General features: G+C 35.5%; 3 protein-coding genes, 1 long non-coding RNA gene and 3 pseudogenes across 5 annotated transcripts; 2 read left to right on the forward strand and 5 right to left on the reverse strand.

The window, feature by feature from the left end:
• Window positions 1–814: 814 nt before the first annotated feature.
• LOC110750453 (BTB/POZ and MATH domain-containing protein 1) lies at window positions 815–4,155 on the forward strand. The gene is made up of 4 exons (XM_021950792.2): window positions 815–1,628; window positions 2,298–2,646; window positions 2,928–3,207; window positions 3,694–4,155. The coding sequence occupies exons 1-4, from the start codon at window positions 1,210–1,212 to the stop codon at window positions 3,873–3,875; spliced, it is 1,230 nt and encodes a 409-aa protein (XP_021806484.1). The 5' UTR covers window positions 815–1,209; the 3' UTR covers window positions 3,876–4,155.
• Window positions 4,156–5,679: 1,524 nt separating this feature from the next.
• MPK16 (mitogen-activated protein kinase 16) lies at window positions 5,680–11,240 on the reverse strand. The gene is made up of 10 exons (XM_021950774.2): window positions 10,460–11,240; window positions 9,138–9,546; window positions 8,865–8,992; window positions 8,681–8,740; window positions 7,814–7,963; window positions 7,542–7,697; window positions 7,250–7,461; window positions 6,697–6,798; window positions 6,426–6,580; window positions 5,680–6,326 (listed from the first exon to the last, which is right to left on the reverse strand). The coding sequence occupies exons 1-10, from the start codon at window positions 10,481–10,483 to the stop codon at window positions 6,040–6,042; spliced, it is 1,683 nt and encodes a 560-aa protein (XP_021806466.1). The 5' UTR covers window positions 10,484–11,240; the 3' UTR covers window positions 5,680–6,039.
• Window positions 11,241–23,947: 12,707 nt separating this feature from the next.
• Window positions 23,948–27,772, reverse strand: LOC110750428 (endo-1,3;1,4-beta-D-glucanase-like). The gene is made up of 7 exons (XM_021950763.2): window positions 27,486–27,772; window positions 27,338–27,359; window positions 27,071–27,203; window positions 26,849–26,939; window positions 24,752–24,847; window positions 24,540–24,640; window positions 23,948–24,342 (listed from the first exon to the last, which is right to left on the reverse strand). Exons 1-7 carry the CDS (start codon window positions 27,631–27,633, stop codon window positions 24,202–24,204), a joined length of 732 nt encoding a protein of 243 aa, XP_021806455.1. The 5' UTR covers window positions 27,634–27,772; the 3' UTR covers window positions 23,948–24,201.
• A 1,443-nt stretch (window positions 27,773–29,215) lies between these two features.
• LOC110750483 (uncharacterized) lies at window positions 29,216–31,737 on the reverse strand. 2 transcript variants are annotated; one of them, XR_015833071.1, is made up of 4 exons: window positions 31,501–31,737; window positions 30,538–30,601; window positions 29,560–29,624; window positions 29,216–29,414 (listed from the first exon to the last, which is right to left on the reverse strand). It is a non-coding gene; the product is annotated as an uncharacterized LOC110750483 (long non-coding RNA). The 2 variants fall into 2 exon arrangements; XR_015833070.1 differs by lacking the exon at window positions 29,216–29,414 and having other exon boundaries at window positions 29,448–29,624.
• Window positions 31,738–45,984: 14,247 nt separating this feature from the next.
• LOC148297349 (uncharacterized) lies at window positions 45,985–46,944 on the forward strand (annotated as a pseudogene).
• A 2,008-nt stretch (window positions 46,945–48,952) lies between these two features.
• On the reverse strand, window positions 48,953–50,766 carry LOC148297350 (uncharacterized; annotated as a pseudogene).
• Window positions 50,767–50,881: 115 nt separating this feature from the next.
• On the reverse strand, window positions 50,882–51,494 carry LOC148297351 (uncharacterized; annotated as a pseudogene).
• Window positions 51,495–54,419: the final 2,925 nt, after the last annotated feature.

Raw genomic sequence — 54,419 nt, forward strand, 5'->3', positions numbered from 1 at the left:
TGACTTACTTTGGATTGGCGTACTCAATAAGGAAAAGAAAAACGTAAGATTCTTATAAATGCATACACACTTTGATGAAATTGGGTGATGTTAAATTGGTCCTTTGCAAATAGAATTCTCAATCCCACTTAAATAAGGAATTCTCAAAACCCAATTAAATAAAGAAAACTTAATTGGGTTTTAATTGGAATACAAAAACCCAATTAAGTGAGGAATTACAAAAATCCAATCAAAACCCAATTCAACAAGGAATTGTAAATACCCAACTAAAACTCTATAGAAGCCTGCGAAATGGCCCAGCTGTTTCAGTTTTTATTTTTTATTTTTTTTTAAAACCCTGGTCCAAAACGACGTTGTTTTGGCCAGGCTTCATTAAAAAAAAAAAAAGAAACACGCGCGCAGCGTGCAACAGACAGCAACGCAGCACCCAGCTCTCTTGCGCATTTCATCGAACAAGTTCCGTGCATCTCTGATCTGAGCAGAGGTGCAACTCCAGCAGCTGTTATGGACTTTTCCGGCGACCGGAGGTGCATGTGCACTTCCTTGCGCCTGCACAGGTCCGCCACTGTTGACACACACAATACTCTTTATTTAAGAAGTAGTTAAGAGAACATTTTTACTCACCACCCTCAATTTATGGTGAGCATTATACATTAATCTATTTGTTTAGAAGAAAATTAAACTCATCTAACAGTAATTAATTAAGGGTAGTGAGAAAAAAAATATTTCTAGCAACAAAACCATCCTAATCTTTATTTTCACATCATTCATCTTCACTATTGGGTAAGTTGTGGTCTTTGTTATAATATTCCTAAGCCGTACCTCACTTGAACCTATAAGTTATGAATACCAGTACACCACGCAATATCCAGAATAACATTAAAATCACCGCCGTCCTACACATACCACCCACCGTCAATCGACCACGAACCCAAATCACCACCACCACCACCATCACCCAAAAACCAATTCAATTCTCTCCCTCCAAACCTTCAAATTCTCAAACTCTTCCCCCAAAGCGCAAATATTGCCCCGCCAAATTCATCGGAAAACCCCCAATTCCCAATTCACCCCCCTTCAATTAAAACCCTAATTCTGAATCCAACCCAAAACCCAACCTAACCCACCAATTCAATCAAACCCACTTCACAATTCCCCATCCAGAACATCAAAATCGATCCTTTTCGCGCCGCCGGCCATTAATTGTTGATGGGCACAATCAAGGTCTTCAATGGAGCATTGAAACCCAGCTCGTCACCGCCGCTGCCTCCACCGATCACGTGCTCTACCTCGTGCACAGAGACCGTTGATGGCTGCCACGAGTTTAAAATCAATGGGTACTCTCTCGCCAAGGGCATGGGAATCGGCAAGTTCGTCGCGTCCGATTCCTTTGTTGTCGGTGGCTATACATGGGCAATATATTTCTACCCAGATGGCAAGAGCGTTGAGGATAACGCTGCGTTCGTGTCTCTTTTCATAGCTCTGGCGAGCGAGGGCACGGACGTCAGGGCTTTGTTCGAATTGACGCTTTTGGATCAGAGCGAGAAACAACGGCACAAAGTGCATAGCCATTTTTTGAGGAGGCTCGATAGTGGTCCCTATACACTTAAGTACCGCGGAAGCATGTGGTATGCACTGAAATTTTTTATTTGAATGCATACTTTTGTATCGTATATATGTATATATATATATGTGTGTATGTATTGGATTCTGATTGCAAATTTTGTGTTTGAAATTGAGGAAATTAGTGTTGGATTGGTTAGTGAATGATGATATGGTCTGTCTTTGATATGCAATGTTGTAGGTTTGTTGAGTTAATTAAGCATGCTTACAGGATTAAAGGCTTTTTATCCGTTTAACCATTCTAAGTTTTGCGTGCCACAATCTTAAAGCACCATAAAATTTGTTTAAATGTAAAGCTAGTAATAAGATCATAAATCTTCTTTGTATAGTGTGGTCTGTAACATTCTTGACTTCCAAATTGGATATCTTCTCTCAAATTATGCCTGGCAAATTGATAACTGCTTCATGGCCAGGACACTGTTTACACAGTTTAAAATCTACTCTCACGTGAAGTAGATGCTAGCACAATATTCTTGTGTCTTGGCAAAGCCTTCAGTAGCATTTCTAAGTGAGATCAATGCAAAAAATTCTTGTTGGGACTTGCGGGCCTGGCTTTCTTGGAGCAAATATATCGTATTTACCTTGTCATTATGGTCTGTACAAGACTCACTTATTGCCTATCATTTTGTGGATTGAAAACCTAACTGAATAGGTTCAACTTTTGGATGTTGCAGGGGTTATAAACGTTTTTTCAAGAGAACTCAATTAGAGACATCAGACTTTCTTAAAGATGATTGCCTTATAATTAAATGTCGTGTTGGTGTTGTTAAGACAAATACTGAGGGACCTAAAATCTACTCTATAGCAGTGCCACCTTCCAATATCAGTCAACATTTCGGTAAGCTTTTAGAAAGTGGAAAGTTGACTGATGTAAGTTTTGAAGTTGATCGGGAAGTATTTTCTGCCCACAAGGTGGTGCTTGCAGCACGATCGCCTGTGTTCAGGGCACAACTCTTTGGTCCGCTGAAAGATAAAAGCACTCATTGCATAAAAGTTGAAGACATTGAGGTTCCTGTTTTCAAGGTTCTCTCTCTCTCTCTCTCTCCCTCTTTGTATATGTCCCTCTCCATCCCTCTGCCCCAACATACACACACACACACACACACACACACGCACACAAAACAAAAGCATTAGAAGATGTAAACATCAATGAGATGCCTAATATCTGCTGATTTGCATTTTTACACATATGGCTGAAGAAATGGGAATAGTGTAAACAGGTCGGTTGATTTCTGTTATTGAAGTAAATGGGAATAAATGAGCTTACATGATAATAATTCCCCTCCTTGCTTTGATGTTTGCAGGCGTTGCTTCACTTCATCTACTGGGATGCTCTACCAGACATGCAAGAGCTTGTTGGGGGTCTAAATTCAAATTGGGCTTCTACAATGATGGCACAACATCTGTTGGCAGCAGCAGATCGTTATGGCCTCGAGAGGCTCAGATTGCTTTGTGAGGCTAAACTTTGCGAGAATGTTGCCATAAACAATGTTGCAACAACATTAGCCTTGGCAGAGCAGCACCACTGTTTCCAGCTTAAAGCTGTATGCCTCAAATTTATTGCAGTGCCTGAAAATTTAAGAGGTAGAGATCAATTTTTGTAGAGAGCTATTTTTGAAAGTTGAGAAAAATACATGTCGCTTGGTCCTCACTGTTCCTTTGGTTAGATCTGCAATATACGTGTTTCCTTTCCTTTTTTTTTCCTTCTTTTTTCTTTAATAAAGTATGTTTACTTAATTAAAAATATATGCGTTTTTTCTTTGTCAGTTGGGAATATCTTGTGCTTTAAAAAAAAAAATTATAATCTGGGTTCATTACTTTTTAATTCATAATCAGTTATTGGAGAGATTTGAAGGAAACTTCTATGGTGTTTAAGGATTTGTTTTGAATTAAGGAAAATTCCTTTGTTGATGGGAACCTGTCGTGCATATATTTTCTCTACTCATTTATTCAATATATTCAAATAAGTCATGGTAGTAATTTTCTCAGAGGTTCAAAGCAGATTGAATGTCTCTGTTGCTGCCTTTTTATTAACAGTATATTGACAAAAAGCTGGTAAATTCTTTTCAGCTGTGATTGAAACTGATGGATACAAGTACTTGAGGGAAAGCTGCCCTTCTGTCATCACTGAGCTACTGCGTTGTGTTGCAAGTATTGGTGAGCATTCTTTTGTTGCTTGTGGATATGGAAAAGGGACATTATTTGATGGCAGCGATACGAATGGAAGGCGGGTTAAGCCAAGGTTGTATTGATTTGGAAAATAAGCTGCAAGAATAAACAAACATGGAGAGCTTGCTAGGATACGTTCTTGAATTGTGCTAACACATGACTAATCCATATGAAGAAAAAGAAAAAAAGAATTGTAGTGGTTCATTTGGTTTTTCTTTTTAATATCTTTGTGTTATAAAGGATTTGTTATACATTTTGTAAACCCCTGGTCTCTGCCGGCTATATTATTTTGTGTGCAGTTTTGCTTGGTCTAGACTGGTAATCATTTTATGGTGTTAATAAGAGCAGCACGTTTTTTTTTTATCTGTACCTTATTTTGGGTCATAGCTGCTCAATATATTATCACCTAATCTTGAATATCTTGTCTTATGGTTTTATGGGATGCAATCGGGTCAAATATACTAGTCCCTCATCAATTCACCAGAGTTTGTTTTTTCTTTTTGTTGGTCATCACACCTACTGAGATGATTGGAGTGGCGAAGTATGCTGCTGAAGTTCTGAATAAGATGACCATGAGGACTTGGAAAAGGAAATTTTATCGTTTCAAAAGGGTTTAAGAAAACACTGTCAAGTTGAGGTTATCCAGGATTGCGTTTTTCTTTTTCCTAATCAAAGGGGTTTAGATAGTTATTAGAGTTAATTGTAAGAGTTTATCTATATATGTTGATAGAAGATGAATCCATTTGCCAATAAAGTTGGAGTTTGGAGGTCTTCGTCTTTCCTTTCTGTAACCCTGTTTAATGAATGTTCTTATTATTCGTCAACTAAGAACTCTGATGGAAATGTGGGTTAGGCAAAAGGAATGTGTCTGCCCTTTGCACCCGAGCTCAATCCCTCTCTCAGTAGATTAGAGTAGTTTAGAATATCACCCTTGTCCACAAAAATAAATAAACAAATAAACTAAGAACTCTGATCTTTTTTGTCTGAAAATTGTGTCTCAGGCATGCCAAGTTTTTTATTCAACAAGAGTTGCAACAAGCGAAACTCTTTCTCCATAAAAAGCATATCATTAAAGCAAGACCAAATTGAAACTAAACATCCCAACGGATTTAAGGATCGACGGCTGGGATATTCAACAAAGAAATAGGGCATATGAATTTCTGCGTTGGGCCATTTGCTTAGTCTAAACTGAGTAATCATTGTGTGTTTATTCCAAGAATTCTATAGTGAGTGCGGTACCCTTAGGTGAGGTTTTATCTCTTAACCGTTGGATCAAATTGGTTAGTATGATCCAACGATTAAGAGATAGAACCTCACCTAAAGATCATATATAAAGTCCTCACTATAGAATGACTCGTGCTTTTTCATGTATAATAATATTTTATTTTTGCATACCACATTCCTATAACGCGTTATGTGACAGATGAGATGAGGTTGACAACCATATCAATTAAAATGATTTAATATTTTCTTTTCTTTTATTATTTATTAACACTTAAAAAACTGTTAATTAAACTTTCTTTATTAAAATACACTTCATTGATTTAATTGATGTGGCATATGATATGGACATGCCACATCATATGAGATAAAAATGTGGTAAGTGTAGCATTACAAAAATAAAAATAAAAATTACATGATCAATGATAGGTAAGATAGCTAATTTAATATGATTACAAAGGAATGCTAGACGGGTAGAGAATTATGCAATATAATTGCCGCATATTTCCGAACATGTTCGTAAGAAAGTTGCAATCAGAGATCATTATTTCAAGAAGAAAACAATTCAAGGTGATATACAAACCCTAATGTTATCCCCGAAAGGGTGAAATGAGAAATAACTCAAAAGTTACTCCTGGAAAAAATGCCACATAGAAAGAACTTGGGTAAAGTCAATGCATAGCTTAGTATTCCTTCATTCAAGTTGTCACATGCCCTTTATGTCTTTGTTCTTATATGAATCAGAGAGTAACGGAACCATGGAGACAGATCATACAAACCCTTCACTTCCAATTAGTGATATAAAGTACAACTATTCGCTAAACTTCCTCCGACGGAAATCGACAGGGCTCAATATTTTTCACGCAGATGTGGCAATAACCAATACATAGAACTGATAGTTGTATCACTTAAATTGATGAAGTTTCAATTAGTGATGGATCAATCCTGGTTAGTATGTGGTGGATGACTGTCCCATCTAACATTGGTTATGGTTAGTGGATTCCACCATATAAACCCACCATGGAGTCAGTACCATTGACCAGATCCACCTTGAGCAGCAGCTACTTTCCTTGGCATGTACTGGGGCTTTGGCTGCAGACCATTGGAACCTTCAACGCCTTCACAATCTCCCCTCTCATTTTTACAGGGTGGATTTCTTCGAGGATATGAACCTGTACTTGTTGCAGTATACTGGGGTTGAGCAGTTGGATTCCTAACCATCCTTCGCTGCTCAAGAGCCTCTGCTGCAGCGGCTGCCCCACAATTATTAAAACGTAATACTGAACCCACAACTTTCCCAGGCCTTGCAGCTCCTGCATCAAGAACTGGTTACAACCACTCAAACTGGAGCATCATAATTAAAGGACAACCTAACAATGACAATTTGTAATAATTATTGAAAACATCTGCACCTTGGATGGTTTGAGGAACTGGAAGCCTTGTTGTAGGGATCCCAGAGCTCCTGTCGACCTGTGGCTTCTCAATTTCTTTGATGCGGCATTTCGAGAGGTCATCTGCGACTTCTGTTGAATGCTGTACCGTATTATCGGAATATAAAACACATGCCCTGCATGCACAAATTTTAGTCAATACAACAATTTCAAAATTAGATAGTGAGCAGCTTGACAAAAACACAATAAAATTTACAGGCAATGCTCAGAAAACAGCAACTACAAGGGATACCTGGGTAGTGATGCATGTGTTCTTTCAGGCGGAACAACAGTTGCGCCATTTCCATAGTGCTCCTCAAGATAAGCAAATTGCTTCTTGAAATGGTCAACAGCACTGTATTGAAAAAGTAAGTAAATTAACAATTATGAAAAATATTTCTCCAGGGTTAAAGCTTAATTCGATCCTCATGATGTAAACAAAAGAGAAATCATATATTCCACCAGGAAGAGCAGTCGGAATTTTATTTGGAATTTCCCGCAGTCATATATGAGTACAATTAGTAAGCATACCTAATCTGAACAGAATTGATGTAACAATAGAACAATCGAGCCTCTTACATTTTCACAACTCAGAGTATTAGTGGCACATAAAAATTTTTCCATAAACATTAACAGTTTTATTAAAATATCAGACAATGTTGACCAGCCACTTTATTTTTTTTATGAGAAACACAGAGGAAAATACCCTGGATACATGACTACAAATGCAAAAGGTTTTGTAAGAGCATGTATGAGTAGGATGTTTTCTACTAGATTAATAAATATAAGATTTCAAAAGAAAATACCTTGGATACATGAAGCCCGTTGGTTCTGATCCTTCTAAGTACTCCTTCAACATCTTTGGATGGTACTCAAGAGTCTCACGGTAAATGAGCTCTCTTACATCTTCTTTGGTTATCCTTCGCCTCTCAAATTCAAATTCCATCTTGGTAACTGGTTGAGCAGAAGGCTCTCTCTCCACCTTTGCCAAACCCTTAAAATAGGGATCAGCAAGGGCCTAAAAGAAGCAGAAAATATCTCTATTAGAAAAATAATATGCATAGGGGAAAGTACTGATGAATTTCAATGAACATTTACCTCTTCAGCAGTAGGTCTATCCTTTGGTTCAAATGCCAACATTTTTTCTAATAAACGAAGAGCAAGTGGGTCTGCATTTGGGAATTTATGGGAGAAAGGAATTTGCTTCTTCTTCCGCATACTGCTTAAGTATCTGCGAGCTTTCTCATTGCGTACCTGTTTGATAAAATTAAAAATTAGACTCGGACAATGAACACACTAGAAAATGGGAAATACAAGCGCAAATACACATCCTAACTATGTTAAGGCTAAGTTTATTACAGGAAACTGACCCTAGCAATTGCTTCAGCAGATGGTGTCCCCAATAAATCAGTCATCAGATCCAATTGATGGACAACATTTTTGCCAGGAAAAAGAGGCTTTCCAGTTAAAAGCTCTGCAAAAATGCACCCTATGCTCCATACATCTATTGCGGGTGTATACTGAAAACAGAAAACAGGGGATCAATAGACTGATAGTCCCACCTGGAAAAGGAGAAAAAAAAGTAAAGCAAACAAATTTCTTACAGCAGATGAAGATGGCTATTATTGGATGACTGAGTGACATAACTTGCAATGGTTACTGTTCAATGCCATTACAGGATGTAGAGGTAATCCCATTAGGAAATAGTTGGTTACGTCAACCCCACAGATAATGCAAGGCAAACGAGTATAGGCTTGTCATAGAAGATAGATAAGGTATGGCTCATTCGACTATTCTATTGTATAAATGAACAGTCTTTCAAATAGAAACCAATTATTTGAAGGGTTATAGATACTGTCTCATGTCCCAGGCAATGCCAAAATTTTAGAAGAAATAAAATTTTCCAACAAAAGAAAAATAAGCTAAGATAGGCTTGCTAAGATAGATCTAATAATCAGTCAAAAGAAAAAATATGATAACAGTCTTCTAAATCTACTCATAATAAGTTAAGGAGAAAGGACAGGTGCTTAGATCTTCACATCACTAAAGTTCACCACAACATTTCATTTTTAAGAAAATTGGAAAACAGAAGAGATGAGGAAACATTACAATTTACATGTAATGATGCAATATTACAAAAAAAAATGAAGTTGGAAAACAATTCAAAGGATCATTGCACACCAGATGAAAAGATCAAATTGCATCCAAGAAAGTGTAAGGGATAATGATTCTTGCACCTTTGAGAAAAATGAACCACACAATTCAGGAGCCCTATACCATCTTGTGGCAACATAGTCCTGAATGTAGAAGACATGGAGTTATAAATGACGAATCTGAACAAAAACTTGCATTTTTAGAAACCATGCATATCGGATACCATGGGGAAAATGAAACTCATTAGTTGTTCATGTAGAAACTTACCGTCCAAAATATAGCAGTAGGGGTATCATTGAAAGCTACTCTTGCAAGACCAAAGTCGCATATCTTGAGTTTGCAGTCAGCATTTGCTAAGATATTTTTGGGTTTTAGATCTCGGTGAAAGACATTTGCTACAAAGACCAATATATGAATAAAATCAGAATCGGCATTATCTTGATATACTTGGAATTTGAGGTTAAAAACAACTGCACTAATGCTAAATCTAATAAAGTAGTGCAAACAGGGTCAGAAATGTCAAAAGTATAAGACTATGACCTGTGTGTATGTACTTCATGCCTCGAAGAAGCTGATAAAGAAAGAACTGATAATGTTCTGGTGTCAAATCGTCATTTGCTTTGATAACCTGGTGTAAATCAGATTCCATGAGTTCAAAGACAACATATATGTCTTTGAATTCCCTTCTGGATGGAGGTAACAAGATGTGCTTGATCTCCACAATGTCTGGATGACGCAGGAGCCTAAGAAGTTTAATCTCACGAAGAATGCGGGTGGCATCCGAGACATGTTCAAAGATATCATTTATTTTCTTTATCGCAACCTTTTCTCCAGTATGTGTATCGAATGCAGAGCAAACAACACCATAGCTTCCTTTACCAATTACTTCCTCTATTTTATACCTACTACCCTCACCATATTCTGTGAAGAAGTCCACATCCGCAGATGACTGCATGACCGAAAACATACCATTTCATCATCATGACATCTTAAGTGAAGTTATTATGCAATTGAAATGATTCACAACATTGAGTGGAAACAGTTGGTCTGAGGACCTTCCAGAATACTACAATGACTAAAAGAGACCAATAAAACTAAATAATTCAAATGTTGCAAATTATGTACAAAAAGATGAAAGAATGTCTGGAATTATTTGCCCATCAACAATAATTGAAATGCAAAACAAATCCTCAGTCATAATGAAAGGCAATGCCAATCTAACCTTGTCAATCACAATAAGAACATCACTAAACCAGGGTGAACATCCACTAACTATTTTCTTGAAATATATCTCTCCACATTTTGACTGAAGACTACAAGTACTTATTATGATCAAGGAGGTAAACGGCAAGAAAAAGTAAAGAATCATAACAGAAAGTTTGTAAATGATACTGAATGTTTATTAGTTATAAATAAGAGAGATTCCCAGCTAAGCCTAAACTAGCGGCTTTGGTCCATGAACTAACCATAAAATGTTTACGACACAAGACAAAAACTAAACAATAACAGCTTTACTTGACAAAACTATTAAAGTGGGCCCTTCCCTGACAACAAAATGCACGGCATAGAACTGAGACATGAACATGGCACACTGTTCAATCCCACATCCACATATAGGAATAATACCTTAATACAACAGAAGAATCCACTAAATATGGACCACATACTAATATTAGAGAACCACAATGAGTTTGTGAACATAAAAATTTGCACCAGAAAGAGATTATCATGAAATAATTAACAAATGCAAAACCATTTCTTCTAATAACATGAACAATAAGGTACCAATATCAGTATAAACATCAGAAGACATCAGACATGTTTTGCATTTCTGCAAGAGTATTAAAAGTGACTGAATTTACCTTTTTTCTTTGATCAGGCTGCATCTTAGCAACAAAGCATCAAAAAACTTTCTAAGCAACAATCCAACGGGTGCATCTAACACTTAAGTTGAAACTCAAACCCAGATCACAAAAGCAGCAAAAGATAAGCCAAATCTCACTCAAATGCAAATACCCAGATGATCAAATCTCCTCAATATCACCAACATCCAAAATCAAAAACTGAAAAGCTTCTACCTGAAGAGCGTTTGGTCTTAAAATATGACAGCTAATAAGGTTGGGGTTGCTTTGGGGCTGAAATAGCAACCCCTTGTATTCAAATGAAATACTTAACCGAGCAAAGTGATTGGTCAAAAAGGTAAAGGCGGAAGTATCTAATTTAGTTGGAAACGAAGAGTTTACAGATCACAGAGTGAAAGTGTGAGTTCTGCAAAGTATCTAGCGGAAATAACTAACTTTGGAGGATCTAACAAGGCGGTAATCTCTAATGTTTTCCAAGGAAAACAGGAAAATATATATATAAATATATATATATAACCTTATAGTGAGAGAAAAGACGGAATCTTTTGGAGAAGAGCAGAGTAGAAGTGCTTTTGTTTTGTATCCGAAATTGGGACTTGAAGTGGCAGATAGTTGCAGATTGAATTAGAAATTTCTGAGTGCAAGTGCTTTTGGATCTCACAGAGAAAACGAAGAGGGAGAGAATCTCAGAACGGCGAACTCCAAGTCGGAGCCTTTGGAGCGAAGAGAGAGACAGAGAAAAACAGAGAGAACAGCAAAGTGTTTAAAGATGGGCATTATTTTGCATTATTCTTTTATCTCATAAAATAATATACAGGGTGGGGACTGAAAAATAATTATTATCATCGTTTTTTTTGGTGCTGAAATAATTATATTCTTTGTGAAAATACCTCTTTGCCATTCACTTTAGGCTTTTATTCTAGTTTTTATTTTTATTTTAGACTTTTGCTTTACTAGAGTAATAAATAGCACATTTGCATCTATGATTTGGAGCTACTTGAGATGTCATTGAAGAAATATGAATACCTAGGAACCAATCTAATTGTCTTTTTGGTTTCCTTTTTTTTTTTGGGGTACTTAGGTTTCCTTTCTTTATAACTATGACACATGCGATTTGTATGCAATGTAACAAGATTTTAGATTATGAAGTGAGGATGCGAGGATGTGACAGATGACATGAGAATAGATTGGTCGAAAGCAAAAGAAATTAAAATAAATGAAAGAAAATGTTATGTAATTATCGTATTATTCTTAATTTTTAGCTTTTTCTGAAAAAACAAAAAATAAAAGTAAAATTACACAAAGGCTCTTCGAAGAAGCCGAACATCTTTCAAAATTGGCTAGACCATCAACTACTATGTTAGCTTCCCTGTAAATATGTCGCACCACATGAAGACGAACATCTTTCCTGCAATCTTAACGTTGTCATTCTAGTATCGGATTAGTTTTTAGCTTTATTATTAATGCAATTTAAAATTATATAGAATATTAATAAAATTTATATATATTTGATTTTTTGGGCTAATGATATATAAATTTGATTGTTTAAGAAAATAAGAAATTTGAAATAATACTTTCAGTATTTGGAATCCTTTATTTTCACATGACCAAATTAGCAATTTGTAATGATGTCACGTTTACTTACTTACCTATAATGGGAATTCATAATATCATTGTGTTTCCTTACACGCATATATATGAGTATCACATTACAATTAGTAATATGACTTCTTTAATTCAAAGTAATTCTTTAACTTGAGAATGCTTTTGCATGAAGCACGTATATTCATATGCAATCATATTTAAAAAAAGTCAAAATTTTTATTGAAAATTCAAGTGCTTCGAAGTAATTCCTGAAAAAGTACATGCGAGGTGTTTCTCCAAAAAAAACATTTTTATAACCTATAAGCATTGTTGGAAATTTTAATATTTAATATTAAGATATTTCTTATGGTTGGATGTATAAAATTAGAAAAATTGCCACCGAACGGTTGCGTCACTTGCAATTTCAAAAGTGTTGTTTTTATTTTTATTTTTTTATTTGTAGCTTTTCAGATAGGCACCGAACGGTTTTTTTTTTATTTTTAAAGTTTTATATATATTTTTTTATTGTTTTGAGTTTGCAATCTTAGTTGGGATGCATATGTCAGAATTTCTGCGATCATGTGTAATTGTTAATGGAGGCCCACCAAATTGTCTTAATTTTGATGTTAGGTCGCTTTGTTATTATAATGTCCCTTTATGGCTAGTTTGTATGGCCCTTTGTAGTGCTAGTGACCCAAAATTTCTCAAAAAAAAGAAAAGATAAGATAAGTCACCTTTGTCATTATATATACATCAAACCATTTAGTAGATTTTTTAATAATATTTTTCTTCATATTATACGTAAATTTGAGAGTTATATTTATGTTTTCATTTTTTTGTTGTGAAAGTTCTAACATAATTTGCGTTCGTTATTCTTGTAAAATATAGCAATTAAAACAATATTTTTTTCAACAATAATTGATAAAGACCAAAATAGATATATCTCTACACTCGTTAGAGGAGGTAACTTTTGATAACCATTAAAGAAATAAATAAACTTTAGAGAGCTAGGATGTCGAAATTAGGAAGCGTTTTCTAAAAGTCGGTTTGATAACCATTTCATTTTTAATTTTTAGTTTTTTTAAAAACAAGAGAGATAGGAAAGAAGGAATGAGGACAATATATGTGAACAAAAACTAGAAACCACCTTTAAATTGTTTTAGTTTATAGTTTTCATTTTCCGTACCATTCCATGTGCATTTCTTCTACATCCTTTCCACCACCCTTTCTCAATTGTTCTTCATCCCTCATTTCTCCTATATATTTCCTTAATATCGCCAATAAAAGACAAAATTGAACACTAAAAAGAAAATGTTTATTAGACGAGTCATAAGAATGATTGTGGTATAAGATAACAAACTATACTATTCACTTCTTGTTGATGCCTAAAAATGGATAAGCACTTTTGGGCTCAACTTAGTGATGTTGCGTCATCTTCAAACTCCTAAGCTCTTCGGTAGATGAGGGAGATATGCAAGACGAAGAGCAACGGTAAGACCTTGGGCACCGGTGTGGTAGCGGCCGAAGACTTTCTAATGCTCAAGTTAGCTTAAGGACAGAGTGAATAGTAAGTTGGACAGAGTAAGGGCTAAGTATCCGAATGTAACAGTTACCTCATTTTGGGAACTTGTGCCCTTATTTCTAGATATTGAGAGGTGTGCACCTTGAGTGGGATTTCGATGTGGGATGTGGGCATTGCTTGAGAGGCTGCCACTTGTCATTTGTCTAGCTTGGTAAAACATGCGACTTCTTTGGCCGGATCGGCAGGATGGGTTGTCGAAGGCTCAACATGACGATGATTTGTACGAGGGTAAGGTTGCCGAAGGCTCTCCCTATCAATGCTCATTTTTATGAGCCTCAATGCTTTAATTGAGCTTTGTGGGCCCTTTTGTGGGTTCCATGTTCCACGTGTCGCGGAATGATTAACTAGTCAGATATGGTATAAATGTTTGTGCAAATTTCTCACAGGAGAATATTAACAAGAGATTCTTCACCCTTCTAGCTTCATTCTCTATCTTCCTCCTCGATCCCTGTAAAATAGACTGGAGTAAATAGATCACACCCAAGGGGTGTTGGCCAAAGGCCCTCCGATGCCTAAGTCAGTTAGATGATCTTTAGAAAGATACAAAAATAATAAAGAAGGTCGGAGTTTTCTCTACAGTTCGAGATAACCGGGTGGCTAGAGCCGTGTAAGAGAGAGTGAGGGAGGCGGTGAGAAAGAGAGAGTTTGTAGGGTTTTTTTAGAATTACCTTATGTGTTTTGTGTAGCCATGTATTTATAGTGCTCTTGCCTTCTAGGATTTTTCAGAGAATAATTCTCATATGGAAGGGATTATTCTCTCCCTTAAATAGAGAGATTGAATCAATTAAAGATTTAATGAAGATCAAATCCCTAATTTATGGTATTATCCCTATTTTAAGTCTAAACAATTGACCAATTAAATAAAACATTGTCAAGTGACCAAAGAAATATTCCCATTGTTCAAGTAGCGCCCCATAATTGATTGCCAAAATATTTACTCTCACAATAAACACTTCTTATTTGTAGTTTATCATGTAGCGGTGGATGGATGCCAACAAGATCATGGCACTCTACTCACATGAGCTTATCATCCTAGGTCATCTGGACAAGTTTATAGGAAAATATCCATGTAAAAAACAATTTTAAAAAAAACTGGTGAACAGCTTATCATCCAAGAGATTCATCGACGAATAGGTACGAACTGCATTTAACAATTACTTGGTTAGTAAATTGAGATTTATTAGAGGCAATCTAATAGTATTAATTTGTTCCAACATAACTGGTGAACAGTGGACTATTAAAAAAAACAGTAAATAAAGAAATAAATCTGTCAGAATTTCGATGCAAGAATGAGTTGGTATTTATCCATTGGTAACCGGAAATGGAGTATTAAATTATAAAAACTCATAATTCACTGTATAAACATTCACTATGATGCATTGCAATTTGCATGCCCAGGTGCATGTGCATCACATGGGATCTCCAAAGGAGAATCTTTTATACTCATGAATTGGAGTGTTGAAAAATCTCATGCACAACTTTGTCTCCATAGTGTCTCAAATTTAATCACATAGGTTCATACGAATACGATCACGTCTATAAATCCATTAAAGAGTGATCATTTTATCTCAAAATGTCTCGATGTAATTAAGAAAGAGCTACAATTATATTGACCTATAATTCCTTAATATATCATATCCGAACTCATATTTATCTCATCCATATGAGTGTGCTACGAAAGAACTCCTCCTGAAAATAAGCCACAATAATATCCAACTCTTTCTCGCTTTCTTCCTTTTCACTTTTGTTAATATATCTTTAGTGCATTTTTGTAGTTGCATGTTGTGATGTGATGTGGTACACACCACTTGTTATGCTTTAATCATAAAAGGCTTTGAACAAGATGAAAATAATGAGTGCAACACTAATATAATAGGGAATGAAAATGGAGCAAGCAAGATACGATGTAGAAAATCAGAACTTGCATGTAAATGTGGAAGGCCAAAATTAGAAACTGATCAAATTCAGCATCGTCGGAGTTCAAACGAATCAAACATTATGATTTGATTTATCGAATGAAAAGAAATACAAGAATTGAGATGGAAGTTCGTGTTTTAAACGGTTAAGAACTTTACATTTCTGTTCTTTACCCAAACAAAAATTTATAAGTTAAAATTCTTAGTTGAAATCCTAAATCCTAAATCCTAAAAATAATGCCGATTTCTAGTTTTATTTCCAAAATATAGAAAAACAATAGTGATGTAACAAAAGATACTACTTGCCTCCTTACCAGCAGCGGCGGACCCAGGAATTTTTCAGCGGATGTGCAATTTTTAAAAACTAAGAGCTCAAAAAAAAAAAAAAAAAAAAAAAACGAAACATCCTTATCATTTAAACAATACTAATGTTATTCATAATTAATTAAAAAAATAACATTACAATTAACCTACAATTGTTGCTGACGAGGTTTCATATCATGAAAACGTCGCATTATATTTTCATTACTAATACAAGAAAAAACATCTTTCTCAATGTAAACAACCAAGCTATCACTCAACCATTGATTCCCCATTTTGTTACGCAATGGTGTTTTCACAATATTCATAGCTGAAAAAGCTCTCTCAACCGAAGCAGTTGCAACAGGTAAAACTAAAGCCAATGTAACAAGTAAATACACATAGTTGTATATTCTACTCCTTCCTGTATTCACCAATTTTTCGGCCAGATCAGTAATTCCGTTCAATGATGAAAACTCTGTGCTACTCTGCATATCAACAATATAAAGCCCAAGTTGATCTTCAAGCTTCATGAGGTCTCGGTCATTAAATTCTTGTGGGTAAAATTTAGCAAAACGAAGTATTTTTTGTTTGTCAAAAGCTGCAAAATTATAAGCCGGACTCAAACATGCCATACAAATGAGCAATTCAGTATTTACCTCTGTAAAGCGATTATTCAATTCCACTAGTTGCTTATCAATGATTTGAACTAGCAGGATTATTTGAAGGAGGGTTGGAACTAGCTGGATTATTTGAAGGAGGATTTGAACTCTTTCTCTGAAAGTATCGTTCCATAACTGTATAGAGAGAGCTAAATAAGAAAAAAAATTTATTGTGATGCACACACACTTTGATGAAATTGGGTTATGTTAAATTGGTCTTTTATAAAGAGAATTCCTAATTCTACTTAATTAAGGAATTCCCAAAACCCAATTGAATAAAGAGAACTCCCAATTAAATCCCATTTAACTAAGGAAATAGAAGCCCATTTGAAAAAACCCACAAAAAGCCCACGCACAGCTTAGTTTCCGGTTTTTTTATTAAATTAAAAAACCCTGGTCCAAAACGACGTCGTTTTGGCCAGGTTTTTTTTAAAAAAAAACAAGCAGCATGTTTTAAAACAGCCTGATCCAAAACGACGTCGTTTTGGCCAGGCTTCGTTAAAAAAAAAGGAGTGCGCGCGCGCGCTGCGCGCAGCGCGCACAAATAGCTGCGCAGCGCCCAAGTCTTTTGCGCATTTCGTCAAACACCTGCTGTGCGTCGCTGGTCTGCAGCAGAGGTGCAACTCCAGCACCTGTAATGGCGATTTCCAGCGACCGGAGGTGCGGGCGCGCCTTCTTGCGCCTGCACAGGTCCGCCACTGCTTACCAGTATGGAGATACTCCTCTTTCATGGGAATCACAGTTTGATATACATGCAAAAATAATTCATCCAAAAAAAAAAAAAAACCATTATGCACACATATTACACTGCTATTGTTATGAATGTAAGGTTAAAAAAGAAAAAAGAAAAACACAAATGGCAGAATTGTAGTAATTGAAAAAGTAGAGGTGCATTATAGAGAGAGTACGTAGGAAGCCGGATATGATTAGAAAGTGGAGAATAAATAGTAATTAAAATTGAAGACGTGATGGTTCCACGCGCTTTTTCCATGATGTAACACTGTTACAGTGTCAAAGGGGACCCACATCCGAGAGGCCGCGTTGCGTCGTCTGCTGGCCAAGCGTGTCCTCCACGCGGTTCCTAAGAGCGTCCGCTTTCCTTCTCATCAGGACCACGATAAGCGCAGAACAGAAACTTTTGAACCAACTGTTCCCTTGAGTGGCTCCACTTCCAGGACAGATCCTGACCGTCCGATTTGGGGACCACCACCACTTATGCTCCATGGAGAATTTTATTTCTTGTTACTAGCCTTTCCGCACATATTTCCGTATTTTTTTTTTTAAATTTAAATTTATTTTAAAATTAAAAAAGATAATGGGCAGTTGTGTTCCATAAAAATATGATCAATTATCATTTACTAGCCTCTTCGCATACGCTTCCGCGACTGCGAGAGGCTAAGCGCGTGCAAGAGGCTTTTTAAAAAAAATTAAAATTTATTTTAAAATTAAAAAAGATAATGGGTAGTTGTGTTTCATAAAAAGGAGAATTCATTATCTGATTTTTCTTTTAATTTTAAATTTTTTTAATATGAAAAAGTGTGAGTTTATAATATTATCCTCATTTAATTAATAATTTCAATTCTTAATATTTGCATTAACCAATGACATTTTCTAATATTTTGAATATTTCACCGTTCTCTGTATTTTATTTTATATATATATGAACATGTAAATGTCCTTAAAAAAAAAACATGTAAATAATAATATTACAAAATTATAATTCCTCGTCAAATCCATATTTTCAAGCATTACACCATGCCATGATATACTTGTGTGGAGAAATGTTTTTGTAATCGTAAATCGCGACGTAATTAACGAATGTTTGTCTGTAAATGGAAAATATTTGCCTTTTTTGTTTCTTTCCTGAAGGCATACTTTCGTGCTCATTCCAATTTTTGATAAATTATTTTTGCGTACTCTTTAGAGAAAAGGAATTTTCATAACTGTTTTCGGCTGTAGTGATCAAATTTTGGGCGGATTTGGCAATCCTGACAAGCCCAAACCTCAACCTTGACACAGAACTCATTCAAACAAATTTCAAATGTTTTATAAAAGCCCAAACCTCAAACAAATAACACCCCCCGGCCCCCAAAACACGCACATACATATTTGGGATGACCATAAACGACTAATGCTAGCATTTCATTTATGATATCATTCACATAATATAAATAAATTCAAGACCCACTCTAAGTCTTTGATGATCCTCGTCAGAAGTCTAATTAGTGTGGATGCTTTGTCTTCAACATTTTTATACATAGTGGTCCAACCATGTTCAACTTTTGGAAATATTTTCACATGGCTTTAATTTAATCTGTGATTCCATAAGATCAATTCTCGCACGCAAATAAATTTTAATTGGCATTCACGTTGGTAATAAATTGCTTAAGGGAATACACGAGTCTCTCATAAGAAATACATGGCTTCTTTTCTCATTCTCATTTTAGTGATTGGCTTCTTACAATTTACATGCAAGACGTGTCTTAGTCTCTCATAAGAAATTCGTGAAGTTTTTTTTCTTAAATATGTGATTTGATGAACAAACATAAAAATGAATGAGGTGTGGCAGAAAACTAATCCATTTCCATTTAAACACAATACCAAGAGCTTTTAGTCAGAAATAAGACATCTTGGTATACACTGAGCCCGTTTGTCCAATAAAAATAGAATTAGTCAAAAATAAGACATCTTGGTATACACCGAGCCCTTCTATCCAATAAAAATAGAATACGTGGATCTCGGTGGCCACTTGGCAAAAATGACCATCTATATCCTTCATCACCTCAGCCTCAGTACCATCTTGGGGAACACGAAAGGCTACGGACCAGCCATGTCGATGACAAGACCTCCCCTGACAACGAAGGATTCACCACTTCTCGAGATAGCGCCCCTATTCTCTCCGTCTCCGAGGCCATGTGTAAACCACCTAACCCGCCGCCTGTCCAGATGGGACTCCGGCCACTTGTGAATAGGCTACTCTGCTCAAGCCCAACCTCTAGCAAAACGCGTGAAGCCATCATGAGAGGAGGACGTGGACGAACCCCAACCATCCAACACTTGATATGATGGCTTGGTGTGACTTAAATGGCTCGGCTCTAAGTCAAGGTGACTGGCTTGAAATTATCTTGTAAAAACTCCCTATAAATAGAGCTTACCATTCATGTAAAAAGAAGGATCTTGAGCCCAAAAGCGAGATAAAGAAGACTTGCAAAAATACATAAGAGTTTACTCCTGTTCTTGTCATTATCTCAATAAAAGCCTCACACAGTTAAGGAACCAAATCCCCTCTTCATTTCCAAGTAATATAAAACACTTGTATTTCATACGTTGACCACAGAAAGTCTGAGATTTAAACAACATTAAAACCCTAAAACTATTTTGTTGAACAATGGTTGTCTACATTTTGACTAAAAATGATTAAGGAGGTAAACGGAAAGAAAAAGTAAAGAAGCATATTCGAAAGTATGTAAAATAATACTGATTTATGTAATGTTCGTATTTCAATTGAACTAGACGCTTTGGTCATGAACCGACAGTAGTGTTACCTCTCTTTCTTATCAAAGATAATAGATAAAAAAAAGGATTATTCGCAGCAATGGTCCCACAACTATACCCCAAGTTACACTTTGGTCACTCAACTCAAATATTAGTTGCAGAGGTCACTCAATTAGGTGTTTTGTTGTACCGTTAGTCCTACCGTCAAGTCTGTTACTTTTTCTGTTTAAAATGATGACGTGGCAAGCATCTCTTTGATTATTGATGGGCAAATGTGAATTTTCAGTTAAGATTATTTGTCGCAATGATCCCTCAACTATATTCGGAGTTACATTTTGGTCACTCAATTAGGTGTTGTGTTGCACCATTAGTCCCTACCGTTAGAGAGACTTGACGGTAGGACTAACGGTGCAACAAAACACCTAATTGAGTGACCTTTACAACTAATATTTGAGTTGAGGGACCAAAGTGTAACTTGGGGTATAGTTGAGGGACCATTGCTGCGAATAATCCTAAAAAAAAATTCTTTTCTTTTTCTCTTGGTAATAGGATTGATGTGGATTATTTTTGAATTATTAAGAAAATAGATATGACATAAAAGTGCAGATTGCCGATACAAATGTACCCGGTGCAGGATACCAAATCATTCACAAAGAGACTGCAGATATCAGAAAAACAATGAAGCAAATTTTATGTAGAACAATGACTCTCAATAGCAATTATTTTAAACATGTTTCAGTTTTCATCAAGGTTCACAAGATGTTTGGTATGTGGATAGCGAATGTAATAATCATATGACAGGAAATAAGCAATGCTTTGTCAAATAAGAAGAAAAAGTGAACTTGCAAGTCAAGCTTGGTGATGAAAAACTACACAACGTGGAAGGCAAGGGTATCATTTCTGTGCAAACAAAAGAAGGTACTCCAAAACTTATCTATGATGCGTTGTATGTTCCTAATTTGGCTCAAAATTTACTGAGTGTGGGACAACTTTTGCAAAGAGGATTCTTGGTGAAATTTGAAGATGATTGTTGTGTTATTTCCAATAAAAAGAATAACAAAGAAAGTTTTTCCGCTGTTCATGACATAAAAAGAAAACTATGCTTTGAAAGCAGAGAAAGTTGATGGTTCGTTGTTATGGCATCTAAGATATGGGCATTTGAATCGAAGAAGCCTGCAGCTGTTACACCAGAAAAAATATGGTGGTTGGACTTCCGTCTATTCACTCTGAAAAGGAAATATGTGAGGGCTGTATTTTTGGAAAATTCCACTGGTTACCATTCTCACAATCATCTTGGAGAGCAAAAGCCCCTCTTGAATTCTTACATGCATATATTTGTGGACTAACTTGTACACCATCCTTCAATAACAAAAGGTACTTCATTATGTTCGTAGATGATTTCTCTAGGATGATGTGGGTATATTTCTTAGAACAAAAGTTAGAAGCATTTTCTATTTTCAAGCAATTCAAAGATTTTGGAGAAAATCAGAGTGGTCACAAAGAACAGATCGTGGTGGAAAGTTTACGTCAAATGAATTTTCTGAATATTGCAAAAGCAATGGTATTAAAAGAGAGTTGATAGCAAGGTACACCCCACAGCAAACGGAGTTGCCGAACGAAGAAATCGAACCATTATCGAGATGGCAAGAAGCATGTTGAAGGCAAAGGGTCTGCCGAATGCATTTTGGGTTGAAGCAATTCATACATCAGTGTTTATTCTTAATTGGTCTCCAACCAAGGCAGTCAAAGATAAGATTCATTTTGAAGCATGGCATCGTTTTAAACCAAATGTGGATTTCTTCAAGATTTTTGGTTGCATTGCATATGCACATATTCCTTCTTAAAGGAGAAAAGTTTGACGAGAAAGGTGAGAAATACATTTTTGTGGGATAAAGTGATCAGTCCAAAGCATACATATTAATTGATCCAACTGGTAATTTCTAGAGATGTTATTTTTTATGAACTCAAGGCTTGGAAATGGGAGAATGATGATATTGAAGTGCCAAGATTTTTTGAGGAACCAGATTCATCAAATTCAGACGAAACTCAAATGCTTCAAAGTCCAATATCAAGTACAAGAACACGTTCATCCAGTTCTAGTTCCTTTAAAAAAACACCACTTTCAAGCGCAAGGCCAATCGAGAAAATACGTTTAATGGAGGATCTATATGAGTCCACTAATGAAGTTGTTTTGAGTGCTATTGAACCTCAAAAATTCGAAGATGCTGTAAAAGAAAATATTTGGCAAGTTGCAATGGATGAGGAAATAAGAGTTATCAAGAAAAATAGAACATGGGAACTTGTTGATCGACCCAAATCAAAAGATATCACTGGACTTAAATGGGTCTACAAGACAAAGTTTAATGAAGATGGTTCAATCCAAAAGCATAAGGCTCACTTGGTTGCAAAAGGATACTCTCAACAACCAAGAATTGATTTTAATGAGATGTTTGCTCCGATAGTTCGAATGGAGACTATAAGGACTATTTTGGCTTTGGCTGCACAATTGAAGACAAAGGTTAATCAATTGGATGTCAAATCTGCATTTTTAAATGGAGAACTATAAGAAGAGGTTTATGTGGAGCAACCTCAAGGTTATGTTGAAAAAGGGAGGGAAGATAAAGTTTATCGCTTCCGTAAAGCCTTTTATGGCTTAAAGCAAGCACCAAGAGCCTGGAACAATAAAATTGATCACTATTTTCAACAAACTGGATTTACCAGAAGCATAAGTGAGCCTTCACTTTATCTCAAAAAAGAAGGTACACATGATTTTATGATTTTGTGCCTTTATGTTGATGATTTGATCTATACAAGCACAAATCCAAGGTTGGCAAAAGTTTTCAAGAACATGATGACGGAATATGAAATGACAGATCTGGGCACTATGAGATATTTTCTTGGTATACAGGTTCAACAATTAGATGAGGGGATATTTATTTCTCAAGAGAAGTATGCTGAAAATCTGTTGAAAAAATTCAATACGTTGAAGAGCAAACCAATGGATACTCCAATGGCAATTAATCTGAAGCTTACAAGTAATGATGGAGCACCTAAGTTTGATGCATCCATATATAGAAGTGTGGTTGGTTCATTAATTTATCTTACAAATACAAGGCTAGATATTGTTCATGTCGTAAGTGTGGTAGCTAGATTCATGAGTGATCCAAGTAATCACCATTTTGTTGCAGTAAAAAGAATACTCAGGTATATATATACAAGGAACCAAGGGAGATGGTATTAGATATACACAAGTGAAGGAAGCACAGTTGGTTGGCTACACAGACAGTGACTGGGCATGTGCAATTGATGATAGAAAGAGCACCTTTGGACATGTGTTTTTCTTAGGAAACAAGGCTTTATCATGGTCATCAAAGAAGCAAAGTACTGTGGCACTATCATCAGCAGAAGCCAAATAAATTTTAGCCACAAGTACAGCGTGTGAAGTAGTTTGCTTAAGAAGAATTTTGGCAGATCTTCATCAAGTTCAAAAATCACCAACTGATATTCATTGTGATAATATGTCCACAATTGCAATGACAAAGAATCCTGTTTTTCATAGCAGGTCAAAACACATTGAGCTTCGTCATCATTTTATCAGAAAATTGGTTGAAGACAAAGATTGAATTAAAGTTTTGTGGCACTGATGAACAGATTGCAGATGTTTTCACCAAAGCACTTCCTAGAGAGAAGTTTTATTTCTTCCGAGATAAATTAAATGTGCAGGAAAAATGCATTAAGGGGAGTGTTAAAAGTAATGCATCGTCTACAGTTAAATTTAGTTTATATTTTTATCCTATTCTTTAGTTTTGTGATCATTCCCCCAACATGGTGAACATTCGTTTCAAGCTTAGATAAATTCTTTTGTTTACTTTATATTTACCAAATTTCTTTTGTTTCTGTTTTGTTTTGCTTACTGCATTCTCAACAGTGGTATATTGGTGCCACAAAATCTCCAAGATCAACCTTATTCCAAAATAATATCATTCAGTACTATGATCCAAAAGCTGGCTATAGAACCCTGACTTTATACAATGCAATGACGCATTTCAACCTTAAATATTCCAAGCAGCTGATATTTACACACACATATTGGTTTACATAAAAATGCAGGCATTATTTAATCATTATTGATCCAAATTAGCAGTTGATGATAACAAAGCTCCAAACGGTTCTCATCTTGAGAGACAAATACACTTGAGTGATTCACTTGACATGGTTTGAGAACCACTCCAACAAGTCTTGATGAGCCTCCTCAGCAGACTTAACAGTTTTTCTGTCTTCCACATCGTACCTCGTCGTCCATCCATGTTCCACTTCTGGAAATATTTTCACGTAGCTTTTTATCTGTGAATTCCACAAGACCAACACTCATTCAAATCAATTTCAAATGTTAGTCTCTGCCGGCTAATTTTAACATCATAGGACTATTTTGATTGTGTTTCTTCTGTTCCCATCATTTCTTAAAAAAAAAATAAAAACAAAAACTCAAAACGTAAACTTTAACATCATAGGACTAATGTGATGAAGGATGTAATTCCTACCTCAGTTTTTGCAATTAAAACCTCTTCCCACTGCTTCAAGACTTCAGCTGGAGTAATGTGGTCAAACTCAGCTCCAAGTATGGCAATGGGAACCTTGACCTCTGAAAGTTGTTCCAGCATTGATAATTAAACTAAGACCGACACTTTTTCTGTGAATTCGATCCTCTAATATATGTATATCCATACGTGAATATTACATACAGAATTCTTACCTTTGATATCATCCACAGTGGTAAATGCAGGATGTAACAGAACACCAGCATGGATGAAGTCGTGGTCATGCTTTCCAAGTTCAACCGCAACCTTGGCTGAGATCAAAACAGTGCAGATGTGAGAATCTTTTGTGCCGCAAGTATAACTTGTTATTAAAAAGTTCTCATAAAATAAATGAATACATAAATTTAAGGCTTATTTGTTGAAATGCCCCTTGTAATTTCCAAATAGTCTCATTTTGCCCTCTAACGTTTCAAACGACTCAATTTCCCCCCTGAACTTCTATTCTGTGACCAAGGTTGCCCCATTCCGTTAGTTTTCAGATAAAAACCGTTAAATCAGTTGACGTGGCATGAGTATTTTGATAAATTTAACTATTCAAAATTCAAAATAAATATAAAAAATGCTTGAAATTATTTAAAATAGAATTAAGATAAAAAGAACTATTTTTTTTTTCTCCCTCAATCGTCAGCCCCTACACCTTCTCCCTAATCTCAACCAGCCCCACTGCCCAACCAACCCAAGCAACCACCTTCCCCCTCCCCATTCTTCTGTGATTTGGTTTGTGGGTTTTGAGCCTTTTGACAATTGGGGGGAGGGGGTTGATGGGGGAGAGAGAGAGAGAGAGAGAGAAGGGAGAAGGTGGGGTGGGTTTTTTTTTATAATTTTTTTTTGGGTGTGGGTTGGTTGGGCGATGGGGCTGGTTGAGATAAGGGAGCAGGTGGTGAGAGATGACGATTAGGGATTAAAAAAAAGGACATTTTTATCTTTATTTTTTACCTATTTTAAATAACTTCAAGCATTTTTTTTTATTCAATTTGAATCTTTTAATTTTTAATAGTTAAATTTGCCAAAATACTCATGCCACGTCAGCTGATTTAACGGTGTTTATTTGAAAATTAACGGAATAGGGCAACTTTGGTCACATAATGGAAGTTGAGGGGTGGGCGATTAAGTCATTTGAAATGTGAGGAGGTGTTTGAGTGTGTTTAAAAATCCATCATCCAAGTAGTCAGTATGAAGGAACGCATGCACAAGTTGGCTATGGGAAGTTGGAGTTGAGCAGATGCAATTGATGAAAGAGGCGTGGGATTTCTCTACAAAAAGATGAGGAAAGATGCTCAACAAGGTGGAGGATTGCAACTTTTGTAATATAAAACTATGTGATGATGGGAGAAAATGACGGCAAAAGCTTTATATATAAAAAGTGACCATAATCATGCAAACACTAAAGCTTTGGGAGCAGGTGGTGAGAGATGACGATTAGGGATTAAAAAAAAGGACATTTTTATCTTTATTTTTTACCTATTTTAAATAACTTCAAGCATTTTTTTTTATTCAATTTGAATCTTTTAATTTTTAATAGTTAAATTTGCCAAAATACTCATGCCACGTCAGCTGATTTAACGGTGTTTATTTGAAAATTAACGGAATAGGGCAACTTTGGTCACATAATGGAAGTTGAGGGGTGGGCGATTAAGTCATTTGAAATGTGAGGAGGTGTTTGAGTGTGTTTAAAAATCCATCATCCAAGTAGTCAGTATGAAGGAACGCATGCACAAGTTGGCTATGGGAAGTTGGAGTTGAGCAGATGCAATTGATGAAAGAGGCGTGGGATTTCTCTACAAAAAGATGAGGAAAGATGCTCAACAAGGTGGAGGATTGCAACTTTTGTAATATAAAACTATGTGATGATGGGAGAAAATGACGGCAAAAGCTTTATATATAAAAAGTGACCATAATCATGCAAACACTAAAGCTTTGCCGTCACTTTCTCCCGTCATCACATAGTTTTATATTACAAAAGTTGCAATCCTCCACCTTGTTGAGCATCTTTCCTCATCTTTTTGTAGAGAAATCCCACGCCTCTTTCATCAATTGCATCTGCTCAACTCCAACTTCTCATAGCCAACTTGTGCATGCGTTCCTTCATACTGACTACTTGGATGGTGGATTTTTAAACACACTCAAACAGGAGGCAAACTAAGACTATTTGGAAACCACATGCGGCATTTCAACAAATAAACTTAAATTTAATACAAGGAAAAATGAAACAAAGGAAGAAAGAACTTTGCAGAAAAAGAGAACAAGCTCACCTCCCCAGCAGAAGCCTGCAGCACCAATTGCAGAGACGCCCTTACTTTTTAAAGCTTCAATTACTAGCTTTGCATCTTCAAATCCCTTCTCCTATCCATGCGAAAAACAAGACTTTGATCTTTTAACCAAACAGGTAATTTTTTTTAACAATTTTTGTACCCCGGCGCAGTTGAAAACCATAAATAAAATTCAAAACAACAACAGTAATATTAATAACCAACCGGACTATGATCTTTTAACCAAACAGGTAGAAGGTCAAAGGAGCCATCATCTGCGACTACAAAAGGATCTCCATAGAAGAAGTCAGGGACCACAACAAAGTACCCAGCAGCTGCAACTTTGTCTGCAAACTTCCTTCACAACAGAAAGCATGTGATATTAGCTACAGAGTACATATAAGATGCAAAAAGTAGTGATTCTTCTGCTCTTCCAGTATGCTCCTTTGACACGTAAATTAGCTGTAGAAAAACTGGGAGTATAAGTCATACCTTAAGTTTGGAGCTTGAAATCCTGCATGATCTCAAAGCAACACACAATGAGGCAAATAACCCATATCTCATAGAATGAAGAAAAATAACACATAATTACTAAACTGAAAGGAAAAAGAAAAATAATTTTGAAGTGGTGGGAAAGTACCAAAAATGTCAGAGAGGAAAAGAATGGCAAGCTTGGAGTGAGGGGAGCCTGTGACATATGAGTTGAGACCACCAAACTTCTCAACATTGCCGGAGCCACTGGACGGGTTGAGGACTGGTGGGTGTGAGCAGCACTGAGGTCCTGACATTATTTTCTTTTCTCTGAATCAAAAGGTGCACAACAAACACACGCTCTTCCCCACTACTTAAAACGAGCTAGACTAGAAAGATATAAATACAGAAAGGCATGTAAGACAGATTTTTCAAAATATATTTATTGAAAAAGATGTTGAATTTGGTTTTGGAGACTAGTGGAGTAGTACTTTACTGGCGGCCAGATTCCCGGGTCGTTGCCTCCACCGGCTGCAAAATTTAATATTATCAATACCTTTTTTTAATCCCTTTTCTTTTTTCCTGTGTGATAAGGACCACGGAGATAATCAACGATATGCATTTAATGCTCCTGACTTGACAATTTCATGAACTAATATGAACCAAGGGAATTATTGGTTGCTTCATTTGCTTTTGTCCATCAGCATCAGCTGGATAATAAAATCCATATAACCATAAACAATGCAATGATAAATTTCAAACTTTTGACCACTATATAAACAAATGAGTTGATTAGATAGGCACTATATTGTTCTCGAGTGACAATGTATAAAATATTCTGTAATGAGCAGTGGGTTCAGATTCGGCGTTGTGATAGTGTTGTTGAAAAATATAAGTCTCACATCAAAAATTTGACTAAATAAAATTTAAGATATAATGAATGGTTTAACTACTAATATCATCAAAGCCTTTTGCATAAGGTGGTTAAGTTAGGGACAATATTGATGTTACTAATGGTGGGTCACAGGTCCTTCTCTCTGATATTTAACATGGTATCAAAGCGGGTTGATTGAATTGGGCCTGTACTCTTACCTAATATTGTAATGTTCACATGTTGGGCTTGAATGTTTACCTTTACCCCTTACCCAATGTTCACATGTGAACTTAACTCCACGTATAACCCACTATGTGGTGATCCTATGTCAAATTTAATTTTGGAGACTAGTGGAGTAGTACTTTGCTGGCGGCCATACTCCTGGGCAGGTGCAATTGTCTCCACGGCCTACAAAATTTAATATGATATCAATCAATTTCTCTTCTCTCTTTTTTGTCCAAATATATCGATTTCTTTCTTATATATGGTGCATATCATGCCCACTCCACTCCTTTAATATATTGGTTAAACTTTTGTTCTATATAATCACATGTTACTGGTGCTGATGCATTATGGTTAATCATATGTGGTGTGCAACCCTTTTTTTAAGGGAGGTGCTTGTCCCACTCTCTTTCTTCCATTTACACTTCTTTTTTTTAAATTTTTTTTTAATACTTTTTAATTAATTTTGTTCTTTTTTATTTTTTTCTCTTTCCTATTCTACTCTTACCCTACATTAATTTATTTTTACTTTACTTTTATATCATTTCTTTTTCTTTATACTTAATTTTCCAACTTGCACTCCAGTTATAGTTTTTTATTCCTTTAATTGAGTAAGAAATAATTAACAACATATATTTTTCTAAGCAAAATTACATGGTCCACCTGCAAAACTCATGCCTCAGGAATAAACATTGCAACCATAATTTTTTTTATTTTTTTATTAAAGGAAACAAATTTTAGGTGGCCATAAAGAAACATAAATGCATCTAACTAAACATTTTTACATTTTCCTTTTAGAAAAGTTGATATATGACAGGACCCGACCCAAATTCCACTTTGGAATCTGAGCCGAACCCTGTGTGTGGCCGACACCTGGCAAGTGCCGGGCACAAGTGACCTAATTGCCCTTTCCAGTCAACTTTCAACATAAAACTGGGGTTTGACTTCTGCCGAAAAATTAGCAGAGTCTCCCCTGGAATTAGACCAATCCCAAACTTACACCTGTCAGACATGCATATAAAATAATATACACCAACTGCTAGCATACAAAAATTTACATACTAACAGTTAGACAAGTGTTCTAGGGCAATATCAGAGCTCTACACAGATTAGGTTACAAGTATAAAATAATTAAACAAAACCCTACTTTGTCAAGGAAGGTGGCGGAAGATGAACTCGGCCCGGTGGTGGCTCACTGTGCACGCTTACTGCCTGGGGGCGCAAAACATTAAAAGGGTGAGTGGACCAAAAACAAAGTTTTAGAAAAAACAGTATAAGAACATACTAACCCCTCTGTAAAAACAGTTAAGAAACTATAACATTTCTTTATTCATAATTGTACTGAAATCAATGTAATCATATATATATATATATATATATATATATCAATCATATACTTGATCAATTATTAAGTCTTTGAAAACATTGAAAACACTTTAAATCTACCACCTAGGTGTACCCATTTAGTAATCCGTCAATTCCTTATAATCCGTCAATTCCTTTAATTTCCGTCAATTCCTTTATAATCCGTCAATTCCATTCTCGTGCCACCGAAGTGACACGTCCTAGCAGACCTCGGGAAACACAAAGTCAACCCGAGCCGCAATCCTAGCATAATTTAGGGGACACTTGGTCGGCCTGATCCGCATTCCTCACACCCACGGTTTGGGCGTCCCCGAAACTCGTGGGGCGGTGTCTAGCATGCTGACTTACCCGAAGGCAACTGGATGTCCGTCGACATCAATATAACCGAAGGCAACATAATTTTATTCCGAAGGCAACTTTATTTCCGAGGCAACATTTATTATACTGAAGGCAACCTTGGGTACCTATGGTGGCTTAAAATAAATGTATATATATATAATTCTTGAAAAAGATTAAAGTTTATAAAACTACTTATAAAACTATTCCTTAAATCCTGCTGCCATTTAATCTGATATGATAATACCTCAGTTCTAACTTTCCAAATCCCTTTTTAAATGTTCCACTAGGCAGCACATAAATAAACAGAAATATTTAAATCTATCAAGTCATGCTAGGAAAGCCGTATTCAGTAAAACTTATTCAATATCAAATAATGAAATTAAAATGCATAAGACATTTATAAAACAAACAGTCCACTCACAGATACTCTGAGCTAGCTGGACCCTTTGAAGGTCCCTCCTGCGGGTCACCTGGTGCCCGGGTGCCTGTATAACCATCATAATATTTTATTAAAAACTCTGCTCAGTAATATAATATTAAATTAAAAACCCTGACCCCCGGCTCCTAAAAATGCGTGCATCACTTTAAAGGTCATTCCTATGTCCACACTCACTTTCCTCTCGGTGTACACGATTTAAAAGTACCTAGAGACTCAAAAGCGATAAAATCCCCAAAAGTCAACTCGGGACCCCGTGGGGTCCACGACCTTAGAATTCCGATCCGATCGTTCCTAGAGGTTCCAATAGGCCTAGGACACATGTCCCAAGAGTTTGGTCTCGGTCGGATGGTCGGATTGCTCACAATTGTACGATCGGACTAATGAATGATTTTCCGTAAACCTAGTCCTAGGGTTGACTTTTTCGGAGTATCCGGGACTCCGATTGACGATCCATCGAATCCTACACGATCATTAAAATACCTAGATCAGCATCCTCCAGTTTGGCTATGATCCAACGGTCCGAACGTATTGAACCCGAAAAACGCACACTATGCGAGATCCGTACGGGGTTCAAATGTTATCCGAATTGAGATCCGCGAAAACCTACGCGCTCGTGAGGACACGAGAATCGTTCTGGGACCAAGAATGGCCCCTGCTACCTGTCCCACGCGCCGCCCACGCGCCGGCAGCGCGTGGGTGTGTATAGTAAATTCCGGCGGCCGGAAAATCTCCAAACCGCCCGCCCAAACTCCTATCCTAGGTAAACACCCTATTTGGAACCACTTTTGTTCTTGGACTATGGCCAAAAAGTGGCCGGAAATGACTGAAAACGGCGACGCAAACTGGCAGAACTTTCAGCTCGAAATTTAACAAATCAAACCTCAAAATTTCTCAAAACCTACCCAACCATCAGCTAGAACGTGAAAATCAGTCGAATGTCCATACCTGTTTTGTCCAATTTGGTGGCCGGAGGAGGAAGAACGAGCGGTGAGAAGTTTGAGCAAAAACCAGCCCGTTTTTCTGCAGTTTTCCGGTGAAACTCGCGGCGGCTGACGGCTGGGCTGCGGAGGTGGCTGCGACACTTCCTTGGCCGGTCTGGTGGCCGGAGGTGGTGAGTGGTTGGGTGTTAGTGGCGGTTTGGGATGTTGGCTGGAGCAAAAGAAGAACAGGGGAGGGGGAAGTTTCGCGAAGAAGAAGAAGAGGAAGTGAGGAGAGAGAGAGAGAATCAGATTTTTGAAAAAAATACCATTTTGCCCTTTTCTCGTATTTTGATCGTATTTTCTTCGTTACAAGTCCGATTCGAGTCCACTACGTGTCTACGGACTCGTTTTGTCGTGCTCTATGCAATGGTACAAGTGGATTTTTCAAATTCCTTCCCGGTAAAAAAGTCAACTTAAAACCAAATAAAATATCTCAAGGGCATAATTGTCTTCTCCTCTAATAAATTATTAGTTAAAAATTATTTAAGGATCGGGTTGTTACAATATATATCCAACTTCCTATTGAGGATTTGGTGACTTTGATCCAAGTCCTTTGATTTTTGTGCCACATAAAATTACATTCCTTTTTAAATATTTTATGATGTAATCTTTTTATTATTTTATTTTTAAAATCATATTTTGTTTCAATGTTGCCCCTTATGACTTGAATCGGGTAATAGTCATTTATGTCATATTGCCTATTGCATAGGTATATATATGTGTGTGTGTGTGGTTTTTTTTTTTTTTTTTTTCTTCATATTTTCGACAATGTGTAATAGTATTTTATGTACCTTTTTTTATATAAGTAATATAAAATTTTATTTTGTCTATTTTAGTATATGACTTATAGGTAATCTTCTAATTTATGTTCCTAACTTATAGGTAACCCGATTTATCACTAAGTATTTTTCGTTGCTAATAATAACACTATTTACCTGTATGTCAGGTACATAATTTAATGTGGGTGCTTTTCTAATCGATTGATATAATATGTGGGTCTTTACTTCTTATTGATTAAATTGTATTTTATCCATATATTAGGAATATTATCAAGGAAAGAATTCAAAATTTAAATTATGGAATTCAATTATAAGGAAATAATGCATTAAATTTAGATTTTCAATGTGTTTTCCTTATATACCTCAAAGGGTAAAATCGACAAAACAAAAAAAATTATAATAAATGTCAAATGACCTACATCTAAAACAAAAAACGCAAGGACTAAACCCAATGACAGCTAATCGTTTTGGACCTAGATCTAAGAAGCCCTTTTCTTTTTCCATGTTTTTCTCTCTCTCTTCTCCTTCATAACCATTTGGTAAAACATATATTGAATGGAAAAAAAATTGATGAACTTGTGGACATGAATTGAGTTCTCAGAATTTCGAAAAATAAAATTGAGTTTGAGACTATGAGTTTCAAATTCACATTAATGGAGTTCTCTTTGTTTCATATGAGATTATTTCATACCTTTATTTTGTTTGGGAACCTTCTCAGAAAGTACAAATAACCAAGAATTGAAGATAAAGAAAAAATTAAAAAAATGGAAACAAATTCTTCTCATAGAAATAATTCGGCATTCCAAGTCTGTAGGGGAATCCAAAAGCCTGGGTTTTATTGTTGTGTTACAGTGATGACGGAGAAATCCAAAAGCCTAGGTTTTGTTCACTCTCATTGTTTGAGTACCAATATCAAAACTTTAATGTAGGGTGAGGGTAGAATAGAAAAGAGAAAGAATAAAAAAGAACAAAATTGATTAAAAAGTATTAAAAAACAAAAGGGAGTGTAAATGGAGAGAATGGAAATTGGAAAATCAACACCCTTTTCTAAAACATTTTTCTATTTCTTTTCAAAGTTGTTGTTCTGTATTTATTTTTTTCTTCCTTTTCCCCCTTTTCTTTTTTCCTGTGTGATAAGGACTATTGATGATATTCAACAATATGCCACTACTACAAAAAGCTAAAAAGACGACCAGAAAAAGACGACGGTAACAAAAAAACCGTCGTGGATAAGTGACTTAAACAACTAAAAAACGGAGGTACTATTGAATATTTTTTTATAACGACGCACACAAATAAAAAAGCGTCATCTTATTAAAAAGGTTTTCTTCAGAGTTAAAATCTGACCAAAAAACGACGACAGCAGATATGACAAGCGTCGTCTTTTAAAAATCAAGTGTCCTTTTTTTGGTAAAGACATGGTTGTTTTGAAAAAACTGTCATCTATTATATGTAAAGATGACGGTTTTTTTTTTTTAAAAAGGGTCGTCTATTATGAAATAAAGATGATGGTTTTTTTAAAAAAAATGGTCGTCTATTATATGTAAAGATGACGCTTTTTAAAAAAAAAGGGTCGTCTATTGTGAAGTAAAGATGACGGTTTTTTTTTAAAAAGGGTCGTCTATTATATGTAAAGATGACGCTTTTTTGTAAAAAAGGGTCGTCTATTTTGAAATAAAGATGACGGTTTTTTTTTTAAAAAGGGTCGTCTATTATATGTAAAGATGACGCTTTTTTTTAAAAAAGGGTCGTCTATTGTGAAGTAAAGATGACGGTTTTTTTTTAAAAAGGGTCGTCTATTATATGTAAAGATGACGCTTTTTATAAAAAAAATCGTCGTCTATTATATGTAAAGACAACGGTTTTTTTTAAAAATAGGTCATCTATTATATGTAAAGATGACGCTTTTATAAAAAACCGTCGTCTATTATATGTAAAGACGACGGTTTTTTTTTAAAAAGGGTCGTCTATTATATGTAAAGATGACGATTTTTTTTTAAAAGCGTCGTCTTTTAAAACATGCTAAAAAATGGCCGCTTAAGTGAATTCGCGCTCGACAAATTTTCAAATTTTCACCCGTCTTTGAAAACCTTTTATCTCTCATTAACAAGCGTCGTCTTTTAAAACACGCTAAAAAAAGGATACTTAAGTGAATTCGTGCTCGACAAATTTTCAGATTTTCCCTCGTCTCTGAAAACCTTATCTCTCCCTCCTTGAAACCCTCCTGCACTCTCTAAAACACCCTCTTGGAACTCTCTACAAAATCATAAAAAAATCGATATCAATGAAAGAGTTGAGAGATTTTCGCAGATCCATAAGATGTAGAGGGAGGTTCTGTATTTGAGAATCAAAGCTGGTTGAAAGGTTTGATTTGAAAGTCACCTAATCTCTCAATACCCTTCTATATCTTGCTAGTGAATTTTGGATTAGTCTCTTTGCGTTTCTAGTATGTTCTTTGTCTCCCTGATTTCAGATTTTCTGTCTCTCTTGATTTGTCTGGTTTGTTTACATATTTTTTTTATATATTTCTGGTTTCTTTTTAGATTTTCTGATTTGATTATTAGGAGATGAGGAGGAAGCTTGCAGATTTATAACTTTTTCTTTTGCAGGTTTTCTATGTGAATCGTATGTTCTTTTGTTGTTGAAAATTTGTTACCTTCTCTTCCACCTAATTTTTTATGTTTATAATCTTAGCTTTTTTTTTTCTCTATTTGTCATTTTGATTTATTTACTGGGATGATGGAGGAGACTTCAGTTGTGCATCATTTGTATGTTTGGATGAGGAAGGCTTGGATTAGGAGTACGTAGGTCTTGTTAGGAATTATGTTTGTTATAGAATAAAGATTGGTTAACTTTGTAATAACTATTGAATCTTCAAGTTTTATGAAAGAAACTATTTTTGAGTGTATATATTCATTAATAAAGCATTATGGTTGGTTTTCTAGTTAAAATCGTTGTATAGCATCATAGGAAATCAAAAAGAACTAAAATGTAGCAATTTGGGAACTTATTAGACGATGGTTTTTATAATAAATCATGATCTTTACAGATAATTAATGACGGTTTTTATAAAAAAGGTCATCTATTATAGGTAAAGATGACGTTTTAAAAAAAAAAAGAGAGTCGTCTATTATATGTAAAGATGACGGTTTTAAAAAAAAAGGGTAATCTATTATATGTAAAGATGACGGTTTTTTTTAAAAAGGGTCATCTATTGTGAAGTAAAGATGACTGTTTTTTTAAAAAAAGGGTCGTCTATTGTATGTAAAGATGACAGTTTTCATAAAAAACCGTCATCTTTACATACAATACATGACGGTTTTTAAAACCGTCGTCTTTCATCCTATAATTAACGATCTTTATCTCTAAACAACGACGATTTTCTTTAAAAACCGTCATCTTTATAGATAAACAACGACGGTGAAAAGCTGTCGTAGTTTGACACCCAAATAGATGGCGGTCGATTTAACGACGGTTTTCAAAGCATTACAACGACGGTGGATCCCCGTCGTCTATTTCGTTTTTTGTAGTAGTGTGCATTTAACGCTGTTGATTTGACAATTTCATGAACTAATATGAACGAAAGGAATTATTGATTGCTTCATTTGCTTCTGTCCATCAGCTGGCACTACACGAAATTGGAGCTTTTACGACTTGATATTTACGGCATGTTTTCTGTGCGTGTCGTTAATAACTGATATTTATGGCATATGACAAAGAAAGCCTTAAAAAGATAGTAAAGCGTGCCGTTAATAACTTATATTTACGACATATGAAAACATGCCTTAAAAGGATAATTTTTGTGTCTTTTAACAACGTGATTGTAAATACGCAGTGAATGCAAATTATATATATTACGGCGTGCAATGAGTACGCCGAAATTTGTAATTCAATTTTTTTTTTCACCAAAACAACTCAATATATTTGTAATATAAGATTTCTTTTTAATTTCCCTCGTTTTATTTTTCATTTAGACGAACGTTCAAGCAAAGCTAAAAGACTATTGCTCCACTTCTCTTTCCATCTCCCTCACAACAGAAAGCATGTGACATTAAAATCCATACTATAAACAATGCAATGATAAATTTCAAATTTTGCTCCAAACAACTAGTATTTATATATATATATAAATTGGTTACAGGCAACCACTATATAAACAAATCAGTTGATAAGATAGGCACTGTATTTTTCTCAAGTGACAATGTATAAAATATTGTACAATAAACAGTGGTTTCAGGTTCGAACCACCATGACGCTTTGCTAGTGTGTGTAAGAAAAACCCTCATTCCCTTTGTACTTTAGGCTAAGCAAATTTTAGTTTTAAAATCTCAAGAATAAGGAAAATCTACAAAGGCACTAAAATTATTGAAGACTATAGCAGATTTTTCTTATTCTTGAGATTTAAAATTTGCTATAGTCTAAAGTACAAAGGCACTAAAATTATTGAAGACTGTTTTGAAGAAGGATGCAATTCTACCTCAGTTTTTTGCAAAATAAAACCTCTTCCCACTATTTCGAGACTCTAGGTGGAGTAATGTGATGAAGCTCAGCTCCAATTTTGTCTCGAAACTTCCTTCCCAACAGAAAGCATGTGACATTAGCTAAAGAGTACATGATATTTTCAAAACATGCAATTCTTCTGCTCTTCTAAGAAAATTTCAGATGCTGAAAACTGGAAGCATTAACAAATTTAAATGTAAGTGATGATGGTACAGAGTTGATATATATGAGGAAAGGGACAACATGAAAAATGTGCAAATTCACTCGACATGATTCAAGAACCAGTCCAGCAAGTGTTGATGAGGAGCCTCTGTCAGAAGACTAATTAGTGGATGCTTTGTCTTCAACATACCTAGTGGTCCAACCATGCCCAAGGGAATACATGAGTTTCTCATAAAAAATACATGTCTGCATTTCTCATTCTCATTTCTGTGATTGGCTTATTACAATTTACATGCAAGAAGTGTCTGAGTTACTGACTCATTGCTCGTTCGTGAAGCTTTATCTTAAGTATGTGATTTGAAAAACAAACCTAAAAATGGCAGATGTAAGTATATATATATATATATATATTTTTCTATGAAAAACTATGATTTTTAATAAGCTATTGGAGGAAACTAATCTAGTTAAATTTACTATCGTCTCTACAGCAAACTCATCAAAATGTAACTTCACTTTTTTTTTTCTTTCAATTTTTCGATTCTAACTTCACATTGTACCCATTTTTATAGACTTATACAACTTGTACTAAATATGCTTTATTTTATGATTTTTTTTTTCTTGTACTTATGCATATATGTCAGTGTTTCAAAAACTTTGTGATTATTTTCTTATGTGAAGTTCATTATAGTTTTAGATTGTTTATTTATTGGTAAAATTTTAACACCATCAAATTTGTGTGTAGGGTATCAGAAGAAACTTGAATTGCGGTTTCCATTAGCTTCCGTTTTCCATGTAACATAAAAGGAGGTCAGCAAAAGAAGGGCTAGACATAGACATATAGAGCGAATCAACTCTTGCATTGAATAGTGTAGGGCTGCACATGGGTCGGGTCGGGCTGGTTATGAGCCCAAATCGTATGTCGAAATGGGCCATGTTGCAGGCCCAAATGTAAACTGAGCACCTGTTTAATAAGCCCATTTTCGACTTAGTTCGAAACCTAAATTTGGCGGGTCAAATTGGGTCAGTTCGGATGTCTGCCGAGGCCCAAAAAAAGCAACAATTGAAGGTGTTTTTTTTTTTAAAATTTTCCAGGCCCATTCTTTTTTTTTTTTTGGGTCAGATTTCCAGGCCATTTCAAGTTTTCCAGTTTCTCCAACTTTGCATATCTAAAGTTTATCATCATTCAAATACTAAAAAAATACCTTAAAACCTAAGAACATCATCATCCACCACACATGTCCAAATAATCCAATCATTATTACAGACCATAGCAGATTGTGAGAGTAATCTCAATCACAATATGCATATTTGCAAAGTTCAAAAGAAAATCCAAATCAAAACAAATAAATGTCCATTACATATACACATACAATTCCATGAGTTTCAACTCCTCAAATCAAATTTGCACCTCTGCACAAAGAAAAAAAAACAGTTAGTAAATATATAAATTAATAACACATAAAGAAACTACAAATTTTGATTAATGTAGAAAAGGAAGAAAACCTTTTTCCATTTTTTCCAAAGCTTGGTAGAAATCCAACTCATCCAATGCGGGTTCTTTGTAGTAGCTAAACTCCTCCTCCCTTAACCAATCACTACAACAAATCAATGCCTCCACGGTTTTTGGAGTTAACGAACTCCTAAAGGGATCTACAACTCTCTTTCCCTTGCTAAAAGAACATTCCTAAGCCACGGTTGATGCTTGGATAGCAAATACATCTTTTGCAACATTAGAAAGTATTGGAAATTTTGTAGCATTCTCCTTCCACCAATCAAGCAATTTGAACTCATCATTGGTAAGATTCACGGGAGGTTCCAATAGGTATTTATCAATCTCACTTCTTATCTCAACAACATCCTTATCTCTCCTTGACTTCAAGAACTTTTGTAACCTTGATGATTTAGTAACATCATTGTTCACATGCAATGATCCTTCACTCTCTACATACTATAAAATACTTAGGCAGCAGCTGGATTTTGCTTTCTATAATAATCATACAAATTGTGTAAAAGTGTCTTGATTTCCAATAACATGTCATTAACCCCATTTTCATCGGACACTAAGTCACCCAAGCAAAATTCCACATATTCCATCTTGTATCGATGATCAAGAATAACCACCACAAAGAATAACTTGTTGATGTTATTAACATTTCCCCAATATTTATCAAACTTTCTTTTCATCATTGTTGCTATTTTGCACATAACAACATCATCAACATTCATCATTATGTCTATCTGTTGTTAATAATATGTTAACTCGCAATTGTACGGGGCAATTAGTAGTATAGCAAGACAAGTACGAGGTCGTACCCACAAAGACTGAGAAGTTCAAATTAGTTATGTACTTTAGATTACCAAATTCAAGAAGTTAGGAAGTTAAATCTAAAACAGAATTTAAAGCAAGAGTGAGTTTGAAAACAAATGCAGCAAGATTAAAATGAACTTTGAAGTGAGAATGCTTGTGATTATAGAAAGAAATGAACAAACTGAAATTGCAACGGAAAGCAAGTAAACAAAAGTAACAAAGGGTGGTTTTGAAGGTTAAAACACAAGTTTGGAGACTAGGGCATTCGATTCACCATAACAATTCAATTCTGGGTTATAAAGATTCAAGTAACAAGTCTAATTCAGATTCAAAGATTGATTCTAGCTAAAGTATGATTAGGCCATGGTGTTTGGTCCTAACCTTGTGTTCCTAATTCCCTAATTTGATCATTTGTTGTCTAACCTAAAATTAAGCATTAGGAACCCATTAAGCATAGAAGAACATTTTAAACAACCAAGTATGTATCTAATCCCTGTTGTCGAATGTCCATACATACTCTTCCTATTCATAGTTCAATTCGAATTAAAGCATGGTGTATACTCTTAATTCAAACCAAGATAGTTAACAAACAAGTTCTAATGGTGATCAATCATTCAAACAAGCATGTTAACTTATAAGCATAATGAATAAGAACATGAATCATGAATCAAACTTGAAACTCCAAACTTATAAACCCAGAATATTCATATTAGGTTACATCGAAGCCCTAGTTATGGATTTAGCTACTCATAATGGAAAAGAGACTTGAACATAAATGAGAAAACATAATGAATGCAATAAGAGTAGAAAAACCCTTTTTCTGAAGTTCTTGTGGTGTCCAAGGCTTCTCCAAGTGCTTCTCCACTTCTAATGCTTCTCCAAGAGCTTCCCCACTTCTAGAAAGATGTATGAAGGATATGGAGGTGATTTGGGATGAGTTTGAGTGAGTGGTGATGGCTAAGGAAGATGAAATTCGTAGGGAAATGGAAGAGAAGTTTGCTGGAGTTGTTTTGGTGATTGTTGGAGTGTTTGGGATTGTGAGAGTGTTTGAGGATGGTTGGAGTGAATTGTGGGGTTGTGAATCCCAAGATTTGTTGTGTCTTGAATGTGGAATGGATGTGGTATTTATAGGGAGAGGGGAGTGATAAATCTGAATTCAATATGGCTAATGCATACAACACTTGCATTATAAAAGATGAATTGGTTGATGCACTTCACTAATGCATACAACACTTGCATTATAAAATCTGAATTGGTTGATGCACTTCACCAATAAATCCCACCAGCAGCCCTAGCTCATCTTCATGTCACCATGACCAAGCTTCCAACCAGCTACAATAGCTCATGCCTAGCTCACCATGACCAAGCTTCCAACCAGCTCATCCTGAGGTCAGCATGACCAGCAACTTCAAGGGCTTACAACTTGGGCTAGGCTGAATCAAATGAAGACTTTAAGATGTCCATTGTGAAGTTCAGAATGTGTATGATCCAACCACACAAGTATTGGCCCAATCCAAGCTCGGAGGAGGAATTTAAGGCCGAAACAAATTGATAACTCAGTTTGCTCGCTGACAAAAATCCATCCTGAGCATGGATCTGTGTTTGCTAGGTGACGGACTCCAGATTTATCCAATGGGGCTGAATTTTGGATATGTTATAGTACACACCCATTGGAACAACTTTCATGAAGAATGTTGCCTCATCCGAGCTATGTAGGTTGCTGAAACAAAGCTTGCAATATGACCTACGGAACTGGACTGGCAGGGGGCTGTAGCCAAAATGAGTTTGTCTTTAAGCTCTTCTTCTCTTCATCCAAATTAGGCCTTAACATGCATGAATTGCATGAATTATGCTCTCTTGCTCTTTTGGCCTACAAAACACACAAAGGGAGGCAAATAACTCAAAATTATAAGAAACTAAGCAAAAGAAGTAAGTAAATTGGGCATGTATATGTATGAAATTATGAGCTTAACACTATCTCCTCCAAAAAAGAACATATCTCATGAAGTGGGGCATTAGAAGACATTTGTTTTGATGCACTAAACCTCAATGTAGCATCATAAAACTTCTTCAAAAATTTGACAAATACCTTTGTATTATCCCAATCCAACAAAGTTGGAGGCCCCACTCTTTTCTTCTTTTCCTTACCATGAGCTTCATACTCCTCATAGTACCCCAAAAAGTTGTGTCATCCTCCTCCATCCTCTCAAAACCTTTTTGGAGGTTCAAAGCACTCTCCAACATCATGTAAGTTGAATTCCATCTTGTGCACATATATAAAGGAACCATGGTTTTGGTATCAACCTTCTCCATCTCCAAACAAGCCCTAAACTTCTCTAACCATTGGGATGACCCCCTAATGTACTTAGCACAATTGCGAATACTCTCAATAGATTGATAAATTTCTTTCATTCCATCGGTTACAATCAAGTTAGTAATATGTGCACAACACCTCACATGCAACAAACTACCATCACCTATGAGTGAATTCCACTTTTCTAACCTCTTCTTCATGGAGCTAATACATCCATCATTGGAGGAAGAATTATCAACCGATATGGTGAAGACTTTGTCTATCCCCCATCCATTCAAACATGTCTCCTCAAGCCTACCAATTGTATCCCCCTTATGATTAGGAATCACACAAAAGTTAAGGATTCTCTTATGCAACACCCAATCATCATCAATGAAGTGGGCCGTGAGAACCATGTAATTGATATTTTGAATGGACGTTCAAGTTTCGGTGGTAAGAGACACTCTTTGTGCATTATGTGTTAAGACACTTTTGATTTTAGCTTTCTCCTCTTGATAGAGATCCCACACATCTCTAGCAATTGTCGTATGAGATGGCAAATCAAATCTAGGTTGTGCCTCCTTCACAAATTCACGAAACCCAATACCCTCCACATGACTAAATGGAAGCTCATCCCGAATAATCATCTTGACACATGCAATTATACATCTCTCTTTACTAAATGCATGTGCTACTAGGTTACACCCTTTCGCTTGGCCCTCAAATGAAAGGACTTTTTGTTTTTTCTCATGTCTCAATGGAGAATTCTTACATTGACTTCTCAAATGGTGCCACAAAGTGGATGTACCATTCCTTTTACCATCACATTTATAGTCCTTTTTACAGTACTTGCATATGCATCTAGGCTCACTAGTATCATTCTCACACTTTATCTTTGTGAAATGATCCCAAACCCCCGAAGCACTCTTACAAGGCTTTCTTTTTCCTAAAGTGCTAGGGGATGATTGTGGAGGGGCTGATTATGGAGGGTGTGGAGGGGCTGATTGTGGAAGGGCTGGTGGTGGTGGTGGTTTAGTTGAAACAAGGGTTTCAGATTCTCCTTCCATGAAATTAATAATACCCTACGAAAATGAAAATATTTAATGCTTCAATAAACAAAAATAATAAGCCAAAATACAGCAGCAACCAAAATACAAATATTGCAAATAAAGCAGCAACCAAAATACAAATATTATATATCTGCCAAATCACATTATTTAATAATTCCACTTTCCAACCTCTTATTTATGCCAAATCACAAATAATGAAAATAACAAATAAAACAACTGAAAATATTGTATGCACTCTGCATTTTATTTAGGTGCGAGGTATTCCATATTAATGATGAATTCCATACCAAAAATAACAAATAAAACAACAACAATTTTCAATGGTAATGCAGCTCTTATTCAAACAGCAACCAAAAATAAATATAGCAACTGAAACAGCATCCAATCATACAAATTAAATTATTACTCAATATCTGCCAAATCACATTATTGATTGAATGATGCAATTCTTTCCAAAAATAACAAAAATAAAGCAAAAATAGCAAATAAAACAGCAACATTTCCAAAATAGACACAGCTAGCAAGCCAATCTGGAAAAACTTTGCCGTCAAAGCAATTTTGTCCAGAAAAAATATATATACAAAGTCAGGATATATAAATAGAATTAACAAAAATCAACAAAAATCCCTTTGAATTAGGGTTTCAAAATATTAATACCTCAAACCAAAAAAAATTGAGAGAGGGAGACCTTTGATGACTAAGAGAGAGCTGGTGAGAGAGAGCGATATTGGCTGAGAGAGAGACAGAGAGAGCGAAACCGGCTGAGGGAGACAAGAGTGAGAGCGACTAAGAGAGAGCCGGTGAGAGAGAGAATGAGTGACTGAGAGAGAGCGGGTGACAGAGAGAGTAACTAAGAGGAAGAACAAACAGAGGCAGAGACAAGAGATTGAGAGAGGCAGAGGCGAGCGAGAGCGGTTGAGAGAGAGATTGAGTGACTTAGAGAGAGCTGATAAACACATAATTATTACAATTTCTATCCCTAATCTATATTTGTTAGTACTTTGTTTTATTGATTTTTGCACCAATTAGAATGTTCCATTGCCTTTTACGAATCCATTTGCACTTCATTGAAATGTAGGCTAATTCATTTGAATTCTCTATTTGGTAGCTCTCTCTTTGAAGTGGCACCCAAACTCTTATCAATTGGGCAATAATTGTTACATTCAATTCTAATATCATGATTTTATATAGGTGCATGTTGGAGCTATTAAGGAGAAAGAATGTGCACGCATGTGAAGCAAAAAGAAAAGAAAGAAAAGAAATGAAGCCAATTCCAGTCTATTTTCGGCAGTCAACTTGCAAGGCCCAAAACGTACACTTGTACTGCTCATATGGGAATACATTCTTCACAAAAGTTGTTCCAATGAGTGTCTATTATGACATATCCAAATTTGAGCCCCATTGGATACATATTGAAATCTCAGGCCTTCCTACACCGTGCCTGGTTCAGAAGAATCGTTTTTTTTCCAACAACCAAAAGAAAACCCACATGGGTTGGCAGCAAAAGGCAGCCATAATTAAACACCTTTGAAAACCCATGTGAAGAAAGCTTGAGGTGCAGCAGCTAAAGAATTGAAAAGAATGCATGAAGTGCCACACCCATGCCAAAAGAAGTATGGGATGGAATTGATTCCAACCACACTAACGTAGACAAGATGAAGTGGGAGTTATGGATTGTATTGGAATAGGAATGGTGGTGATGGAATTCATCATGATGTTCCTCCTTCTTAGCCCTATAAATAGAGAAGTCTTCAAGCTTCAAAACACACACCCAAGCTCCACAACTCTTGAGCTTTCTCTCCTTCCTCCATCTTTATAGTTCTAAATTTCTGTTTAAGTTTTATGTATTTTATGGGGAACTAACTCCCTAGCTAAGGCTAGGGAGAAAGCTTTTAATATGAGTATGTAATTTTTATTAGTTTGATCCAAACTTAAGCTTTAATGTGAATTTGTAGTTTTTGTTCAAATGGAATTTGTAGTTTTCTTTTTAATTAATTGATGAATGTTTGATAATCTATTTCATGGGTTCAATCATGTTTTTCCCATTGTGTAGTAAAAACTTTCATGCTTTTACAAGAGAAGAGAATTACTAAAGAATAATAGAATTTTGATGAAGATTATTTTTTGATAGTTTGTTGCCAATGGTACAAGTTATGCTTAGAATACTTCTAAAGGAAATTAAAAAGAGCTTTAATTATTTTGAACAACTACATTGGAAAATATTTTGTGGATCAAATTATTAATAGTTGCATGCTTATGTTAAAAGTGGAACCCCAATGCCTTAGTGTTTTAATCAATTAATTTTTCTTTAAATCAAATCTTGCATAAATCTACCTCTCAATCACAATTGTTCTTTTTCATCTCTGTTATTTTCTTTACACCGCTCTCTGTGGAAACGACACTCGGACTTCCGAGCTACACTACTATACGACACCTTCCCTTGGGTTTTGCAAAGTGGTATTAACAAGAGCGGGTGACAGAGAGAGAGTGATTGAGAGATCGTGATTTGTGTGAAATCTAGAGAGTCTGAGAGAGTGAGAGAGGCAAAGGCGAGAGACTGAGAGAGGAGGCGAGAGAGAAAGAGTGACTAAGAGGAAGAACAAAGAAGGAAGAAAGAGGTGGAACCAAAAAAATTTCGTAACCCTTGAAATGTTTAGGGTTTCTCTCGGAATCCGGTGTAGCATGGAGTATGGAATGGTGTAGACTTGATGAATAATCTGCTGACATGTGTATTTTTTTATTAAAAAAATATAAAATAAAAATATTTGGTCTGGTTTGATTTTTAGCGGTTTGAAGGGAATAAAAACTGATCCAAACCGATTCAGAGTCGATTGTGCTGGTATTTTGCCAATTCTGTGATTTTTAAGTATAAAAACTGAACCAAACCACCTAAAGCGGTTTGGTTCAGGCGGGTTTTCGGTAATAATGGCCACCCCTAGAATAGTGTGGTAGGTGGGCGCTATAAAGGAACCACCGTTAGTTTTCTATACAAAATCAGAGCAGATTCCATTTGTTGTAGTTTTTGAGTAGTCTTGTTTCATAATTCGATTTCCGAGTAATTTTTGCAAGTCTATGAGAATGTTACAACTGCTCATGGACATATATGTGTTTTGAACTTAGTTTTAGTACTTTGATTATGGATTTGCCTTTTGTTTTCTTTTCAAATTTGAGTAGATTTGTTTTCATAAACTGCACTACAGTTTCCGTTTGTTGCTTATACTTGTGCTTTTGGTTTTGTTTTGCAAGGTTTTATCTTCTAGCTTTTGGAGTTGTTGATTCTAAGACAGAGGAGAATTGGACTTGGTTTCTTCAACATTTGGCTGCTATATTGCTACCGATGAGCAGAATGGTGACTTTTTTCTCGGACTGTAATAAAGGTTTGTTAAATGCAATGGGGGCGGTGTTTCCTGGATGGCCTCATTCCTACTGTTATTATCACCTCAAACAAAATTTGATATCAAAGTACCCGAAGTCAGGTTTTGGGAAACTGCTCCAAGACCATGTTATCAATCTATTTAGTAGATGTGTATATGCTGTTACGGAGGAAGAGTTTAAAGTAACAATGGATGAGTTGATGATTGTTGGCAGTTCGAAAGTGAAGACATTTATATATGATTTGTCTAGAGATCACTATGCCAACGCATTTTTCAAAGGAATGCGTTATAGGGAGATGTCAAACAATTTAGCCGAGTCGTTTAATAACTAGGTTGGTGTATTTTGAGATTTGCTGGTGTTACCTTTGATAGAATGGATTCGAAAGAAATTGATGGTATTGAATTCTCAACGACGAATTGAAGCTGAGAAGTGGACAAAAATTTTATGTCCGGAGATGGAAACTAGACTGTGGGTAAACGCGGAGGTTGGTAGGACTTGGGTTGTTTGCCGTTCTTGTTGTACTATTTTTGAAGTATTTGCTGATTTTTCTGTGATGGTTGATCTTGGGCATAGGACATGTTCTTGACGTCTTTGGCAAATTGATGGTTTTCCTTGTATGCATGTCGTGGCTACAATTCTAGCAAAGAAAGATTCAGTTTATGATTACGTTGAGTGTTACTACAAATCTGACTTCTTTCGAAAAGTCTATGAGAGTCATATTCTTCCTATTCCAGATATTGGGAAAGGTTTGGGCAGCAACGATTTAGCTGCTGCAGTTGTGCTTCCGCCAATTACCAAGAGGCCAACCAAAAGACCACCAACGAAGTGGATCAAAGCTTTTGGTGAAGGTACAAAGCCATTGAAACGCATTCGGTGCAATGTTGCTAGGCACAACATGAAGACTTACAAGGCGGTGATATGAACATTCCTTCTCAGTTGACGATTGCTTATGTTAGATATGGTTTAGTGAATGTATAGGTAGTTTCTACGTTGCAGTTTTTAGTTACTTATAATTGGCTACATAGCTTCTAATTGGATATTATAATTTTTTTTTTTTGAAGTTAATGAAAATTATGCAATTGTTTCATCAGTGGATATTCATTTTTAACTGCCATTCAATGCTTGTTTTCACATTTGAGCATATTTTGTTTCATAAACTGCATTGCCGTTTTTGTTTGTTGCAGTTTTTGACAAGATTGCAGTTTCTTGTTTCATAATTCGATTTTAGAATAATTTTTGCTAGTCTATGGGAATGTTACAATTGCTCATGGACTTATATGTGTTTTGAACTTAGTTTTAGTACTTTGATCATAGCTTTGCCTTTTGGTTTCTTTTCACATTTGAGCAGATTTTTTACATAAACTACAAGGCAGTTTCCATTTGTGCAGTTTCTTACCAGAAACTTCAGTGCAGTTTTTTTGTTTATAATTCGATCTTAGAATAATTTTTGCAAGTCTATTGGAATGTTACAACTGTTGATCTACTTAAATGTGTTTTGAACTTAGTTTTAGTACTTTGATCATGGCTTTGCCTTTTAGTTTCTTTTCACATTTGATCATATATTTTTTTCTTCAGAAACTGCACTGTAGTTTCTATTTGTTGTAGTTTTTGACTAGAAACTGCAGTGCAGTTTCCTGTTTCCTTTTCCTTTTGTTGCATCATGTTCTAAGATTATATGACAGTTTAGATGTATAACAAATCTTTTCTCATATCCCATAACTAGAAATATTTACATTGCATATTATAGTTTTGGTCTGAAATTAGGCAGTAGGTATAATACAGAAACGGCATTGCAGTTTCTGTTTGTTCTGAGAAATTTAGACGGGTTCATTCCACTTACAATTTGATGAGCAATATCAATGCATCATTCTTCTTTGCTTGATCCCAATGACCTGAGTGGATTGTAGTGTCTCCACTTTTGTTCTAGTTTATGAAATGCGAGGAGGGTGTAGTGGAACTCGGAGCTTGAAATGATTGGGAAGAATAGCACATTGCATTTCCCGAGTTTTTCCAACAAGGGTTCATACATGACTCTATGCCAAGCTGGCTCTATGTGGTTTTGCATGTATGTCTGCAAGAATTGAATGGAAATTGGTTAGTATATTTTTTTTCGAAAACTACAGTGCAGTGTCTATTTAATCAATGTTGAAAACAATTCTTGCCCAAGTCCATGTAAACATGTACTATGGAGTATCTGTCTGCATGGGCCCCATTTTCTCCTCCTTAATTTGTATATAGACTTTAGTAACCTGTTTCACATTGATTGAAGAAAAATAGAATTGTTAATGGGTAATATATGAGGCACAAATAAGAACTGCAGTGCAGTGTGTGTTTTAGAATTAGTAGTTTAGACTTACGTTTTGTGACAGTTCCAAGTCCCATACAATATCTTTGATATCACGGTTTGTCACTTTCTCATCACGGAGTCCTGCCCAAAAGTTATCTTTGTGGATTTGAATAAATGAAATTCACAAGATTGGTTTCAATTTAATTGTAATAAAAAGATGAAATAATTGTTCTTTTGGGTTAGAGATATTACCCAGGTTGAGTACTTAAGTAGTATTCTTGAATTTTGTCCCTGTCCTATTTTGGTATTTTCCGCCACACCTTCTTTTTTCCCCATCCTAATGCTTTCTTAATTGGGTTTTTTTGTTTCTTTTTTGGCGTTCATCTTCATCTTCAGATTTTTGCAGACCTAGAATTATTTGATCATGAAGGCTTGTTCCTTGTGGGGAATGAGGAAATGGATCTGTGGCATCAGGCTGAGATGTCTCTTGTGTTGACTGGAGATTGAACGGAAACTAATTAGAAATGGCATTGGATAAAACGGAAACTGTAATGCAGAAAACAGAAAATGCATTGCAGGAAACAGAAAAAAAGAAGCTTGAACTGCAGTAATTGCATACCTCCATCTGATTTTGAGGATCCTTTTATGTTGATGGCTCCTCAGAAGAGATAAGCTTGAATTATGGTAATTCTTCATCATCCTTTTTTGCCTCCTTTTTTGGCTGCTTATCTTTTTCGTACTCATAGCAAGATGCTTGACGCCTCTTTCTTTCTCTGTTTTTGAGCCTTTGTATTCTTGTAGGAACATCAGGTGTTAGAGCATCTTGCTTATTCTCTTCTTCTTTCTCTTCTTCTTTCTTATTGTCTTCTTCTTTATGTTCTTCTTTCTTTTCTTCTTTCTCTTCTTCTTTTTCTTCAACTGGTTGTGTTGGTTGTATTGTAGGCAGATCCTGCTCTATTTCAAAGATTGTTTGGTCCGAGAACATGCTTTCAATTTCTGCCTTGTACTTTTCCTGAATTTTCATTTTCTTGGCACTCGGCTCTGGGTCAATATGAGGTTCCTTGCCTTCCAATTGTGCAATCCTCTTTTTCAGATTTTGTATTTTGTGAAGATGAATTGTAGATTCCACTGTCATAGTAGCAATCACATATTCTTCATCATTTAATTTTTCTTTGTGTGTTGCCAACTTCTCTTCCAGCTCGTTTGATCTCTTTTCTGCTTGGATAAATATATCCCACAATTCCATCATTTTCTTGTCATTGTCTTTATTAATTTCATCCTTCCACAGCTTTAAGCTTTTTTGGCGTTGGCGGTAGTTGATTTGGACTGTTATGGACTTCACCAAGAGGTCTTGAATTCCAACAGGTTCTTTTCCAGCTCCAATCTCAAACCTTTTTTTCTTTCTTTTCTAATCTCTTTTAATTATGGAGTTTGATCATCATCATCAGGTTTTCCTTGTCCTACTACTTCATCTGCTTCTCCTTGTTCTCCTTCATCATCTTTGTTTTCTTTTTTCTACAAATTGAACGGAAACTAATTAAAAATTGCATTGGATAAAACGGAAACTGCATTGCAGAACACAGAAACTGCATTGTAGGAAACAGAAACTGCAATGCATAAGCCACTATTTACAGATTCTAATTACCTTGTCAACAAGGTCTCCTTCTTCTCTGGTAGTTTTTCTCTTTTTATAGGTTTTGAAAATACCTCCGTACAATGAGAATGATTTAGAAACTACATTGGATAAAATGAAAACTGCATTGCAGGAAATGGGCACTACATTGCAGTTTCCATTTTTGCAATGCAGAAAACTGAAATTGCAATGCATAAGCCACTGTGTACAGATTCTAATTACCTTGTCAACATGGTCTCCCTCTTCTCTGGTAGTTTTTGGCTTTTTAGAGGTTTTGAAAATACCCTGTAAAATGAGAATGATTTAGCATAGATTCACATTCAAGATACATTAAAATAGAAAATGCGATAAATTGCATACCTCTATGTCATTTAAGTCCTTGATTTAGTTGAATCTTGTGTGGAGTTCAACAAGACTCCATTTAAGAATTGCAGGAGTTTCTTTCTCCTTGCCAATGATTGGTTGTATGATATTTGTCTTTTCACACAGTAGAAACTGCACAGTTCAAAGACAAGATATATCAGAAATTAGGTTGGAAATTGCATTGGCTAAAACAGAAACTGCATCGAACCTACATTGCAGAAAACTAAAATATATATCATAAGCCACTGTTTACATACTAATATTAGGATAGTGCATCCTGCAACAACTCCTATAGAGGCTTCTCCTTCCTTCTTTACTTTTGCCTTTGTGATCAAGGAGTCATTTATGTAGGTTGAAACAGCTCTTACCCATGAATAGCTTGAAAGTGTGTCTAGATTCACACAGTGCTCAACAATTTTCCAATCCAAAGTGTATGAAGAGTTGGCAAAGAGCAATGTCATGCAAAGCATAATCAAGATTAGGGTGACCACATCCTTGTCATAATCAACAACCTCTTTTTCCTCTTTGTCTTCCCCTTCTTCTTCTTCTTCTTCTTCTTCTTCTTCTTCTTCTTCTTCAGCTTCTTTTTTGGCTTTTCCTCTATTCGTTTTCTTCTTTTGCTTTACCTTGGCCTTTTCTTTCTTTGGTTTGTTTGCCAAGGCAATTGTCTTTTGTAATTCTTCTCCTACCATGCCTTTGGATGGTTTTGACTTTTCTCCAAAGTGCCTTGTTATAAAGGTTGATATGTATCTATCAGTGCCAAGTTGGACAAATTTACTTCGTTTGGCAATCTTAGAATCTCAGTCACTACATTTGCTGTGATCTTAAATGATTTGGTGCCGAATTTGAAGGACTTTGTATCTGGATCAAACTTCTTAAGCAACTTTACTAAGTCAAGGTCCTACTTATTCATGTTCTTCATGTCAACTCTTTGATTGTAAAACAACTCAATCAAATTCCAGAAAGGTGTTTTCTTGAGGAGTTTCTTTTGCATGTCATTGAGCTTGTCTTTAACATATGTAATGATGTTGTTGAATGGATTGACGTTGCACCGAAACTGGACATAGTTCGAGTCCTTTGCTTTCTTATCATAGTTTGGCTTTGGTTTTGTCTTTTGAGCCATTGTTTTGATTCTTGGCTTTGGTTGGTTTTGAGCTTCCTTCTTTTGTAGTGACATTTCTTCTACCATTTGTGATCTGAAACAAGAAGGGATGAAAACACTATTAGGACAAGTAGAGATAAACTACAAGGAAGAAGTATAAATAGTTAAGCAGAAAATAGAAAATAGAAACTGCAAAGCAGTTTGTAGTTCATTGCATTGCATTAACGGAAACTGCAACGCTCGTTCTCTTTCTCTGGTAGTTTTTTGGTTTTTAGAGGTTTTGAAAAGGAGCAATTCAAAACACAAAACATAATAGAAATATATATCAACTTGACATGAAATCGAAAGATCAACGAAGTCAAAACAAGAAGTATCAAAAGTATTCAAAATGACCAATCTGTAATACAAAGATATCATAATGAAATTCAAAACCAAAACTCAAAACATAAAGGAAACTGCATTGGATATGCATTGCATTAACGGAAAATACATTGCATTAACGGAAACTGCATGTAGAAAACCGAAATATTTAATGCTCTTTCTCTTTCTCTGGTAATTTTTTGGTTTTTAGAGGTTTTGAAACCAATATTGAACCCAAAACCTAAACTACATTGTAGAATGAAGAATGAACAATAGGTAAAATCTCTAAAATTCTTAATCCCTATAAACGAAGGCAAAACCTAAACCAAGAGTAGTTGTTAATCCAAATAGTCATCCATTTTTCCAAATGCATAATGAATAGTAGCTAAAATCTCTAAAATCCTTAATCCCTAAAAACGAAGGCAAATGTGTGTTAGAGCGTTGAGTTTCTTACCCTTTTTTTTTTTTTTTTTCCGAGAGAGTGAGAATCGGCTTTGATCGTTGGTGGTCGTCTGTCACGCCCTAGATTTGGGGGTCGGTGGAAACCCTGCGCCTGGTGCGTGAGAAAATAAAAAGTAAAATAAAATAAAAAGAAGCCGAAACATGGGTTTAAAATAAACTTCTCTTCTAATTCAGCCTCAACTGGTTTAGTCCTTGTCTTGCCCACTAATTCATCTGAAAAATTAAACAGGGTGAGGGATGAGCAACCACCACTTAGTAGGGACATGAGACCTTGCCATAGTAGATTGATATAACTAAATTAAGTGACATGCAATCACACAACCAAATATCACATTAATAATATTAATGCATGAATGCTCTTCATCTACTCTCGTTAATTCATATAACTGGACAAGAAGACCTGTACGTCCCATACCATGCTTATACCACTTGGTCCCGAATGTCCATTTATATGAACTAACACCCATTTCAACCATCCCATAATTCCCCTTTTGTTAGTCATCTTGTCTAACTCCCTGTCACCAGTCCTGAATCACCCAATAAAAACCATGTGCACTGTGGGATCCCTGAGACTTGGTACCTGCGAAGAGTTAGACTTAACCACACAAAAGACTATTTCCATTACCCTATTTCCATCATTATTTTCTTAACCCAACAACCCCAACCAATTTCCATGACATGATATAATTATGTTTTTCACATATCCCATGTATCTCACAACAATGTAACCATTTAAAACATCACCAATGTATATATAATTATGCCAACATTAACCAAATAGTTAACAATACGTAAACATCCGATATCAAGAACATTATACAATATCAAGAACATCCATTATAATATCACACATAATATAGAGCTCACGAAATTTAATTAGATCAATCCCCGTAAAGGCCCCCAAGAAACCCCTACCTCGATTCCAAAGCATTGCTCCAAGTTAAGAAAATACAAGCTAAGCCCTATATATCTTCCAAGAATTTCATCATCATCATCATCTCTCTCTCTCTCTCTCTCTCTCTCTCTCTCACACACACACACACACATTGCATGATATCTCTTCCTTTCATTAACACTCCTATTTATAGGTGGTGAGATGGCAGTAACAATGGAGAGGATAATAACAAAGGCCATTATCTTATCTATACAAAAAGATAACTTGGTTGCCACTCTTTTGTATAAGCTGCTATATATGTGTCAACGCCAAGAGATTTATTTCCAAAGGCTATGACACGTATTGAACTTATAAACTCCTCCTCAAGCTAAAATAAAACCTAGTCACCAAATTGTAAGCATGAGCTGTCCAAATGCATGGTAATGCATCAACTAATTTAATGGAAAAAGCCATCTCCAGCATCCAAATTAAGATAAGAAAGAACAGTCTTTCTCTTCAAGAAAACAATGTAAGGATGCCACATCTAAACTCTTACTCCATGTTATTAATATATATATATATATATATATATATATATATATATAAAGCACCCAATAACCATCTAATGGCATCCCAAGAAATAATGAATGAATATATAATTTAATCCTTTTTATTCAAAAGAACATATGTATAATATTTAATGAAATAATATACATATAACTATTGAAATGGTATTATAAACGTAAAACAATTATAAATATACATTTCCTTCTTACCAAGATAATTACTTAAGAATATATAATAACATTTATTTTTCTTTAATCAACATTTAAGAAACAAACTCTCACATCGTCGTTGGTGGTCGTCAATGATGCGAATGGTTTAGCATTGAACGATCGTCTTTGAGTATTTTGGGAATAGTGTGAAGGAAACTGTGGAAAGGCGGTTTCTTGAGGTGAAAGTGAATGATCGCGCGAATGGGTTAGCATTCAATTTGAGGACATGTCGTTTCGCATTAAGTTTTTGGTGTTGTGATGTTGTTTGCTGATCCATATACAACTGTAAGTTTTTGTTTAAAATTAAATATTGAAATTTGAAAATAATGGCATAATGACATATTTTGTAATTTTGATGCTCTTTAATTATAGTATGGTAAAAGTAGGTACTATATTTTGGCTTTTGGCTTTATCCGAATTAGCTGAAATTGAATTCCTATTTACCAAATTAGTAAAACTATATTGTGTGTTAAAACTAAAGCTCCCTTAAATATTCCAATACTTAAATTAAAATAGGAAACTTTTTTTTTACTATAATCA

This window comes from Prunus avium, chromosome 1 (assembly GCF_965620075.1).
Source record: "Prunus avium chromosome 1, drPruAviu1.hap1.1, whole genome shotgun sequence".
Taxonomy (NCBI): domain Eukaryota; kingdom Viridiplantae; phylum Streptophyta; class Magnoliopsida; order Rosales; family Rosaceae; genus Prunus; species Prunus avium.

What these genes read in the sequence shown, in the direction of transcription:
- LOC110750453 (XM_021950792.2), top strand. Translation starts at nt 1,210, where the DNA reads ATGGGCACAATCAAGGTCTTCAATGGAGCATTGAAACCCAGCTCGTCA. An exon ending in TTGAGGTTCCTGTTTTCAAG is followed by an intron (nt 2,647 to 2,927) that starts GTTCTCTCTCTC and finishes TGATGTTTGCAG; the next exon opens with GCGTTGCTTCACTTCATCTA. An exon ending in AGTGCCTGAAAATTTAAGAG is followed by an intron (nt 3,208 to 3,693) that starts GTAGAGATCAAT and finishes AATTCTTTTCAG; the next exon opens with CTGTGATTGAAACTGATGGA.
- MPK16 (XM_021950774.2), bottom strand. Translation starts at nt 10,483, where the DNA reads ATGCAGCCTGATCAAAGAAAAAAG. An exon ending in CATGAAGTACATACACACAG is followed by an intron (nt 8,993 to 9,137) that starts GTCATAGTCTTA and finishes TGGTCTTTGTAG; the next exon opens with CAAATGTCTTTCACCGAGAT. An exon ending in AGTTCCTCAAACCATCCAAG is followed by an intron (nt 6,327 to 6,425) that starts GTGCAGATGTTT and finishes TTCTTGATGCAG; the next exon opens with GAGCTGCAAGGCCTGGGAAA.
- LOC110750428 (XM_021950763.2), bottom strand. Translation starts at nt 27,633, where the DNA reads ATGTCAGGACCTCAGTGCTGCTCACACCCACCAGTCCTCAACCCGTCC. An exon ending in TGCAGGCTTCTGCTGGGGAG is followed by an intron (nt 24,848 to 26,848) that starts GTGAGCTTGTTC and finishes TTTTGATCTCAG; the next exon opens with CCAAGGTTGCGGTTGAACTT. An exon ending in TTTTAATTGCAAAAACTGAG is followed by an intron (nt 24,343 to 24,539) that starts GTAGGAATTACA and finishes TGGAATTCACAG; the next exon opens with ATAAAAAGCTACGTGAAAAT.